We start from the raw sequence: 72,089 nt of genomic DNA on the forward strand, positions 1-72,089 counted from the left end.
ATTAATTAGTGCAGTGTGCTTAGATGGTGCAGCAGTAAAATGCACTAGTCCACTACCGCTAGGATCCAGGGTTCGAATTCCTAGCAGTTCTATCAGCCACTCAGGTGTCCATACAAACACGAATGGCTATGTCTGAGGGAAAGGATGGCCGACACCCTGTGATGGATTGCCATTAAGTCCAGGGTGTGTTACTGCATTGTGCCCAGTGATTCAGGGGAAACCAGACCCACCATGACCCTGACCAGGATAACGCAGTGATAAAACATGAAAATTTACTGGAAAAAAAAATGAAAAGAAATTAGTAGTTTTGAGCAGATTTTAACCTTGGCAGGTGTTGGTGTCAGTGAGTTCATATCCTGTTCCACAGTTGGCTTCTCTCAAACATCTGTATGAACCCTGTGTGTTAATGCACATTTCCCCAAGCCTACAGCTGTGATCACCTGTCACACACTCATTATAATCTAAGATCAAAAGAAAACAGAGAAGTGACAGTTTAAAAAGTGATTTTAAAGTGATAAATGAGAGATGTGTGTGTATAAAATAAAAAAGTGAACTTACCTTCACAGGTGTAGCCATCTGATTTAAGACGATAACCTCTCATACAGACACAGGTGCCGTTTCCCACACATAGCTGAGAGCACTTAGTTAACCCTACTGATAATACACACAAAATCATACATTTATTACATTAATTTTTTAATGAATATAAACCACATGACCAAAAGTATGTGGACACCTGACCATGAGGTTCACATCACATTCCAAACTATGAGCATGAATACATGCATTAAATTACTTTGTGATTAAAACAGCTTTCAGCTTGATGTGAAGGTTTGCCAACGAATTTTGGAGAGTGGCAGTGAGAATTTGTGCCCATTAAGTTAAAAGATTTTGTGAGGTCATCCACTAATGCTGAGAAAAAAGCTGGTTCGCAGGTAAAATTTCATTTTATTCCATATGTGTCCAACGGGGTTGAGCTTGAGGATCAAAAAACCAGACAACAGGTCATCCACACCAAACTTGTCAAACCAAGTCATTATGGGCCTCACTTTGTGCACAGGGGCAGACATACTGGAACAGGAAACGACCTTCCGCAGACGGTTGCAACAAATTTCAAAGCAAATATTATATTTATATCACTTGCAGCTATGGCCGTGGCTAAAACACCTAAAGTTATGATAAGAAGGGGTGTCCACATAGGTTTGGATATATAGTAAACATATAATTTGTTTATCTGAAATTCTATATGCATTTAAATGTATCTTTTTTTTTACCTCCTGGTTTTATTTACACTATTTTTACACCATTTATTACAGAATTACAGACCTACCTGCACATAAGTTGCGGCTGTGTTTATGTCCTTTATTGCTATTTCTGTTGTTATTCAGCAGAGGTGACCCTGCACAGGAACAATCAATGTAAGTGATTAGTTTTGTCACCATTTAAAGGTACTCTCAAATATACAGTACATCCACATTACATCCACAGCAACTGACAAAAAACTCTGTACTTTAGTAGAAAAGAACCAAACTTCTGGCTCAAAGGGTACACGGCACAGAACAGAGGTACAAATGTTTTAAGATAGTTCGTCACTGCTCTGTTTATGTTTTGAATGAAATAATTGCAAAGTTTTAAGCTTTTAGTTTTTGCCATTAATTGACAATGAAGGTATTACTACTTAAAATTACTATTCATTTAACTATTATTGATCATTGTAATTTATTTATTTTTTCTATTTTATTCATGCATTTTCTCCCATTTTTTTTAATTTAGCATAGTCAATTTGTCTTCCGCTGCTGGGGGATCCCTGATTGCAGTCGAGGTGGGTATATTGCTGCTCACGCCTCCTCCGACCCGCACGCAGCCCTTAGCGGAACCCTTTTTACACCTATGCATTCTGCACAGGCGCCTTTTCATCTGCCAATCAGGGTCCTTACACAGCGTTTGAAGACCCCACCCACATAGTCCGGTCATCCCGCCCTAGCAGAAACGTGTCTGCTGCAGGCACTGCCAATTATGCCCGCTAGATGGCACCCAGCCGACCGGAGGTGGCAACGGCAATTTTCGAACCTAGGAGTTCAGAATCTCAGTGCTGGTGTGCTAGCGGAATATCCCGCTGCGCCACCTGGACGCCGATCATTTTAATTTTTAACTAAAATGTGAATATTTTAAATGAGACTATTATATAACTACCACTTTTTCCACGCACTGTACGCTACAGTATAATATGGCAGGCATCCGAATGCAGAACTATTCATACTTAACCAAATGTGCTATTGTCCATTTCCAATTGCACAAGTGTTCTGGTGAAAGAAGGAGGAGCTAGCTATGGGTGTGGACATAACAGCATTCTCCACCAGACGCTGAAAGCAAATACGCCTTGGTAAAAGTAATCAACAGCAGAAGCAACAACTGGACCATTTTCAGTGTTTGCTGTGGTCTGGGAGAACATGACATGGAGAAAACCTGCAAACTTCTCACAGAAAGGACCCAGACTGCTCCACCTGGGAATCAAACCCAGGACCCTCTTGCTGTGAGGCGACAGGGCTACCCACCGAGCCACTCTGCCGCCCCTATGTATGTACAGTTGGGTTTGTCTCACTATAGTGCTGATTGTGTTTCTCGTTCCATCCATACAGCCCATTTTGGTTTGCTTTGTCACTTGTCAAGAAGGGTAATCAAATTTAGCTTAGTATTATGGCACAGTACATGTCACTTGACAATGGAAACAACCTCTCAACCGTAGCATAGGGTACCATGCAGTGGAAAGAGGCACTAGACTGATTGTTTCACCTGATAGTCCTACCTCACAGTATCCACATAGTTGGAATATAAGTAAGGATACAGTGTGTAAAAACTCAACAAATATCTTAAATAGTAGGGCTTAAAACAAATCCCCTACATAATCCTGGTTGATTTCTACCATGCATCCTGAGCCCATAGAGTAGGTCATTGTAAAAGTAGCGAGTAATGTGACTAGACTTAATTTGGAATTTTTGAAGTTGGTACAGTTGTTTTGTAAGTTTCTTTGCATATTTGTGTATGTAATAATTTTTTGTCTTAGCATCAGCAATTGGCAGGACATTTGTGATTTAAAAAAGCTGAGCATTTATAAATGTGTTGACTAACCTTGTGTGACTGAACCGTGCTGTTTGTCCTGACAGCAGGTCTGAGCCACGTCCCTGCAGTGAACAGTAACAGAGATGTTCAGCTCACAGCTCTGACTTTTAATCATCAACCCGAGCACACAGCACTCACAGCACATCTAAACAAACAAGCATGGCAAGACGGGAAGAAGGGTCAAAACAGCTTGTATAGTATACAGTGGTTTAATCCAATGTGTTAAAAAGTAATAACCCCCATTCTGATCCCCTGTACTTGTGACAGGAAATTATTTCAAATCAATGAACAGTATTAGCAGAAGGGATTTACAATAATAAATTCAAAATAAACAGACATCCCCCTAAAATACCCCCATTAGTAGTTGAACTACCATAATCAGTAACTACTGCATCTAAAGGTTTTCTATTATTTTATTATTATACATTATACGGACAAAAATATTGGGACACCCCTTCTAAAAATTGAAAATGAATTATGTAAGTATAAGGAAATTATATGCCTCCAACATTGCAGCAACAGTTTAGGTAAGACCCTTTTCTGTTCCATTATGAATGTGCCCCTGTTCACAAAGCAAGCCCTACAAAGACATGAAGAGAAGCTTGTTTTAAAGACACTCCAGTTATCTACACAGAGCCCTGACCTCAGCCCCACTAAACAGCTTTGGGATGAATTGAAACATCAAATGAGGATTTCTTGACAAACATCAGAGCCCAGCAATACAAATGCTCTTTTGACTGAATGGGCACAAATTCTCACAGACATACTGTATGTTAAAATCTTGTCTCAGAAGAGTGACTGTTGTTATACAACTGATCAAAAAAGGTCACATTTTTAATACAATTAATTTTTTTGAAATGGGATGTCCAACAAGCACAATGCCAGGTGTTCAAGTACTTTTGGCCATTTTGTGTATATTAATACTTTACATTGCTGTGGAGGAGTTTTAGCGCACTCTTTACAGAAGAACTTCTTTAAATCAGACATAATGCTCAACACTGTATCTTTTTTGGTTTCATGTAACTACGCCACTCCAAAACAATATTTTTGTATTCTTATTTTGTATTCTTATTGTTTCTTAACTAACTAAACATTTTGTTTAATGGACTAAAATCCTTCAGTTTTACAAATATGCAATAACAGGCAATTAAACGGGGGCAAGTATTATTGTTAAACCACTTTATGTGACGGGTGTTTGTTGTAAGCCTTAAAACAAAACCGTTTACACACCTTGGCAGTTTTTACCCCACACTGATCTCCTTGAAATGAAGCGAGCTCACACCCTTCACGTCTGAAGGCACTGGTCATGCCGATGGTGCAGTGAATCTCTTTTAGAGCAGCATCACAACACTGTTCCTGAGCCATTCTAACACAAAAGAGACCGGTACAAAACACACTGTTTATACTGTATATTATCAATCAGTCAAGACTTGTTTGGTGCCTGATGTTTGATTCTTTTTTTGCACTGGCAATGAAAATCGATTACCAAAATACCTTTCCGAAATACAACCCAAAATTAGAAAAACAGTCAAGTGTGCAGTCCTATAAAATAAAATGCAAAGCTGTCTCTTACACTAGCCCATCCCCACTGAGATCCAGCTTCGAATCCAGGGCACGGTGGCTAAGTGGATAGCACTTTCACCTCACAGCAAGAAGGTCCTGGGTTCGATCCCCAGGTGGGGCGGTCCGGGTCCTTTCTGTGTGGAGTTTGCATGTTCTCCCCGTGTCTGCGTGGGTTTCCTCCCACAGTCCAAAGACATGCAAGTGAGGTGAACTGGAGACACTAAATTGTCCACGACTGCATTCGATGTAACCTTGAGAAGTGGTGAACCTTGTGTAATGAGTAACTACCGTTCCTGTCATGAATGTAACCAAAAGTGTAAAACATGACGTTAAAATCCTAATAAAATGGGTGTGTGTGTTTGTGTCTGCCCTGCGAAGGACCCAGGTGTCCAAATACTTTTGGCCATATTGTGTACATTTACCTGCCATAGCCAAAAGCATTAATTCATCCTTTCAACTGTATGTACATGATGACAGAGCTACTTAGTTCCCAAAACCAGTCACATAATCACAGAACCACCAACAACAGTGTAGGCATTAAACGTCTGGTGAAAAACAAATCTGTGCTGTTACACCTTGAGGCAAATCAGCTGCTCTAAGCAACACATGTGTTTAGTTTGTGTGAACACCTTTAACACTTGGTTTGTGGTGTTCTGTAGTGTTAACAGTTGTAATAAAGGTTCAGACCAGGTGTTACCTACCTGCAGCTAGAGGAGGGGGAGATGCGAGGAAAGGAAGTGCAGTGATGATTGTTCAGACCATAGTTCCTTCCGTTCCTACAGCATTCGTCCACGGACATCTGCTCATTTACTCTTAAATCTGAAGAGATTCAGATGATTAGAATATTAAGTGATCAGTGATTTATATGCAGTTGAAGTCAAAAGTGTATATACACTTGTAATGAATATGCAATCATATCTACAACTGTTCTGTTATTTTTCTCTGAACATTCATTTTTGTCTAAAAACCTTAAGTGCTTAAGTGCTCAAGATCCAGGTTCAAATCTCAGTGGTGCTACCAGCTTGCCCATATCTGAGGATGGATGGGGAGATGGCCAAACTCCTAATATTGTCCAGGGTGTTCATGCCTTTAACCCAGTGTTTCCCGGGGGATGGAACCAAACGTGCCGTGACCCTGACTAGGATAAAGTGGTTGATTAAATGAAATAAAAAATTTAATACTGTACCTAAGAACTACAAATGTCAATTTTTATTGTCATCAATCACTGTTGAGATAATTTCAAATACATTAAGTAACTAATTTGCTTACCTATTTGCTAAATATTGAAAAAAAAATCTGTTCCAGTGTTAGGTTCAGCAGAAGCCAGAAATGGCATATTTGAATTTGTTTTACTGTAAATGATTGTACTGTATTATTATTATTATTATTATTATTATTATTATTATTATTATTATTAATTATTATTATTGCTGTTACTTTGTTATTATTATTATTATTATTATTATTATTATTATTATTATTATTATTGCTGTTATTATTATTATTGTTGTTGTTGCTATTATTATTGTTATTAATATTATTATTATTATTGTTATTAGTATTGTTATTATTATTATTGTTTTATTATTATTATTGTTATTATTATAATTATTATTATTATTGTTGTTGTTATTATTGTTATTATAATTATTATTGCTGTTATTATTATTGTTGTTGTTGTTGTTGTTGTTATTGTTATTATTATTATTGTTATTATTGTTATTATTATTATATTATTGTTATTATTATTGTTATTATTATTATTGTTATTATTATTATTATTATTGTTGTTGTTATTTTTATTATTATTATTGTTGTTGTTGTTGTTGTTGTTATTATTATATTATTATTATTGTTGTTGTTGTTGTTGTTGTTGTTGTTGTTGTTGTTGTTGTTGTTGTTATTATTATTATTATTATTATTATTATTAACTTAGAATTAAACAATCAAAAAACCTTTTTGGAATTTAATCAAGGATTTACTGAAACCAATATGCAGAAGCTAAGCAAACCCTTTTAATGCACAACATGGGTCAAAAATGACCCATATTCATCCATTCAAGAATATTTTCATATGCACATTTGTCAGTTATTCATGTATTTGCTGTCTTAGCTAATAAAAGCTATCTATACTAGAATATGTAAACAGCTAGCAAGCAAATAGTATTGGACATATTCAAGATTCAAGAGCCTAATCTTTGGTTGTCTTTCAAAAGATCAGTAAATATGTTTTTGACTACAAACACTTACAAATGTCAGTAGTTTCTGTCAAATGCCATAGTAAATACATAAGGGTCATTTTTGACCCATGTTGTGCGTTAGAAGGGTAGTGATACAAAAATTCTTTTTATTAAAAAAGCAAAAAATACAAAACTGAAATAAGGATTTGTGATGATCAAAAACAAGTTAATTGAAAAATTAATGGAAGCTTGAATGACGAAATTAATAGATTAAAAAGATATAGAAGATATAGAAAATAAAAACTCAGATGGGTCACTTTTGACTATCTTGACTATTTGAATATAATTTTAAAAAAGCTGAAAGGAAATTCAAATGAAAATGGCCACATGCATTACCTAGCAAAAAGTTGACAAAAATGTTAACCAAATTATGGGCTATATTACAAAAAGAAAGACAACCCAGTGTAATACAGAAGAAAAAAACAGCCAGGTAAAAACTAAGATCAGAAAAAGCTATACATTTAGTAATTATATGTTGGACCTTACCTTGTGCAGAAAGAATTCTATACAAAGTACAAAACATCACAGTCCACAACAGATCCATTGCATTAAACATCACTCAGACTCAGTACTGACTCTTTATATGTGGTGGAGTTTCTGGCTGCCTCACAATAGGCTGAGAAAAGATGGGCTGTGTTCCAATTACTCTTCTATGTACTTGTTCACTGGATGCTAGTAAGAACACTGTTTCTCAGTGGGAACCATCAGGTAGAGTAGAAGTCAAACGTTCACAGAGAGATTTTTTTATTTATTTCATTTTCATGCTTTATCCTGGTCAATGTTGTGGTGGGTCCGGCTTTCCCAGAATCAATGGACGCAATGCAGCAACACACCACAGACAGGACACCAATCATTCCAGCCAAGGGCCTCGACCATCCCTTCCTGACATAGCCAATCATGTTTGTAGGTAGACCAATTACCAGCCAATAGCACCACTGGGGATTTGAACCCTGCACCACACAAGCGCTACTACTTTTACTCCCAACCCCCAAACCCCCCAGAAATTAAACAGACAGCTAACCTGTAGGGTTTCTTTTAAAATATGAGAGAATCTGTTGCTATAAAATATTTTTACAAAATAATACACAGATTAGGTCAGTGGTGTAGCAAGTTCTAGAATGTAACTTAATCTTGTAGCATGGCCCCCTGATTTCATTGTTTGAGATTATATTTTGGACATGGGCCGATGACTTTGCTGTGCAAATATGCATTGATTACCAAAAAAAACTGCACTGGACTAAAAAATCTCCAGATGTTTCACACATAATTTAAGAACAACCATAAAACAATAAATCTGATCATAAATTAGAAGCTACTGTAAAATGGGTGACAATTTTTTTTGTCTATATGATCATTACAAACTTTTGGTTACACTTTTGGTTACACAAGTGCTGATGTTGGAGCAGGGCTGTAGTTCTTATTAAGCGCCCTACTTAGTGGTCAAGTACACATATTGTAACACAGCCAGTTCCTCAAAGGCACCTTTAGACCGGAGGTGCTTATCTTACTTTCCTCATTTACAAGGTCAGATCACAAGATCACGATTAACATCTAAAGTAACAAGATAGAATCCAGTGATTGCATTAACTCTTAAAAACATTTGATCATCATTTATACTCATCCTACACAACAGACTGAGGCTGGATCTTAAAGATGCAAATGATCCAAGTGCTAAAAGGGCAGAATGCATTCTGAAGACGACCAGTCCACAGAGTTGGGACACTTAAAAAAGTAAACATGGGCTGATGACTAAATAAACTAAATAAATATGATACACTATATGACCAAAGTATTTTGACTTGACCATGAGCTTGTTGGACATCCTGTCTAAAAAACAAATGGTATTAAAATACAGTGACCACCATGTGATCTTTCAGCTATAACAACAGTCACTCCACTTCAGTCAAAAGAGCATTTGTATGGCTGGGCACTGACGTTGTTAAGTACACGGATCAGCCATAACATTAAAACCACCTCCTTGTATCTACACTCACTGTCCATTTTATCAGCTCCACTCACCATATAGAAGCACTTTGTAGTTCTACAATTACTGACTGTAGTCCATCTGTTTCTCTACATACCTTTTTAACCTGGTTTCCCCCTGTTCTTCAATGGTCAGGACCCCCATAGGACCACCACAGAGCAGGTATTATTTAGGTGGTGGATGATTCTCAGCACTGCAGTGACACTGACATGGTGGTGGTGTGTTAGTGTGTGTTGTGCTGGTATGAGTGGATCAGACACAGCAGCGCTGCTGGAGTTTTTAAATACCGTGTCAACTCACTGTCCACACTATTAGACACTCCTACCTGGTTGGTCCACCTTGTAGATGTAAAGACAGAGCTGATCACTCATCTATTGCTGCCGTTTGAGTCGGTCATCTTCTAGACCTTCATCAGTGGTCACAGGACGCTGCCCACGGGGCGCTGTTGGCTAGACATTTTTGGTTGGTGGACTATTCTCAGTCCAGCAGTGACAGTGAGGTGTTTAAAAATTCCAGCAGCGCTGCTGTGTCTTATCCACTCATACCAGCACAACACAAACTAACACACCACCACCATGTCATTGTCACTGCAGTGCTGAGAATGATCCACCACCCAAATAATACCTGCTCTGTGGTGGTCCTGACCATTGAAGAACAGCATGAAAGGGGGCTAACAATGCATGCAGAGAAACAGATGGACTACAGTCAGTAATTGTAGAACTACCAAGTGCTCCTATATGGTAAGTGGAGCTGATAAAATGGACAGTGAGTGTAGAAACAAGGAGGTGGTTTTAATGTTATGGCTGATTGGTGTCTCACTTGATGTTTCAGTTAATTCCAAAGTTGTTCAGTGGAGCTGAGGTCAGGGCTCTGTGCAGGACACTGAGTTTCTTTACACAAAGCTTTTCTTCATGTCTTTATAGATCTTGCTTTGTGCACAGGGGCACAGTCATGCTGGAAAAGGAATCATATAATTTTCTTCATATAATTGACTTATTAAATCTGTTAGCAATTGTTGTGGTTGAAACATGAATTCAATTATTAGAAGGGGCGTCTCAATACTTTTGTCCATGCAGTATGTATGTACATAAAATGTAATGCTTTATAAGACATGAAAAAGGGCAACACATTCAGAATCAAATTCAATTTAAAAATGCTAATATGAAACACATGCTATTTATTAACATGAGCATCACATTATTCACTGCACCATTCTGTCCTCAGAAAATGTCCAATTTGGTAACAGACATAAGAATTTTGTGTTTATTTCATTTTACTTATTTGATAGACTTACCGAGCACTTTATTAGGCACACCCATCTGATACATACATGCATTGATAGTTTAATAAGCTCCACCTACTATACAGATGAACTTAGTGGGTATACAATGACTGACTGTAGTCCATCTGTGGCTCTGTACACTTTGTCACTCTTCTGTAACCCATTTATCAGTTGAAGGAGGCCCCCATGAGACCATAACCAACCAGATAGTGTTTGTGTGGTGGAGCATTCTCAGCACTGCAATGACACTAATATGATAATAACATGCTAGTGTGTGTGTGTGTGTGTTTGGGTCTGAGTGTAACAGGTGCAGCAGTGTTGTTGGGATTTTTAACACGGTTGAAACTTTATTAGGAACGCTCGTTGTGGGTGTACAGTTTACATGCAAACTCTTGCTTTAGTATTTAATCAGTGAACACTATCAAAATACTGTTGGTTTTGTATTTCTGGTTTTATCTCTGTTTATTTTCCCCCCAGTATTGACACTGAGGTGTTTAAAAACAGTTAATACACTCCTTCCTTTGTGCTTCGGTGGAACCAGTGCAGCGGGCTCGAATTCACAAGCTTGAATTTCAGCAGAGCCACCGAACTGGCTGGGTACACACACACACAAAGTCAAGCTTGAGAGATCAAAGGTCAAACAGAGTCCCCTTTCACTGATACTGTGATGCGATCTACAGAACTGATCCGGGTGCCTACACCAGAGACGTGTCAGAAGGGATGTGTGATCCAGCTCTCTGATCAAACTGGGGGTTGTGCAAGCAGCAGTGAATTAATAATTGAGAATTGGACATGACCAGATTGGTAAAAATAAATAAATAAAATAATAATGTTAAATGTCTTGAAAGAGTAAAATAATAATATTTAGGACCATGTAACTTAGGAATCAACAGAATTTAATAATTGATTTAAGGACCTGCAGACAGCCCATCAATTTTTTTCCTTAGAGGCTTTTTAAAAGATTTTCTTTTGGGGTTGTGCCTAAAGCCAACAGTTTTTTTAGTACTTCATTGTTTTCGCTACAGTTCTAATTTACAGTGGTGTTAAAAAAAATAGCAGTCCAACACCATTAACCTGATAAATCACTGTTTTTAGAAGAAAAGCTATTTCTACATAGCAAAAAAAATTTACTTGAAAGTGTAGTAGAGTATTGAAAACAAAACAAACCCAACAATTAGAACATGCATGCCGCTCATTCTGAGTAATCGAAGCATTGATTGAAAGGGGGTTGTTCAAAATAATAGCAGTGAGGATTTCAACTGGTGATAGCATTCATTCTGCAGAAAAACGGGTGTAAATTTTGGCCCTTATGTAATGTAGGAGGGGGGCAAATGTTGCACATGTTAGTCATAGCACATTTCCTTCTGAAATACTGGGTAAAATGGGTTGTTCCAGACATTGTTCTGATGAACAGCATACTTTGATTAAAAAGTTGATTGTAGAGGGAAAAACATACAGAGAAGTGCAGCAAATTATCGCCTGCTCAGCTAAAATGATCTCAAATGCCTTGAAGTGACAACCAAACCTGAAAGACGCAGAAGGAAGCGTGGAACTACTGTTCGAATAGATAAAAAATAGCCAAAATGGCAAAGGTTCAGCCAGTGATCACCTCCAGAAAGATCAAGGAACATCTGGAGTTCCCAGTGAGTACAGAAGATGATTAAGTGAAGCCAATTTACCAGCAAGAACTCCTTACAAAGTCCCGTTGTTAAGAAGAAGACGCGTCCTGAATGGGGTAAAATTTCCCAAAGAACACATTGACTGGTCCAAAGAGAAATGGCTCAACATTTTGTGGACTGATGAAAGCAAAATTTTTCTTTTTGGGTCTACCTCAATCCCATAGAGAACTGGTGGGCTGAAATCTGAAACACGTTCTTTTGAGACAAAACCTAAAATTGCAGAAGAACTGTGGAATGTAGTTTAATCATCCTGGACTGGAATACCTGTTCAGAGGTGCCATAAGTTGGTCGACTCCATGCAACACAGATCTCAGAAACAATTATTATGCCACTAAATATTAGTTCAGTAATTTAAAGTAAAGTTTATACATTTTTTGAGTTTTTAAAGAAAAATGCTGCACTGCTATTTTTTTGAACAGCCTAATATTAATTTTTTTAACTTTATGTTAAGGATTAACACAAACTGGCTAAATGTTGTTAATGTTTTGATTTAGAATTGAATGTGTAGTATTTTCAGTGCATTTGCATTTATGGAAATAAAACTTATTATAATGATTTTGTGCTTTATTCACTTTTTTAAAATCACTGCTATTTTTTTGAACACTACTGTACATGCATTGACCCAATCTATACCTTCTCCAAGCTTATTGACTATTTTCTTATAGACCTAAAGGTTTAGCTCTAGATCACAGGTCTGCATGTACATCAGAAACAACTAATCAGGACGCACATCAGATGGACTGGTTTTTATCATCATCATTCTTACGGTAAGGACGGGACTAGAACAGATTTATCCCAGAGTTTGTTTAGATGTTTATTAGGATTTTAACGTGATTTTTTTACACTTTTGGTTACATTCATGACAGGAACGGTAGTTACTCATTACACAAGATTCATCAGTTCACAAGGTTATATCGAACACAGTCATGGACAATTTAGTGTTTTCAATTCACCTCACTTGCACGTCTTTGGGAGGAAACTGGAGCACCCGGAGGAAACCCACGCAGACACAGGGAGAACATGCAAATTCCACACAGAAAGGGCCCAGACCGCCCCACCTGCTGTGAGGCGACAGTGCTACCCACTTAGCCACCGTGCCACCCTTGTTTAGATGTGAATTATACATATAAGAATTCACTTCATTGTTTATTAAAACGAAATAAAAAAAGATCAACTACTTAATGATTATTTATAAGTTGTGTTTATGGCACACTAGGTTAGAGGGCAGGTACCACCTCTTGTAGTTTTGGTAGTTTAGCCTAGGGTAGCAATTAGCTTTTGTTTTTAGGTAGGTTAGAGCCTAAACATACAGCCTAGTGTAGTTTGTTTAATTATTTACTTTTCTTTGGTACTGTCCATGTTCTTTCTCCCAGGTTTGTCCACCAACATTATCACTTGCTTGTGTTTTGTATATGCATTTGTGGTGTTATCTGGTGTTGTAGATGACTTGTTATTTCATTAAAACCTTCATCATCATTCGTGCTGGTCTTGTTACTGGTTGTTTAACACCTTTATCTACACAACCCACCTTTGTGGACGTATCAACATCATTATACTTTGTTTATGATGTCATACCCATTGAAGTATGCACAGGATCAAGGATAAAGGCAAAACTGCATCCAAAGTGTTCAAACTTTCCTGACTGAAAAATGACTGGCTGGACCAGTAAGCGCATTCACTACAATGTAAAGGAATAAGAATGTAAAATAATTCTGCTGTTGCAAAATGTACACTGGACTAAATACGAGCATTTTGATTTACTGAGCACTTTATTAGGCACACCCATCTGGAATATACATGCATTGATAGTTTACTAAGCTCCACCTACTATACAGATGAACTTAGTGGGTATACAATGACTGACTGTAGTCCATCTGTGGCTCTGTACACTTTGTCACTCCTCTGTTGCCTATTTATCAGTAGAAAGAGGCCCCCATGAGACCATAACCACATGGTGTTTGTGTGGTGGAGCACACAATCAAGAATTAAGGCAAATCTGCATCCAAGAGTGCAAACTTTCCTGACTGAAAAATGACTTGCTCGTCCGGTAAGCACATTCATTACAATCTCAAGGAATAAGATTGTAAATTAACTAGCTCAATGCTCAAAATTCACACTTTTTAAAACACCACATTATACCAAAATCAACTGTTTTTCATTTTATATTTCATTTATTTTGTGTGCCTGTTTCCAGAGTACCTGATCAAATTAAACTCAGAAACAACACAAATAAATATACATAAAGCAAATCAAAATGTTGATACTTTGGAGATGTCATATTCAACACTGATACAGTATTCAAGATTGCAAGAATTCAAAAACAATAATTACTACTTTTTACACCTGCTTAAATTGTGCCTATTTTACATACCCTAATGAGCAATACTGCTCTTTTTTGTCATGATTATTTATCCATTATTATTATTATTATTGCAAATCTAACCCACTGTCTGTAGAGTGGAGTGGGAGAAGGACAGCAACGTAAAAATCGAACAAGACGGTTTGGCAAAACTATTTCGGTAGTCCAATCAACCTTCCTGATCCTTTCCATCACTCTGCTCCTGGGCTGTATTTTTAGGGCTGCAGCTTTCTGGTGGTTTCTCTGAGCTCACTGTATTCTCTACAGGTTCCTCTGACTGAGGTTCTTCCTTTGGAGGACTATCATCGTTGCCTTCCACAGTCTCCTCCACCGCAGGGACTTCTGGAGAGGTCGTTTTTGGTGAAGGAGCTACCGGTTCTTCTGGATCTTTTGGGGATGAGACTGCCTGTGCAGGTTCGGGTGCAGGTTCGGGTTCCGGTTCTGAAGCAGCTTGTTCAGACTTAACATCGGCGAAGGTCTGGTCTGGATACAGGACCTTGAGTTGTTCTTCAAAAAAACTCTCCAGATTCGCTCCAACGCTGGACATCTCCACGTCCTCCTGAAACAGCAAACAAGAGTGAGTTACAATTCACTCTCACACTGAGCTGCTTGTGTGTGTAAGTAATCTGGAGCTCAGCTGTCAATTTAAATCAAGTGCCAACTCTTAAAATGTATTTAAATAAATATTTTAATTAGACTGCATCCATCAATTGATGACTGATTTGTTTGTCAATTGGTTAATAATTACCATTCCCACTACTATTATTAAATAAATTTCTTGTTGAAAAGAAATGCCCAGCAGTATGAACACATATTGTTACTTATAATGTATTAAATTTAGTTTTATGCCTATAATTAGAGATAGAATAAATGGAAGCTACAATACACAGCACAGCCTCCCTTAACAATTGAATGTAAACCTAGAACAACCAGCAACAGTGCAAGCCTTCATGCTCCACCTCAAATACGAAAATGCTTGTTTGTGTTTTGACGATGCTCAAATTCATCCATGTTTGTTTTCATGGCATGCCTCTTTTTTTAACCAACCAATCACAGGCGTTGTCGCGTAAAAGAGGTTCTTGTTCCACAGAGGGGGGAAGTGGGGGTCTGGTCTCCCTTTAGCAGGTAGTTATAAGTAAGTTTGGTGTGTCCTATATGGCATCTTGTGTGATTTGTACCTATCACTTTGGGGTACTAAATTCTGTCTTTTATAGTAGGATGGATCTCTTAAGAGTTTATTGGTGATAAACATTTCCCATACTTTTATCATTTCTACCTATAATTTAGTTCCTACCTAGTAAAAGTCTTTTTAGGTACTGATGTAAATAATATTTCATAAAAGGCACATCATTCCTGTTACTTATTATACAGTCACTGCTTATGCAGCACTTTCACTGACAAAAAAATACTGTTCACCCAGATCTTCAACACATTTATAAATACACATCTTTGTAAAAATATACAAGAAAAATTACACAAAAACCTCGTAAAGCCTCATTCGCTCTCAAACCGTGCAGAAGTCGTCCCGGTTAGGGTAGTGCAGATTAGAAAGTTCTGTACAGACGTCGTTAAAAAAAGGAAGTCGGCTTTTTCACTTCACGCTTCGTTTACAGACGCAGAGTAAGCCCAGATTCTAGATTATCTACATCTACTCTGGCAGCTAGAGAATCAGAAGAATATCAATCTGCCTGTCATGCTTTTCTCCACCAACCGCCAACCGCATACACTGCTGTGGTGTATGCTTTTATGGCTGGTCTGAGATCAGATGGTAGGTAAGGACACTGTTGGAGCGGGGACATTAAGTGTTGAGACGTGTCAAGTCTGTTTTTCTGCAAGTTGTTTCCTTTAAGTGACCTGGAATCCAGCAGAACTTTATGTCATGACCTTGGCTTTTTAGCTGCTTCAGTTATTGGGTGATGATAGCTATTATTAGGTGTGTGGAATATGAGATGCTAAATACAGAAGGCAATGCCTATAAGGTATCACCTTAAGAGAAAAGATTTCTTACCTTGTGAAAAGTGGCACAGTTTTTAAAAATAAGCCTGATGTCTACCACAAAGTCCTTGGTGCTCCTGTAACTGGCGCTCCCCCTGCCTTCTAGTTTGCTTTTCACAATAGACAAGTCCATCGGTGTTTTAATGATCTCGCTGTATTCTGGCATAGTCTGCAAATTACAAAAACAAAACAAAGTGTTGTATAAGTATAAAATATACAAAAATGGTCATAAAAGTTAATGCAATATAGGCAAATTTACCAATGGTGTAATAGGCTCCTGGAAATCAGTGCTGAGTTCATTGCAGTAAATGCGAAGCAACATTCTCTCACATTTCTGTTTGAAGAATAAACATGAACAAACTGTTGTGAGAAATTTAGCTCTTCATGTAACCAAGCATAAGTATTTTATTTACTGTAAAGTAGCACAAAAGAAAGTGAAATACAGAACCATACCCGTCTGTCCACAGCTGTAAATGTTTCTGAATCAGGATCTGGTTTCATGTTACTGGAACCCCCTCCGCTATCAGTGTCGTACTCCATTTCAGGTGAATTCAGGTCCCGACAGAACGAGCAGTACCATTCACCACTGCAAACAGGAAAGAGGCAGGGAGAGGTTGGCATAAGAAAAATGTGTCATTGGACTGAGCAAAAGTCTAAAATATCTGACAGATGTGTATGAGCACCCTGAAAGCTGTAGCTTTGACCCATGTTATTTCAATACATACTTTAGCTACTGTTATTTTACTATCCAGAGTTATTCAAATGGTTCCCTTGGTTCATCTAACTGCTGGTGTTACCTTGCCTGACATACACTGATCAGCCATAACATTAAAACCACCTCCATGTTTCTACACTCACTGTCCATTTTATCAGCTCCACTTACAATATAGAAGCAATTTGTAGTTCTACAATTACTGACTGTAGTCCATCTGTTTCTCTGCATGCTTTGTTAGCCCCCTTTCATGCTGTTCTTCAATGGTCAGGACTCTCCCAGGACCACTACAGAGTAGGTATTATTTGGGTGGTGGATGCATCTCAGCACTGCAGTGACACTGACATGGTGGTGGTGTGTTAGTGTGTGTTGTGCTGGTATGAGTGGATCAGACACAGCAGCGCTGCTGGAGTTTTTAAACACCTCACTGTCACTGCTGGACTGAGAATAGTCCACCAACCAAAAATATCCAGCTAACAGCGCCCCGTGGGCAGCGCCCTGTGACCACTGATGAAGGTTTAGAAGATGACCAACTCAAACGGCAGCAATAGATGAGCGATCGTCTCTGACTTTACATCAACAAGGTGGACCAAGTAGGTAGGAGTGTCTAATAGAGTGGACAGTGAGTGGACACGGTATTTAAAAACTCCAGCAGCAGCTGCTGTGTCTAACTAACACACCACCACCATGTCACCACCATGTCACCACCATGTCACCACCATGAGAATCATCCACCACCTAAATAATGCCTGCTCTCTGGTGGTCCTGGGAGAGTCCTGACCATTGAAGAACAGGGTGAAAGCAGGCTAAAAAAGCATGCAAAGAAACAGATGGACTACAGTCAGTAATTGTAGAACTACAAAGAGCTTCTATATGGTAAGTAGAGCTGATAAAATGGACAGTGAGTGTAGAAACAAGGAGGTGGTTTTAAACAGTGCAGCACTGGGTTGTAATGTGTAACACATTAAACTTGTGAGTATTGCGCAATGGAAAAGGCAAAAATGTTAAAACATTAAGGGATCTGAATACTTTTGAATCCCCTGTATGTTTTAGAGCCACATGTTTCTGTCTTGACAACGCACTTTTCTAGGAAGTCCCTGCTTGTTTCAGTGACTTTGTAGCTTTCTTTGGGTCGATTATGAACTTTTGGAACCTTTCATGCTTGAATGAATGAGGCATGCTTATGCAAGCTAGCAAAAGATGTGAGTTACACAGTAAAAAATGAATATACATAATCTATGCCATTTGTAATACGTAATAAGAAGTTGTAGTTTTGTATAAATTACAATGTTTAAAATAAATTCTAGTGTGTCGGAGTGGGGGGAAAACTGCATTGCATTCAACTTCATTGTCATTGAGAAAGTACAAGTACAAGCCTACGAAATGCAATTAGCAGCCGAAACAGTGAGAATATGAGAATATGAATAAATGCAAGTGATGATAAGGCATATGTATAATGCGCAAATATAGATAAAATAAGGTGAATTAATGAAATGAAAGTGCAAAAGGCAGAATTGAAGTGAATATTATGAAACTGTAGATACCACGAAAACCAGACAAATAATGAAGTATAACTTGCTGATGGCTGATGCATTTTAAAAGAGCTGGATCAGTTCTGGTTACCTTGGGGAGGCGGTAAGAGTGGGGATATGACAGCTGAGATGGAAGACTTTAGGACATTTATCACAGCAGAGCAGCTCGCCTCCGTTCTGACAGACTGCACACCAGTCCTCATTAGGGTCCTCCTCACCGCCAGGGTTCCTCTGCTGTCCTCCTGTAGGAGTTGAACCCTGCTGCGGCGTCTGAGACTGAACCCCAGTGCTGTCTGGAAGACTGGCTTTGGAAGTGGTCTTAACCTGTCATGAGAAAACAAATGCACACAAGATTATTAAAACATCAAAATACAGATCTGTTGGAATGCAATCAGAAAAAACAGCAATTTCAATGTTTTAACATCTGTAATCTGCTGCAAGGATTGATGGTGACCTTGGTTACATAATCATGTACACTATGTGGTCAAAAAAACATAGACATCCCTCCTAATCATAGAGTTTTAGTCACACCCACTGCTATACAAACACATGATATAGTTCTAACTTTGTGGCAACATTAGAGTAATGCCAAGTTCACACTACACAACTTTTAAGTTGTTCAGGTCGCCGTACAGTTCACACTACACGACTGGCTCTCTCGGGCGTCTTCCCAGTCCATGTGCTTTTCACACTACATGACTGATCGGCGATAGGGGGTTTCACACTGCATGATCTACCATCAGGAGGAATCACAGATGAGACTGTCTGGTCTCCCAAACTACGTTTTGTCACCAAAACAAACGCGAGAAGTGATGAGGATGTGCAGCATAAAAGCAAAGAGGAAAAATAAATTAATCTGAGTTGATTTGGCTATGCAACCAGCAGGGATTGTCAGTTCTGTAGTAAGTTGGAGGTTAATAAATATTTTTTTTTTGCAATGCAACGTTGGTGTTATGTTTTGTCAAGAACGATAAGGTCAGAAATACTGTAAAACTTGTGTGTGCCGATACATTCTGATATAAATTATATTATGCCCCTGTCCCACGTTTTACAACTCTTACCCTGCCAGTCACCTGACTGAGATCCAGATATTTAGCATGCTAGATAACGCTCTTCAGTAGCCGAGCGCTCAGCGAGCCGCTTGGATCAAGTCGTTGAGCAGGTCACATAGCGATCAAAAGTCGAGTTGCCTCCGAGCCGGCAAATCTAGGGGCGACCAGTCGGCAAGCGAAAATCAGGGCAAAAATCGTGTAGTGTGAACTAGGCATGAGTACGTTTTTTTTTATTACAGCATGACGTGGCCGTTGTGCACAAGGCGAGGTCAATGAGGACACAGTTTGACAAGTTTAGTCAGTCAGAGGGAACAGAATGTCTCTAGAGCCTTGACCTCAACCCAACCTTAACTAAACACCTGTGGGATGAACTGGAACTTTGAATGTAAGCCAAGATTTTTTGCTATAGGCACAATTTCCCAGACACACTTTACAGTGTGGAAAGTAGTTCCAGGAGAGTCAGTGATATTGTTATTTATTACACATGAGCTCACTCACTGTCCATTTTATCAACTCCACTTACCATATAAAAGCACTCTGTAGTTCTACAATTACTGACTGTAGTCCATCTGTTTCTCCAACTGTAACTGACTACGAATAAATGGACACTGGTGGACTCTCTTAGTTTAAAACTAAATAAGCTAAAATCTGCATCCCTATTAAATATAAAAATCACTAGATTCCAACAAAACACAAGCCTATTAAATATGCCCAAAATTACAACCCCATTAAATATGCCTAAATTTGCATACATACAGTGTATCACAAAAGTGAGTACACCCCTCACATTTCTGCAAATATTTCATTATATCTTTTCATGGGACAACACTATAGACATGAAACTTGGATATAACTTAGAGTAGTCAGTGTACAACTTGTATAGCAGTGTAGATTTACTGTCTTCTGAAAATAACTCAACACACAGCCATTAATGTCTAAATAGCTGGCAACATAAGTGAGTACACCCCACAGTGAACATGTCCAAATTGTGCCCAAATGTGTCGTTGTCCCTCCCTGGTGTCATGTGTCAAGGTCCCAGGTGTAAATGGGGAGCAGGGCTGTTAAATTTGGTGTTTTGGGTACAATTCTCTCATACTGGCCACTGGATATTCAACATGGCACCTCATGGCAAAGAACTCTCTGAGGATGTGAGAAATAGAATTGTTGCTCTCCACAAAGATGGCCTGGGCTATAAGAAGATTGCTAACACCCTGAAACTGAGCTACAGCATGGTGGCCAAGGTCATACAGCGGTTTTCCAGGACAGGTTCCACTCGGAACAGGCTTCGCCAGGGTCGACCAAAGAAGTTGAGTCCACGTGTTCGGCGTCATATCCAGAGGTTGGCTTTAAAAAATAGACACATGAGTGCTGCCAGCATTGCTGCAGAGGTTGAAGACGTGGGAGGTCAGCCTGTCAGTGCTCAGACCATACGCCGCACACTGCATCAACTCGGTCTGCATGGTCGTCATCCCAGAAGGAAGCTGACGCACAAGAAAGCCCGCAAACAGTTTGCTGAAGACAAGCAGTCCAAGAACATGGATTACTGGAATGCCCTGTGGTCTGACGAGACCAAGATAAACTTGTTTGGCTCAGATGGTGTCCAGCATGTGTGGCGGCGTCCTGGTGAGAAGTACCAAGACAACTGTATCTTGCCTACAGTCAAGCATGGTGGTGGTAGCATCATGGTCTTGGGCTGCATGAGTGTTGCTGGCACTGGGGAGCTGCGGTTCATTCAGGGAAACATGAATTCCAACATGTACTGTGACATTCTGAAACAGAGCATGATCCCCTCCCTTCGAAAACTGGGCCTCATGGCAGTTTTCCAACAGGATAACGACCCCAAACACAACCTCCAAGATGACAACTGCCTTGCTGAGGAAGCTGAAGGTAAAGGTGATGGACTAAACCCAATTGAGCACCTGTGGCGCATCCTCAAGTGGAAGGTGGAGGAGTTCAAGGTGTCTAACATCCACCATCTCCGTGATGTCATCATGGAGGAGTGGAAGAGGATTCCAGTAGCAACCTGTGCAGCTCTGGTGAATTCCATGCCCAGGAGGGTTAAGGCAGTGCTGGATAATAATGGTGGTCACACAAAATATTGACACTTTGGGCACAATTTGGAAATGTTCACTGTGGGGTGTACTCACTTATGTTGCCAGCTATTTAGACATTAATGGCTGTGTGTTGAGTTATTTTCAGAAGACAGTAAATCTACACTGCTATACAAGCTGTACACTGACTACTCTAAGTTATATCCAAGTTTTAGTTCTATAGTGTTGTCCCATGAAAAGATATAATAAAATATTTGCAGAAATGTGAGGGGTATCACTTTTGTGATACACTGTATATGTAAAAAAAACACATTCGAATTGAATATACCCAAAACGACAAACCTATTAAATATGCATAAAAACGCAACCCTATTACATATGCCCAAAAAAAGAATCGCATCACTATTAAATGATCAAAACAGCAACACTATTACATACACCAATTAGGCATAACATTAAAACCACCTCCTTGTTTCTGCACTCACTGTCCATTTTATCAGCTCCACTTTGTAGTTCTACAATTACTGACTGTTGTCCATCTGTTTCTCTACATACTTTCATGCTGTTCTTCAATGGTCAGGACTCTCCCAGGACCACTACAGAGCAGGTATTATTTGGGTGGTGGATCATTCTCAGCACTGCAGTGACACTGACATGGTGGTGGTGTGTTAGTGTGTGTTGTGCTGGTATGAGTGGATCAGACACAGCAATGCTGCTGGAGTTTTTAAACACCTCACTGTCCCTGCTGGACTGATAATAGTCCACCAACCAAAAATATCCAGCCAAAAGCACCCTGTGGGCAGCGACCTGTGACCACTGATGAAGGTCTAGAACAGGGGTATTCAACTAAAATTTAAAGGGGTCCAGTTAGAGAAAATTTCTTGAAGCAAAGGTCCGGAATGTTTTATATATATATACAGTGTATCACAAAAGTGAGTACACCCCTCACATTTCTGCAAATATTTCATTATATCTTTTCATGGGACAACACTATAGAAATAAAACTTGGATATAACTTAGAGTAGTCAGTGTACAACTTGTATAGCAGTGTAGATTTACTGTCTTCTGAAAATAACTCAACACACAGCCATTAATGTCTAAATAGCTGGCAACATAAGTGAGTACACCCCACAGTGAACATGTCCAAATTGTGCCCAAAGTGTCAATATTTTGTGTGACCACCATTATTATCCAGCACTGCCTTAACCCTCCTGGGCATGGAATTCACCAGAGCTGCACAGGTTGCTACTGGAATCCTCTTCCACTCCTCCATGATGACATCACGGAGCTGGTGGATGTTAGACACCTTGAACTCCTCCACCTTCCACTTGAGGATGCGCCACAGGTGCTCAATTGGGTTTAGTCCATCACCTTTACCTTCAGCTTCCTCAGCAAGGCAGTTGTCATCTTGGAGGTTGTGTTTGGGGTCGTTATCCTGTTGGAAAACTGCCATGAGGCCCAGTTTTTGAAGGGAGGGGATCATGCTCTGTTTCAGAATGTCACAGTACATGTTGGAAGTCATGTTTCCCTCAATGAACTGCAGCTCCCCAGTGCCAGCAACACTCATGCAGCCCAAGACCATGATGCTACCACCACCATGCTTGACTGTAGGCAAGATACAGTTGTCTTGGTACTTCTCACCAGGGCGCCGCCACACATGCTGGACACCATCTGAGCCAAACAAGTTTATCTTGGTCTCGTCAGACCACAGGGCATTCCAGTAATCCATGTTCTTGGACTGCTTGTCTTCAGCAAACTGTTTGCGGGCTTTCTTGTGCATCAGCTTCCTTCTGGGATGACGACCATGCAGACCGAGTTGATGCAGTGTGCGGCGTATGGTCTGAGCACTGACAGGCTGACCTCCCACGTCTTCAACCTCTGCAGCAATGCTGGCAGCACTCATGTGTCTATTTTTTAAAGCCAACCTCTGGATATGACGCCGAACACGTGGACTCAACTTCTTTGGTCGACCCTGGCGAAGCCTGTTCCGAGTGAAACCTGTCCTGGAAAACCGCTGTATGACCTTGGCCACCATGCTGTAGCTCAGTTTCAGGGTGTTAGCAATCTTCTTATAGCCCAGGCCATCTTTGTGGAGAGCAACAATTCTATTTCTCACATCCTCAGAGAGTTCTTTGCCATGAGGTGCCATGTTGAATATCCAGTGGCCAGTATGAGAGAATTGTACCCAAAACACCAAATTTAACAGCCCTGCTCCCCATTTACACCTGGGACCTTGACACATGACACCAGGGAGGGACAACGACACATTTGGGCACAATTTGGACATGTTCACTGTGGGGTGTACTCACTTATGTTGCCAGCTATTTAGACATTAATGGCTGTGTGTTGAGTTATTTTCAGAAGACAGTAAATCTACACTGCTATACAAGCTGTACACTGACTACTCTAAGTTATATCCAAGTTTCATGTCTATAGTGTTGTCCCATGAAAAGATATAATAAAATATTTGCAGAAATGTGAGGGGTGTACTCACTTTTGTGATACACTGTATATATATATATATATACAACCCCTGGCAAAAATTATGGAATCACCACTCTTGGAAGATGTTCTTTCAATTGTTTAATTTTGTAGAAAAAAAAAGAAATCACAGACATGCCACAAAACTATCATTTCTCAAACTGTCAACCCTCTGGCATTAAGAAACAATAAAAAAAGAAACAAATATAATAGTTGTGGTCAGTCACAATTGCTTTTTTTTTTAGATCAAGTAGAGGGAAAAAATATGGAATCACTCAAATCTGAGGAAAAAATTATGGAATCATTAGAAAACACTGCACCATTATTACTTTGTTGCACCACCTCTGGCTTTTATAATGGTTTAAACTCTATGAGGCATGGAGTTAACTAATGACAAACAGTATTCTTCATCAATCTGCCTTCAACTGTCTCTTGCTGTTGCCAGATCAGCTTTGCAGGTTGGAACCTTGTCATTGACCATTTTCTTCAATTTCCACCAGAGATTTTCAAATGGATTGAGATCCGGACTATTTGCAGGCCATGCCATTGACATTATATGTTTTCTTGAAGGAAAGTTTTCACGTCCTTTGCCCTATGGCAAGATGCATTATCATCTTGAAAAATGAAGTCATCATCACCAAACATCCTTTCAACTGATGGAATAAGAAAAGCGTCCAAAATTTCAATGTGGACTTTGGCATTTATTAAAGACCATCTCCCCTGTGCCTTTACCCGACATGCAGGCCCATATCATCAACAACTGTGGAAATTAACATGTTTTCTTTAGGCAGTTATCTTCATAAATTTCATTGGACAGACACCAAACAAAAGTTCCAGCATCATCACCTTGCCCAATGCAGATTCGCGATTCATCACTGAAGATCACTTTTATCCAGTCACCCACAGTCCACGATTGCTTTTCTTTAGCCTACTTTAACCTTGTTCTTTTCTTTTTAGGTGTTAATGGTGGCTTTTGTTTGGCTTTTCTGTATGTAAATACCATTTCTTTTAGGTGATTTCTTACAGTTCAGTCACAGACATTGACTCCACTTTCCGGCCACTTGTTTCTCATTTGTTTTGTTGTGCATTTTCTGTTTTCAAGACATATTGCTTTGTTTTCTATCTTGATGCTTTGATGTCTTACTTGGTCTACCAGTATGCTTCCCTTTTACAACCTTCCCATTTTGTTTGTACTTGGTCCAGATTTTAAACACAGCTTACTGGGAACAACCAACATCTTTTGCGACATTCCACAATGATTTATCTTCTTGAAGGAGTTTTATAATCCTCTCATTTGTTTCAACTGACATATCTTGTGTTGGAACCATGATTCATGACAATCTGCTTTGTGCAACAGCTCTCCGAGGTGTAAGCACTCTTTTTAAACTGAAGAATAATTAGCAAATCTAATCTGCTGCAGATGTTTTGTTTTTGAACTGCAAATTACAGAGTGATTCCATAATTTTTTCCTCAGATTTGAGTGATTCCATATTTTTTTCCTCTACTTGATCTAAAAAAAGCAATTGTGACTGACCACAACTATTATATTTGTTTCTTTTTTTTATTGTTTCTTAATGCCAGAAGGTTGACATTTTGAAAAATGATAGTTTTGTGGCATGTCTGTGATTTCTTTTTTTTCTACAAAATTAAACAATTGAAAGAACATCTTCCAAGAGTGGTGATTCCATAATTTTTGCCAGGGGTTGTATATACAGTATATATATATATATATATATACAGTGTATCACAAAAGTGAGTACACCCCTCACATTTCTGCAAATATTTCATTATATCTTTTCATGGGACAACACTATAGACATGAAACTTGGATATAACTTAGAGTAGTCAGTGTACAGCTTGTATAGCAGTGTAGATTTACTGTCTTCTGAAAATAACTCAACACACAGCCATTAATGTCTAAATGGCTGGCAACATAAGTGAGTACACCCCACAGTGAACATGTCCAAATTGTGCCCAAAGTGTCAATATTTTGTGTGACCACCATTATTATCCAGCACTGCCTTAACCCTCCTGGGCATGGAATTCACCAGAGCTGCACAGGTTGCTACTGGAATCCTCTTCCACTCCTCCATGATGACATCACGGAGCTGGTGGATGTTAGACACCTTGAACTCCTCCACCTTCCACTTGAGGATGCGCCACAGGTGCTCAATTGGGTTTAGTCCATCACCTTTACCTTCAGCTTCCTCAGCAAGGCAGTTGTCATCTTGGAGGTTGTGTTTGGGGTCGTTATCCTGTTGGAAAACTGCCATGAGGCCCAGTTTTCGAAGGGAGGGGATCATGCTCTGTTTCAGAATGTCACAGTACATGTTGGAATTCATGTTTCCCTCAATGAACTGCAGCTCCCCAGTGCCAGCAACACTCATGCAGCCCAAGACCATGATGCTACCACCACCATGCTTGACTGTAGACAAGATACAGTTGTCTTGGTACTTCTCACATGGGCGCCGCCACACATGCTGGACACCATCTGAGCCAAACAAGTTTATCTTGGTCTCGTCAGACCACAGGGCATTCCAGTAATCCATGTTCTTGGACTGCTTGTCTTCAGCAAACTGTTTGCGGGCTTTCTTGTGCGTCAGCTTCCTTCTGGGATGACGACCATGCAGACCGAGTTGATGCAGTGTGCGGCGTATGGTCTGAGCACTGACAGGCTGACCTCCCACGTCTTCAACCTCTGCAGCAATGCTGGCAGCACTCATGTGTCTATTTTTTAAAGCCAACCTCTGGATATGACGCCGAACACGTGGACTCAACTTCTTTGGTCGACCCTGGCGAAGCCTGTTCCGAGTGGAACCTGTCCTGGAAAACCGCTGTATGACCTTGGCCACCATGCTGTAGCTCAGTTTCAGGGTGTTAGCAATCTTCTTATAGCCCAGGCCATCTTTGTGGAGAGCAACAATTCTATTTCTCACATCCTCAGAGAGTTCTTTGCCATGAGGTGCCATGTTGAATATCCAGTGGCCAGTATGAGAGAATTGTACCCAAAACACCAAATTTAACAGCCCTGCTCCCCATTTACACCTGGGACCTTGACACATGGCACCAGGGAAGGACAACGACACATTTGGGCACAATTTGGACATGTTCACTGTGGGGTGTACTCACTTATGTTGCCAGCTATTTAGACATTAATGGCCGTGTGTTGAGTTATTTTCAGAAGACAGTAAATCTACACTGCTATACAAGCTGTACACTGACTACTCTAAGTTATATCCAAGTTTCATGTCTATAGTGTTGTCCCATGAAAAGATATAATGAAATATTTGCAGAAATGTGAGGGGTGTACTCACTTTTGTGATACACTGTATATAATGTAAATATATTGATATTTACCTTTACATTTTCAGCATTTAGCAGACGCTTTTATCCAAAGCGACTTACACAATGAGCAATTGAGTGTCAAGGGCCTTGCTCAGGGACCCAACAGTGGCAACTTGGTGGTGGCGGGGCTTGAACCGGCAACCTTCTGTTTATTAGTCCAGTACCTTAACCACTATGACATATATACAATATAGTATAATGTAGCCTAGTAGTTGTATCAACATCTGCATGTTATCAATAACTGTCAAATCAAATGTCTGTTTATTTATTAGGATTTTAACGTCATGTTTTACACTTTGGTTACATTCATGACAGAAACGGTAGTTACTCATTACACAAGATTCATCAGGTCACAAGGTTATATCGAACACAGTCATGGACAATTTAGTATCTCCAATACACCTCACTTGCATGTTTTTGGACTGTGGGAGGAAACCGGAGCACCGAAGGAAACCCACGCGAACACGGGGAGAACATGCACACACAGAGAGGACCCGGGCCGCCCCACCTTATAAAACCTTTCTCTTATCAAATTAAGAGAAAATAAAAATAAATTGTGCTCCAGTGGGAAGTAAGAACAGAAATTAGTCTCTCATCACGGATTAAATGCTGTATTTTCGCTGTACACGTTTCTTTTTTGGAGAGCGCCATTTGTCTCCTGTCTCACTCGTCTTTTTCTCAACTTTCTCCTGCACGGTCGTCTGTATCTCTCCCTTCGTTTTTTCTACGTTTGCTATCTTTCTTTTTCTTTCCACCGTCTTTCCACATGTAACTCGCCTCTAACTCTCTCAACTGTCTGCACTGCAGTCGCAGTGTTTACCGGCTGGAATGCACAGACTTGATTGGCTGAGTGGTGTCACGTGTTTGGTTCTCATCCGCTAAACCGCTACCGTAAAGACTACAAAAGCTGCGCCGGTTAAAATAGAAGCGCTCCGTCAGGTTTCAAATCCTAACTTTCTGTTTTGGCTGTAGGTCCGGGTCCGTATGGGACAGCTTCTGGGTCCGGACCCGGACCGCGGTCCGCCTGTTAGTGACCTCTGGTCTAGAAGATGACCAACTCAATCAGCAGCAACAGATGAGCGATCGTCTCTGACTTTACATCCACAAGGTGGACCAACTCGGTAAGAGTGGACAGTGGGTGGATACAGTATATAACAACTCCAGCAGCGTTGCTGTGTCTGATCCACTCATACCAGCACAACACACACTAACACACCACCACCATGTCACTGCAGTGCTGAGAATGATCCACCACCTAAATAATACCTGCTCTGTGGTGGTCCTGACCATTGAAGAACAGCATGAATGGGGGTTAACAAAGCATGCAGAGAAACAGATGGACTACAGTCAGTAATTGTAGAACTTCAAAGTGCTTCTATATGGTAAGTGGAGCTGATAACATGGACAGTGAGTGTAGAAACCAGAAGGTGGTTTTAATGTTATGGCTGATCGGTGTATGCCCAAAATAGCAAGCCTATTAAAAACAGCAAGCCTATTAAATACACCCAAAAAAGAACCATATCCATATTAAATATGCTCCCCCAAAAACACAAACCTAACAAATGTGCCTTAAACCTCGCCTATAGCATTAATCTTCTTTCTGTCCTGATTTTTTGCTGTCTAGCTTTCACACCTATAAAGAACCACAGAGAAGACCATAGTCTGAACAATACTGATCTTTGTTTGTAGAGACAAATCATTACATTTGAAGATCTTTTCCTGTTCTTATTTTATGAAAAAATATCCTGCTGTTTGTTGTTCTGCATCTATAAATAGTGGCTACACCTAAATATATTAATCAAGCTTGCGTGTTGTGTTAACTAATAGTATATCAACCAATACTTCATCATGTTAATTACTTAATTCAATCATACCCTAATGTGGCTATCATCTGAGTAATCATCATCATTAATAATGAATCTGTACTGAGATCTTTCATTACAAACACAAGCTACAAATATTCAAACTGATCCGTTTCTCTGTTTAAAGAAGTGTGCTCCTGTTTACAGACAGGAGCCTGTTTGTATGTGTGTGATTGTGAAAAAAAAATGTCCACTGATGAGAATTTTAGCTACAAGGTGAACTACAACAAATCATCCTCACCCCCCTCCCCAGCAACACTGGTATCATGAGATGCTAGACAGCTAGCAAGGGAGTCTTGCCTGCTATCATTATTGAGGAATAAGAGTAAAGGCCTAGTAAAAAGCTATTAAATGTATTTAATGTTAATGTCTGGAGAAATGTAGACAAACCAGCTTGGCTCTTATTGATCACTTAACAATTTCACATTTTAACTACATTTTCTGTTGTTTTACCCAAAGGTAGTTCTGGAGGAAACCTGTTTACACACCCAAGGTTGAAGACCGCAAGTCAAGACTGCTGTGCCAACCATGCAGCTCCTGCTAGATATGACGGGAACCTGGCGTGTTTGCACCAAAAATGTCCAGAACTCACTACGAACTTTATTACAGACTGGACTGAATAATGCAGAACTCCAATTGTTTACATTATTATTTTTATATTTATTATTGTATATATTTTTATATTCTTTGGCTAGTTATAACTTTTAGTTCAATTTAATTTTGTGTATGTATGATTGGTGTAAATCCTATTTATTCAAATTATTCTCCAGGCTACCCAAGGAATATGGGTTCCTGCTGAGTCTGTTCCCCTCAAGGTTTCTTCCTGTAATTTTAAGGGAGTTTTTCCTTGCCACTGTCGCCCTCGGCTGCTCAACGGGGGTTATTGGTCTGTCGGTCCTGGATTCTGTAAAGTTGCTTTGAGAAATTGTCTACTTTAAAAAGCACTATACAAATAAATTTGACTTGACATGGCTGGTTCTGTGTTTTGCATTTCTAATCCTTAAAGTGAATTATTTTGCATCTGACAAGCTAATTCAAAGTTCCTAAATTACAAATAAACAAAGAACACAAAGTGCTCTGCTTCTATTAATGGAAAACTGCTAAAACTACATTTAAATGCTTACAAAGTGAACATCGTCATCGTCTTCTGGCTCATCCTTGATGACGATGACAGGTCCTGGAGATACTCGTCTCCTTCTCTTGGTTGTAACCGTTGGTGGTCCGCTGGATGGAGGCTCTGAACGTTTCCATGTAGCGACTCTGAAAATGAGAACGAGGAAAACTAATGAACAGACACAGTGAGTAGATGAGCACAGAGTACAATTAAAAAGCAGTGTGTATGGACGCTGGGGTGGTGCAGCAGTAAAACACGCTGGCACGCAGAACCTCAAAGGGGTTCTTCATAACTGAGATCTGGTAATTGAATATGACTAGTTTGGGAGGAAAAAAGCAGTGTGTATAATACAACAGCATAGGGCATATTTACCTTGTCCTTGCTTCTGATGATGTAGGAGCAGACATTGGAGAAACCTGTCTTAATTGAGCTGAAAACAAAAAAAGACACCCATGTTAAACTCTGATAGGAGAATCTTCCTCATTTTACTTCAATAGTTTCTTGGATTTGTGATAACAGGATTTGTGATAATACTTACTATTTCTGTCAGCCACAGTGGGAGGAGGGTTATGAGAATAACTGGGTCTGGGTCCTGATACAGACAGGGAGCCAGTGGGTTCACTTCTCCTGCTGAGATATGAAGCTTCCATCATGTTTCTCTACAAACACATATCATCATCTGTAGTTAGAGAAGTTTAGTTATATCAATATTATTAGCAAATCAATTTGCACTTAAATAGATTGGGTGGGTGAGGGCAGTATGACCAATTCGGCACCTGGTTATAATTGTCGGATCTTGCTTTTTTTAAAAGTCTTGGTTGTGTTTAACAAAGATGTGGGAAGTCATTTTATGCAGTTTGTTTTGGGAATTGCTGGACCAATCTTCTCGCCATTTTATTCTGCAGTAATCTTTGATGTCTGGGTAGGCATCAGTTATTGGGATGCATCTCCAAGCAATCTCTTTGTCTCTCAAAGTCAATGTCAAAGTTGCTTTATTGTCAAAAACTGCAATATGTACAGGACATACAGAGGATTGAAGTTGCGTTACTCTCTGACCCATGGTGCAACATTAAACATTAATTAAACAATAAAACTAGAATAAAAGAAGAATATAAAAATAGAATAAGAATAAACACACTAAAGCGCAAATATATATATACACTGACACAAATATGAAGATATAGAGGTAAAAAGACCATTTGAAAAATTCTAAAAATAGAAGTCCCAATATTAAAACTTAGGCATTTAAAGTGGCAATGCAGATTATGAAGTCTTTGTTAAAACCAGTGTAATTCCAACAGCAGAGTAATTCTCGCTTCCTTCACCAAGCTATCTGCTTTTTTGTTACCTTCTATGCCACTATGACTGGGAATCCAGCAGTAGACAATGGAAACTCCTCTGGTGTAAAGTTCTTTGTCCAATTTAAGCAGTTCTTGGCTGATTGGATGATCTGTTCTCATGGACTCAAGAGCTTGCATGCAGGATTTAAAATAATCAGAGCAAATCACACAGTGTTTATCAGGACTAATAATTATGTGTCTGATGGCCAAGAGGAGCGCATGAGCCTCTGCCGTGAATATTGAGGCATGATGAGGGAGACGGATACTGTTACAGTGGCCGTTGGTAAAAAAAACACTGCACCCACATGGGTCTCTGTTTTCGATCCGTCAGTAAAAATAAAGCTGTGTTTTGGAAATCTAAATCTGATTGAGTTGTATAAGGATAGGTAGTCAAGTGGTGACATAGTCTGTTTTGAGGACTTTGTTAAATTAAGTATTACATTCGGTTTCCGGAGTCCAGAGAGCAGGCAGAGGAAGCTTAGTGGGGCCTCATAAGCAATGTAAATAACGAGAATATTAATGAGTATTTAATTAACCAACATTGTTTGATTAATGCTGTCAGTTAAAAAGGTTGCTTGGATTGATTTACAACAGCTGATTTGAACTGAGAGTGAAGCTGAAGAGTTGCTCTAGAAAGGGTGTGTTATAATTGTGACTTATCAGAAAAACCTTTAAACCACTTGAATTCTAATAGACAAAACAACTCTATAAAATTATACTCAGTGAAACTTTTCATTCCCAGAATAAATCAAACAGGGAAGCTGTTTCGCATCAGTATGAAGTCTGCCTGATGTCACATTCTGCACATGTGAATTTGTGTGCAATCTTTCACATCACATGACAATATATGGGGAGAAGGTTGAGGTGCTGTTGGACATCAGAGCAGGCTGATGGCCGAAGCCCAGCAATGGACTGACGCCCTGTCCAGGGTATTTTTTCCTTGCGTCAAGTTTCCCAGTGTTATCGGCCCTCAAAGCTAACCTGACCAGTATAAAGTGGTTGATGGAAATTAAACTAATATTGTCAAATGCTTTCAATTATCCAATGCATTTCTATTTTTAGATGTACATTTACATTTTCTGCATTTAGCAGACGGTCTTATCCAGAGCAACTTACAGAAGTGCTTCCATAGTAAACATTACCTTACTCGAGTTTAAATAGACAACAGTTCAAGAACACAAATCTGCTGAGACCCTGATAGAACCAACAGGTTTTTTTTCTTTTTGCAGGAAATGAGTAAGAGTTAGTAAGTAAGTACATGTCAGCTTAAGTGCTTAGTAAAAAGAGGTGATGAAGGTTTTTAATCGTCTTTTGAAGACAGCAAGAGACTCAGATGTTCAGACAGACAGAGAAAGTTTGTTCCACCACTTGGGTGCAAGTACAGAGAAGAGCCTTGATGCTTTTCTTACTCGAGTACAGGGTGGAGAATCAAGTCGAGCGAGACTAGTCACTCGGAGGTTGCGCGGTACAGAGCGGGGTTTGATTAGACCACAAAGGTAGCTTGGGGCTGGTCCATTTTTGGCTTTGTAGGCGAGCATCAGTGTTTTAAACTGAATTTGTGCAGCTACAGGAAGCCAGTGAAGAGAACGCAGCAGTGGGGAGGATGTGGCAGTGTTTAGGTTGGTTAAAAACCAGACAAGCAGCTGCATTTTGAGTTGCAAGGGTTTAATAGTGGACATGGGAGCACCTGCCAGGAGGGAGCTGCAGTAGTCCAGCCATGAGATTACAAGATGTATACTTAGTTACTATCAGTCCGTTATGAGATTAGACTGAGTTTCTTTGTTTAAAATCTAAAGTGGAAACTAGCCTTGGTCATTGTGTTTATGATTTTGCTATTAATCTACTTTCATGCAATGAAGAAAGCCATTTAGGCATGAAACTCAGTGATGTGCATCATATTTAAAATATATCGGAATGAGAATTTGCATCACTAGTATATACTGGGTCAGTGGAAGGCTAGTGGACAGAGCTTTGGGTGGTCAGTTGGACGACTATGAGTTCTGGCTCTGACATGCAGCCACTCTTGGGTCCTTGATCAAGAATCCTAGCTCTCTTAGTGCACCTCCCAATAGCTAAGCAGTTCGACCTTTCCCCCCTCGAACATAACCAATCATGATTGACCGGCTGATAGCACAACTGAGGTTAAAACCCCAGATCTCAGTGAGGGTGGGCTAGCATATTTGACTGCTGTGTCACCAAAGTGCCCCCAGTAATTTTGCTGTACAGATACATGTTAAAAAAAAAAAAAAAAAACACCAAAAAATTTATTTAAATGCTTTTCCTGGTGTTTAATCACTGTTTTCATGTCAAAATGACCAGCTTTGGTATTTCTCTTCCAAGTAACGTATCTGCTTTTGTACACAGATAAACCGACACAATATTTACTATTTACTAGGATTTGATCTGGTAAAAAGGTGCATAAATTTAGACTGAATCTCAGCTCTGAAAATGCTTGTAAACAACACTAATGCAATAAAAGGTCAGTTCATACTCAGATAAATGGACCTGTGAACGAAGGGCTTTATACAAGTTCTACAGTACTATCAACTACTCCTAAATTATTCCACTTACCTGAATGAGAGAGGCTTGAGACGTAAGAAGACCAGCATTCTGAAGAGGTGCGTTCTGGGGATAGCGAGAGAGTCCCTGCATTACTTCCATGGGTTTAGGCGGGAAGTTAGTGTTGTTGATTAGCCCTCGTAACGTCTGGAACAAAAATAAAGATGCAGAATTTAAATGTGTGATTACTCTTCCACATATAAAACCTGCACTGCAGACTAGCACAGCCTGTTCTAGTACTTTTTAGCCATGTGAAGCAATCAGTCTTGATTTCCACCACGGTGTGGAAATGGGAGGGTCATAATTCTTCATTAATAGAATGAATCCATTGTTCCAACATGCCTCATAGCAACAACTCGGGCTGAAGATGTAAGAAATGGTTTCTTGGCCCACACTGGGACTCCTAATACCAAACAAGCATGGTTACAATGCCACAGCCTAAGTAAATGTCACTAGTGTGCTATCTGTTATGGGCACCATATACTCATTTTATAATGGATAATGCCAGAATGATGTGCCATATCACAAAGTCTTTAAACATTTTAATTCAGCCAGTTCTCACTGAAAAGGCAAGCTTGGGTATTCAATTCATATAGACACCACAATACTAAAAAATATTTGAGGAATCTTCCAAAAGTTTCCGCACTTTTATCTTTTGGTTGGAAACGGTGAGGGTGGAAGGAGTCTCGATCGCATTGGTCGTGTCCGAGAGACACAGAGAGCTTATAGTCCAGATTTAGCACCATCTGATTTCAACCTTTTTGGACGCTCAAAGAAGCTTTAAGAGGAAGAAGATTTTCATGTGGTGATGATGTGAAAGCAGCAGAGCATCAGTGGCTACACGCTCAACCAAAACCATGTTTTGCTGATGGCATTAAAAAGTTGGTACGATGCTGGGAGAAATGCATCGGAAGGTGACCATGTAGAAAAGTGATGTTATTTGTTTTTAAAATTCTTAATAAAGAAAGTTTTAGAAAGTGCGGAAACTAAAAAATAAATAAATGTGTATATGTACACCGATCAGGCATAATATTATGACTACCTTCCTAATATTGTGTTGGTCCCCTTTTTGCTGCCAAAACAGCCCTGACCCATCGAGTCTGTTGGGCGAGCCAGCCAGTCTGTTGGGCGGGCCAGCCTTCACTCCCCATGTGCATCAATGAGCCTTGGCCGCCCATGACCCTGTCGCCGGTTTACCACGGTTCCTTCCTTGGACCACTTTTGAAGATACTGACCACTGCAGACCGGGAACACCCCACAAGAGCTGCAGATTTGGAGATGCTCTGACCCAGTCGTCTAGCCATCACAATTCAGCCCTTGTCAAACTCGCTCAAATCCTTACGCTTACCCATTTTTCCTGCTTCTAACATCAACTTTGAGGATAAAATGTTCACTTGCCACCTAATATATCACACCCACTAATGCCTACGATTTTTGCCCTGATTTTCGCTCGGCGACTGGTCGGCGCTAGATTTGCCGGCTATTTTGAACGTGGTATCATTAAACCCCTTGTCACTTCTTGCGTGTGTTTTCGTGACAAAACGTAGTTCGGGAGACCAGAGAAGCTTGCCTGTGATTCCAGTTGGTGATAGATGGTGTAGTGTGAAACCCCCTATCGCCGATTAGTCGTGAAAACCACACCAACTTGAAAGATTCCCGATTACAAGAGATCCAGTTGTGTAATGTGAACTGAACAGCGACCTGACGACTTGGAAAGTCGTGTAGTGTGAACTTGGAATAACAGGTGATGTGATGAAGAGATAATCAGTGTTATTCACTTTACCTGTCAGTGGTCATAATGTTATGCCTGGTCGGTGCATGTTTGTGTAATAGCACTAACATTTACAATACATTGGCCAGACGCTGTTGTTATTTTCTGCATATAACATAAACAAGCTACCACAGTAGGCAAGTACATATACAGATGAAAAATTTCTTAGACCCTAATCAATAAAAAGTATCGAGCAGTAGCCAACTAAAACATTACCAAAACAAGAAGCCAAAACAAAGGGCAACACCAAAACATTTAGGTGAAGTCTGTCTGAGCATCACATCATCTCACCTGTTGGGGAATGTTGGAGTTCTGGATAAGTGTTGGTTGACTTCTCGCATCCATGTGCGGGCTCCCGTACCTCCAGTTTTGCTGAGGCATGTTGAGCATATTCTGTGAAGGCGAGCCTCCCTGCAGTGGTCTGGTGGGTGGTGGCTGCCCGGGAGGCCGCATTCCCCACGACCAGTGGTTCGGCGATACGTGCCGATTCGGGTGCTGGGCGAGTTTTTCCACCTGCATCTGCAGCTGGGCCAGCGTGCTCTGTCTTTGCTGCTGAACCTGTGGCCCTGGGAGGCCACCTGGGGGCCCTTCAGGTCTAGGGCCAGGGTTCATCTGCTGGTAAGGGAAGGGCTGAGGTCCACTCGGTTGACGTGCTGAGCTTTTCTCTACCACCAGAGAGCCTGAGGGATAGAATGCAGACGGAGTTACTTAATCGCACTAAATATTCTATTGTGCCCAGCAATTTCTGACCCATCATGCAACTTGATTTGTTTTGTAGGATATTTCTATATTTATTATATATTAGGATTTTAACGTCATGTTTTACACACTTTGGTTACATTCATGACAGAGCAGGTAATTACTTGTTACACAAGATTCATCAGTTCAAGTCTTTAATATCAAACACAGTCATGGACAATTTTGTAACTCCAATTCACCTCACTTGCATGTTTTTGGGCTGTGGGAGGAAACCGGAGCTCCCGGAGGAAACCCACACAGACACGGGGAGAACATGCAAACTCCACAAAGAAAGGACCCGGACCGCTCCACCTGGGAATTGAACTCAGGACCTTCTTGGCTACCCACTGACCCACGAAAATAAGGTCACGAATGGCAATGGGTATAGCAGTGATGGTCAAATTAACAGGTCAGTTAGCACCATCACCAAGCTTCCATTGATAAAAGCCTTGGTCTGGCCAGAAGCCACATATGGATGAGAAGCCTGGACACTGAAGAAAACTGAGGAAAGACGCATTCAGGCTTTTGAAAGCAAGTGCATCAAAAAACTGTGGAAAACCTCATAAAGGAAGATGATGACCACTGAGTAAGTTTACAAGATGACCAGAACAGAAAAAGAGCTACTGCAAGGTACATTACTATGTGATGAAGCACTCACATGACAACATTGAAGGCAAGGAGAACCAAGAATTATGTGGATTACCAACATCATGACATGGATTGCATTATCAGGGGCTAGTCTGATCAAACCAACATGACACAGAGGGCACTGGAGAAAGCTGACCCATCTGTGCAACCAACCATCACAAAGCAATGACTGCATAGTCACATGTACAATGTTTTACGTTAGATGTGTACCACACTGATTCTGCTCTCTTACCCAAGTCGACGTTGGAGGCCCAGAATGCAGCGCGGCACTGAAATCGGACGGAACTCTGAGGAACGAAGAAGGTGTTGCACTTCGCTCTCAGCAGGTACTGGATTTGATGCAAGATCTAACAAGACAGAACATTTGGTTAATTTTTAAGAAAAATCTAAGAGAATGAATAACAGAGGGAATGCGTGAAGACTCATACCAGCCGTTTACAGTAGAGCAGTGCTGTACCACTGTTACTGCCTGTTGCCAACTTTGTGAAGTTGATAACATGATCAAGATGCTTGGTAAGGGAGGAGATGTCCTCTTGCTGCTTCTTCAGGACGGTTTCATGGTCTTTTGTCAGTGCCTGAAGAGACAGTTTTCACAAATATTGCATTTGCTGTGCTAAAAGTCACCAGAAATGACATGTTTAGTCAAGACATGTTAAGTGTGTAATGTTTCCAGATCAGATGGTAAGTAAGTTAGTAAGTTTTAGAGATCAGTTAGTAAGTTTAGTAGAGTTTTGGTTATTAATGTATCATGCATGATTGTGTTTTAAAAAGTGTGTGATTGAGCAGGCATGAGGCTAATGTTTGTTCGTTTGTTTTTTTGGATTTAATGTCATGTTTCACACCCTTGGTTACATTCATGACAGGAACGGTAGTTACTCATTACACAAGGTTCATCAGTTCACAAGGTTATACCGAACACAGTCATGGACAATTTAGTGTCTCCGATTCACCTCACTTGCATGTCTTTGGACTGTGGGAGGAAACCTGAGCACAGTCCGCAGACACGAGGAAAACTCCACACAGAAAGGACCCAGACCGCCCCACCTGGGGATCGAACCCAGGACCTTCTTGCTGTGAGGCGACAGTGCTACCCACTTAGCCACCATGCCGCCGCATGAGGCTAATGTAGAGCCAGAAGAGTGTATGGCTGTGCAGTGATGTGTGTGCTGAGTGTATAAGCAGTGGGTTTGTTTGCTGTCTGTGTCTACACACAAGCATTTTGGACAACAATGCTATTGGCCAGTCAGGCATCTACACAGTCATGGTTGGCTATGTCTAGCGAGAATGGGGGCGAGGCTTGTCAGTGCGCTCTCAGTGTTAGGTTTAGTTCCACCAGGAAGCACAGAGCTCAAGGCAGATACACCAATTCATCGCAGGTCTGCAGCCTCACAAGCCCAGACATAGCCAATCATGTCTGTGTAGACACCCGGCCTGCTGAAAGCACCGCTCAGATCAAGCGCCAATTTAGCATCTACAAAATCAACTGTGCCTCATTAGGATGAGATAAAATAGTGCAAACACCAAAGAAATCATGAAAATCTAAATATGAGAGGGGCTTGGAGAACCAGCTGTTGAACATGCTGCATAATCGGTATCGCACTATGTAGACACAAGCAATCAAGCATTGTTTAAGTGCTACATGCTATAATTTAGCATAAGATATTTGGGTATAATATTCAAAACTTTCTGTAGCAGGCTGCACTTTTACAAGTGGAAAGCTGGGGGGCTGTGTCTCAAAACGAGCGATTAAGCATTGTTTTAAGTGCTACATGCTTTATTTTAACATTAAATATTTAGGTATTCAAGGCATCCTGTAACCCAGACGGGATGGGCTAACATTATGAACCACTGCATCACCTGAGCATTCAACAAACACAAATGAATATAAATAAATAATTCATTAAAGCATACCTCAAGCTGGTTGATTAAAATCTTTCCTTTTCTGTTAATTTCCATGATCAGATTGCAAATGGCCTTTTTTATTTCATTGGTGACAGTCTTGCGGTTTTCATCGACTTGCTGAAGACTGTTGAAAGAAGAAGAGAATCATTCAAGTGTGCTGTTTAATGTTCTAAAACCTGAAAATCTAGAAATGCCAAGCGAATAAAGTCTGAGCACTTTACAACAGGAAGGTCCAATCTCATCCACAAGAGCGTCCATGTGTCGACACATTTTTACTTCAAACATTAATCACCTACTTCACCAGGAAATGCAATTACAGTGGTACCTTGTAACTCAACATCCCCTAAACTCTCTGAAACTCAACACCCTTCATCAGGAAATGTGTACCTTTAAACTCAACGTTTCTCTTAAACTCGACGTGTGTGCGACTGCTGCTTTGTTCAGCGCTCAGCTTGAGCGGTGCAGTAAAACGTCATTAAAGTGCGACTATGAGACGAATCTGCATTTGTGTGTAATAACCGTCAAATCCACTCTGAAAGCTCCACATGTATCTGTGTTTATCTGAATTTTCCTCACTGTTTCACATTTAAACTTGTGTTATAGCTCAAGTTCTGAGAAATGGTGAGAATCAACTTTTCCGAGAGTCTAAAATGCTTATTGTTAAAAAATGTATTAAAAGAATGACATAGAAACACTAAAACGCTCTTAATTATTACTGCTCATAAGTACTCTTCACTAATTAAGAAGCATAAGGAAACAATAAAGAAGTTAAGGTAAAGAGCAGATTTTATAATATTTTTTAGTGATTTTTAACTGTTTTTTAATTGTATTTCAGTGTGCTTTATATTATACTTGTGTTATTTTCAGTGTATAAGTGTCAAAAACAACCCCATTATTTTACATTAGTCTAAAGTATATGCAGTTCCACGGGACCATGGAACACATTAACAGGTTTTCCATACATCCTTATGTGGAAAAAAAACCTTAAAACTCAATGCCACTCCCAGAACCAACTGACCTTGAGTTTCAAGGTACCACTGTAAACCAAGTCTTCAAAATACTCTTTGATCGAATCACGTGTAGCTCATGCTTAGCTAAAACAGAAACCTGTCACTACACTGTTCCCATGTGAATAAGATATACAACCAAGGAATGCACTTAACCCATTGTTTATGGTGTCGGACACTTCCCCGATGGCCTTTCTTTTTTCCTGAAGCTGGCCTGTCATCTTCTCCAGGTGTTCTCTGTGGTTCCTATATGCGTCATCCAGAAACTGGTAGCTGCAGGTAAATCAAACAATGTTAGAACACCAATATTTAGATTTAATTAGTTGTTTATGCTGTGCTTACACCATGGTTATATTCATTATATTCACAGCAGGATGGGTACATAATTCTCATGTCAGTCTATCATCCTTGCCTGTTCTGTTCTTATGTTGTTCTTTAAATACACTCCTTTATACCAATTCTTTCAAAAACTAAAGGATTGTTTTCATTTTAGCTTGGTTAAAGATTTTTGTCATAGTCTTTGGTATTGCTAGAGATTGTTATTCTTGTGAGCACTGAGTACATTTAGTCTGTGTGTGTGTGTAATAGAAAGAGGTTCGGCAGGTATCAGAGTACCTTACAACATATCAATGCTTTAGAAACACAAATATTCTGGATTCAGACACAATCTCAGTGTTCAAGTCTAAATTGAAAACATACTTATTTGCTTAGGCTTTGATTAGTCTTTCCAAACTAGGGGTGTGGCTCCGGTCCTGGAGGTCTGGGTACTCTGGTGCTCTCAGGTTTGTCAGATTTGCTGGCGCTGCGTGTTGGCTTCTGGCTGCGCCTGATTTCTGACCCCTAGGACCAGAGCTGTCCACCCCGATTACAAAGACACAGAGCCTGGGGGTTCTAGGTCATAGAAACTTGTGGTGATCAGGGATGTTGGGTTGCTGTCGTTCTGCCTCTCTTGTCCGATCACTCAGGTTTGATGACGGTTAACGATTTCACATTTTAATAACACTTTCTGTTGTTTTACCCAGAGGTGGTTCTGATGGGAACCTGTTTACCCACCCGAGGTCAAAGACTGCACGTCGAGACTGCTGTGCCAACAATGCTGCTCCTGCTAGATATGACAGAACCCTGGGTGTTTGGACCAAAAATGTCCAGAACTCACTACGGACGGTGTTACAGACTGGACTGAATAATGAATACAACATTTAGTTCAATTTAATTTTGTGTTTGTAGGATTTGTGTAAATCCTACTTATTTAAAGTATCCTCCAGGCCACCCAAGGAGGATGGGGGTCCCTGCTGACTCTGGTTCCACTCAAGGTTTCTTCCTGTAATTTTAAGTGAGTTTTTGCTTGCCACTGTCGGCCTCAGCTTGCTCAACAGGGGTTTTTGGTCTGTTGGTCCTGGACTTGTATGTGTAAAAGTGTACATTTGACGACTTATAATAACACAGATGTAAATACAGTTGTAGGAACTACAGTCATATGTACTTATGGTCCTTGTGTTTGAGAAGCTGGCAGTCCCTGCATGTCAGCCGGTCACAGGTTTCACAAAACAGCTTTAAAGGCTCTTGCTTGTGGATTTCACAGAACACAGGTTTCTGTGTGGAAGCACCCATTCCTTCTGTAACAAACAAATGTTAAATGCTTTATGTTTTAAATGAACTGCAGAGCAAGAGAAAAATGAGAACTCTAATGCATGTGTTTTATTCTGTACTTTCACACAATATACACTATGAGGACACAAGTATTGGGGCACCCCTTATAATTTTTGAATTCATGTGTTTTAGGAAAAACATTTACTATCAGGTGTAATAAATAAGGTCCTGTTCCAGCATGACTGTGCTCATGTGCACTAAGCAAGGTCTATAAAGACATGAAGAAAAGCTTGGTATAAACTCTAGAGCCTTGACCTCAGCCCCACCAAACAGCTTTGAAACAAACTGAAAACTTTCTTGACATCAGTGCCCAACCATACAAATGCTCACAAATGCTCTTTTGAAAAAATTCCCAAAGACATATTTTAAAGTCTTATAAGACATCTTCTTAGAAAAGTGGCTGCTGTTATAGCTGAAAAGATCACACAGATGCCACTCTATTTTAATACCAATTGGTTCCGACATACTTTTGGTATTATATAACATTAAATCCACCTCCTTGTTTCTACACTCACTGTCCATCTTATCAGCTCCACTTACCATTTGGAAGCACTTTGTAGTTCTACAATTACTGACTGTATTCCATCTGTTTCTCTGCATGCTTTGTTAGCCCCCTTTCATGTTCTTCTTCAAAGGTCTAAAAGTTGCCCAACTCAAACAGCAGCAATAGATGAGCGATTATCTCTGACTTTACATCTACAAGGTGGACCAACTAGGTAGGAGTGTCTAACAGAGTGGACAGTGAGTGGACACAGTATTTAAAAACTCCAGCAGCGCTGCTGTGTCTGATCCACTCATACCAGCACAACACACACTAACACACTGCAGTGCTGAGAATGATCCACCACCTAAATAATACCTGCTCTGTAGTGGTCCCGTGGGGGTCCTGACCATTGAAGAAGAGCATGAAAGGGGGCTAACAAAGCATGCAGAGAAACAGATGGACTACAGTCAGTAATTGTAGAACTACAAAGTGCTTCTATATGGTAAGTGGAGCTGATAAAACGGACAGTGAGTGTAGAAACAAGGAGGTGGTTTGGCTAATCGGTGTATGTAATGCCTTTTCAACTATATAGGTACAAATTCCTACATAGACATGTCAAAATCTTTTGGACAGCATTCACAGAGAAATGGAGGCTGAAAAAATTAAATCTGCAAGGTGTCCACATACTTTCGTTAGTGTATATGATAGCAGTGTGTGTTATGGCAGACCTGATGACATCTCCTCCATTTGTCTGATGGTATGATCCCGGGTGAACTTTACACGCTGATGCGCCTCGATACAGGTGACACACAGGAACTCGACACACTCCACACAATAACCTGTCGCCTCAGTGTTGTCATCACAGCTCATGCACAGCTGAAAGCAAAAGAAGGTCAAACAGCATGAAACAAGTGAGGGGACAGCATGTGTAAAAAGCTACTGAGATTTACCAGTAGTACATTTTAGGTTGTTCAGTTTCTAAAGTAAGGTTTCCATGGCATGTTCTTGTACATTTATTTGGGCTGCTCTTGTATATAGGGGTCAACTCGGTGGATCTGGTCCGTATACGAAACATGGCACAGTTTTTATGCCAGGTGCCATTCCTGATGCAACCCTCCTGTTTTTTTTATTCAGGCTTAAAACCGGCACTGAGAGTGTACTGACAAGCTCACCTTTCAATGACCCTCGATCCCCAGCAGTAATGGGCAAGTGTACTTTACTGCTGCATGCCCTGACATGTTAATTTACAACCCAAAATTAGAAAAAAATTGGGACACTATGGAAAATGCAAAAAAACAATGTTTCCTACATTATCTTTGACTTTTATGTCACTGCAGACTGTATGAACCCAAGATATTTCATATTATGTCTGGTCAACTTCATTTGTTAATATATATCCACTCCTGCGTTTCAAAAAAGGTGGGACAGGGCAGTTTAAAGGCAGTAATGAAGTGATAACATATTGTCCCAAATTCTTCTGATTTTGGGTTATATAAATTATTTATTTATTAGAATTTTGAGGTCATGTTTTACACCAGTTCACCTCAGTTGCATGTCTTTGGACTGTGGGAGGACACCAGAGCTTCCTGAGGAAACCCACACAGACAGGGGGAGAACATGCAAACTTCACACAGACAGGACCAGGACTGCTCCACCTGGGAATCGAACTTAGGACCGTTTTTCTATGAGGAGACAGTCACCATGCCGTCCAGGTTCTATAAATTACCAGCCTGAAGTTAAACATTATCCTTATTAATATTTGTTTGTTTTGGGCTCTGTTCATGCATCACTTCGGTATTTTGAAGAATTCTGCTATTTAGAGTGTGCTTGTGTTGGCCAATAAAAGCAAGTATATAGCATCTCAAACCCATGATCAGCAGATTTTTGGAAGGGTATGACAGTGGCGAGAAAAGTCAGAAGAGCCATTATGAAGTCTAAAAGGATGACCAGTGCTTAGGCTGAGAGCATGACCGTGTGATAGCAGTGTTTTGTGTTTTTAGTTTTTGGCGAAGGTTGAGTAGATGCAGACCTTGAACAGAAACTGGAAAGAGCCGTAACGGTGCCATTAACACTTTAATGGGTCATTGTGTCCCTGTAGAGGGTTAATGAGCTAGATTATCATTAACCATTGCCAGAAACCACTTGAAATAGTTCCAATCAACAGATACCTGCTCAGTATTTAAAATAATTTGAGGTTATTAACTTATTCAATTTAGATAAAATATAAAAGCTTTTTAATCCTTTTTAATCATCAACCACTTTATCCTGATCAGTGCTGCAGGGCGTCCGGTTCCACTTGGAAACAAGGCACAAGGCGCAAAGCAAAGCTTCAACCCTCCCTAACCCCAACCTGACACGGCTGGGCGTCCCCGTTTAAGAGAGGGGAGGTCAGACAGGGTCTCTACCCAAAGATGCAGCAATATAAAAACATGAGGGAATAAATATGCCATCCATACAGGGGTTTCAATACTGGGTTGGGCTCACAAATACAGACGAGGCATGGATTTATGCAAACCTAGCCACTGCAAGGACACATACAGGGGTTGGACAAAATAACTGAAACACCTGGTTTTAGACCACAATAATTTATTAGTATGGTGTAGGGCCTCCTTTTGCGGCCAATACAGCGTCAATTCGTCTTGGAAATGACATATACAAGTCCTGCACAGTGGTCAGAGGGATTTTAAGCCATTCTTCTTGCAGGATAGTGGCTAGGTCACTACGTGATGCTGGTGGAGGAAAACGTTTCCTGACTCGCTTCTCCAAAACACCCCAAAGTGGCTCAATAATATTTAGATCTGGTGACTGTGCAGGCCATGGGAGATGTTCAACTTCACTTTCATGTTCATCAAACCAATCTTTCACCAGTCTTGCTGTGTGTATTGGTGCATTGTCATCCTGATACACGGCACCGCCATTGGATGCACATGGTCCTCCAGAATGGTTCGGTAGTCCTTGGCAGTGACGCGCCCATCTAGCACAAGTATTGGGCCAAGGGAATGCCATGATATGGCAGCCCAAACCATCACTGATCCACCCCCATGCTTCACTCTGGGCATGCAACAGTCTGGGTGGTACGCTTCTTTGGGGCTTTTCCACACCGTAACTCTCCCGGATGTGGGGAAAACAGTAAAGGTGGACTCATCAGAGAACAATACATGTTTCACATTGTCCACAGCCCAAGATTTGCGCTCCTTGCACCATTGAAACCGACGTTTGGCATTGGCACGAGTGACCAAAGGTTTGGCTATAGCAGCCCGGCCGTGTATATCGACCCTGTGGAGCTCCCGACGGACAGTTCTGGTGGAAACAGGAGAGTTGAGGTGCACATTTAATTCTGCCGTGATTTGGGCAGCCGTGGTTTTATGTTTTTTGGATACAATCCGGGTTAGCACCCGAACATCCCTTTCAGACAGCTTCCTCTTGCGTCCACAGTTAATCCTGTTGGATGTGGTTTGTCCTTCTTGGTGGTATGCTGACATTACCCTGGATACCGTGGCTCTCGATACATCACAAAGACTTGCTGTCTTGGTCACAGATGCGCCAGCAAGACGTGCACCAACAATTTGTCCTCTTTTGAACTCTGGTATGTCACCCATAATGTTGTGTGCATTGCAATATTTTGAGCAAAACTGTGCTCTTACCCTGCTAATTGAACCTTCACACTCTGCTCTTACTGGTGCAATGTGCAATTAATGAAGATTGGCCACCAGACTGGTCCAATTTAGCCATGAAACCTCCCACACTAAAATGACAGGTGTTTCAGTTATTTTGTCCAACCCCTGTAGGTAGGTCCTAAGCCCGGATAAATAAGAAGGTTGTGTCAGGAAGGGCATCCAACATAAAAACTCAAAAAACAAATAAAATATGCAGGCGAATGATCGGTTGTGGTGACCCCTAACAGCCAAAAGTAATCATTTATATAACATAATGGGTTTAAACGCATACAGTGTGATTTATCACTAAATGTCCACACAACAAAGTAATCTAGCTTCTAATGTGAGGTATTATTGAGTAAACTTCTGCACCTGACTGGTCTTCTCCACAGTGCTGCTCGGCACCTCCATGGTGTCCTTGGCAAAGAAGTTGTCCAAGACTTCGATTTCCATGCACTCTTGATTACAAACCGGGCATCGGATTACATTCACTGTTAAAGAGAAGAAAACAAAGACACAATTACTCATGATGTGATTTCAGTAAATAAATACTTACAGGTCTCTGTTTGTCAACACATTACGGTGAAGCTGGATATACTCACACGCACGAAAGTAAATTGAAAAGTAGTAGTCTGTTCAAAATAAAAAACAATGTCATTGTATTGCATGTATGATGTGATTTATTTATTTATTAGGATTTTAATGTCATGTTTTACACACTTTGATAGTAACTCGTTACTCAAGAGTTAAGTCTTTAATTTTTGCATCTCCAGTTCACCCCACTTAAACGTCTTTGGACTGTGGGAGGAAACCAGAGCTCCTGGAGGAAACCCACCCAGACACGGGGAGAACATGCAAGCTCCACACAGAAAGGACCTGGACCTCTCCATCTGGGAATTGGACCCAAGACTCTTGCTGTGAGGCTGATTAATTACCACTGACCTCATGCGGGCCAGTCAAGGACAGTCAAAAGGCCGGATGTGGCCCGAAGGCCGTACAATGCCCAGCTGTCATATGTTTGCAAATACTGGTCAATAAAAAATAGAGCTTGAGGGCCGGGTTTGTTTTGCCGGGTTTCTGTAAACGCTTGAGGCAAAAACAGATCACCTGCTCATGTCTTTGCGTCAAGTCACAGCGTTAAACTCTCCACTGTTTGAGAACTTGACAAATCTAGTTAGTGGGTGTCTGTCATGCCATGTCAATACGCCCTCATCACTTTGAATGGTTGGCTGCACAGATGGGTCAGCTTTATCCGATGCCCTATGTCTCATGTCGCTTGTAGCAGTTCTGTCCTAACACTGCATTTAATGGTGTCATACGTACACCTCATTACAAGCCAATCTTATTTATCCCAAATGTGTTCAGTGGGGTTTAATTTGTTGTGAATGACTGATTTTATACACATGGGTGTAACTAAAGCATCTGAACCTAACAATTAGAAGGGGCATTCACATACTTCTGACCTTTGATGTTGTCATTCCCAAAGTAATGTAACCTGCGGGATTTAAGTGGTGGTTCAGTAGTTCCTTTTCTGACATGGCCAACTTGTAAACTTGCTCATCTTCCTCCATGAGATTTTGAGTAGTTTAATGATGCACTTGTTTACAAAAGCCTGAATGTGTGTCTCTCTTGTTCTTTCTTCAGTGTCCAGGCTTACCCTAGACCACTTGTTTCTTCAAGTCTCTTCTTTATAAGGCAGGGCAGATCTACAACCCACACTTTAAACTGCATCTCATTAGTATGAACGGCTGATGTCAAATTTGGGACACAGGTAGAGATGATGGCAGGCAGAGCTGAGATTCGATACGATGTAGAGATCCCAGCTCTGGTTCCAGTGTGTGTTTTTCCCACTGCGCCACCTTAGCGGCCAGGTCATTACACACCTAATGGCAATTTAGAGTAGCATGCATATTCCCTCAAAAGGGGTCACAAACTTTTTGTAGCATATGTAAATAGCATCACTGACAAACCCTTCACTGCAGTCACCGTTATCCCTGTCAGTTCTGCCCCGGCCACTGTTCCATTACGTGTGGTGGGAAAACTTAGTCCAAAATTTCACAGTTTATTTGTTTAGCAAGTACAAGTCCTTGTTAGTAATTTTCCTATGATTTGTTCCCTATGCTATACTACATTTATTCAAAGCAAAGTGTTATGTACAGTATATGGCCAAACATATGTGGACACCTTTGCTCAGTGTATAGAATCTACAACAGTCTTGTTTGCAACAGGTTAGGAAAGGCCCTTCCTACGGTGGCCGAGAAGTGCAAAACAAATTAACATTTTAGAAAACAAAATTACCAAAAAAAATATATATATAACGGGTCTAACACCGTCATGAGAACATTATCAAAATGTTTTATTTAGGTTGTGTAACATTTATTATTTTCATTCTTTATAATAATAAGTCAGAACCATATTTTAGGCAAAACAACGCACACTGCCCACTGCGCTACTCATACAGCGGTGTATTAAACAGGTTATCACGCTGATAAACCTGACAAACACCGCGTTACTAAGAATAAAAGCGAATACTACTTAATATAATAACCTCACGCTTTCTAATTCCCACGGTAGCAGCAGTTTCCTTCTGTTTCATACATATCGCCCTATCTCCCATTGATAAAAATACGGAACAAAGCGCGTCCTGTATCAGTTCAATACAGAACGCGGCGTTTAGTCTCCAAATAAAGAACAATTCTGTATTTTACGGGACGGTTGGTAACCCTGGTTTGACTGTCTCTTATATAGTCAGTGAGATAAAAGCACCAAAGCTTTAAATCAGTCCCGCACATTCCTGCTGGTTTAATACAAGCTCCAAAACAGAGTCCAGTGTTACAAAAGTAAAACAAGCTTCAAAGCATCGGTATCAAATGTTCCATCCCTAATAAACAATGTTTTGTCCATTTTGTGTTAATTATTTCAGCCAGTTGGCCGCTTTTGTTCTTCTTGTGGGAATACTTTAGATGTTTAGAAGAGCGGACGGTAGATAGAGATGCACAGGCCACGTCTAAACATCTGCACAAACTAAGAACTTCCCACAAGAAAAACAAAAGCGGATCAACTGGATAAAATGATTTCCACAAAGTAGACAAAACATTGTTTAGCTTTACCATCACAAACTCTGTTCACTTCACCCCCGAGAAACAGTTTGATTGACAGCATGTAAGCAACAAGCACTTCCTGTAAATAGTGCCTACCTTTTCCGTCAGATCTGCCGTTTGTAAATTTGTTTCGGCATTGGTAAAAGTGTTTCAGCTCTTGTAAATTTGTTTTTTTGTAATTTTGTTTTCTAAAATGTTAATTTGTTTTGCACTTCTCGGCCACCGTACCTTCCAGTGTACTAAGAGAGGTTCATAAAGAAGACATGGTTTGATGAGGAGTGGACAAACTGCAGTGGCCTGCAAAGAACACTGACCTTAACCCCACTAAACACATTAAGGAAGAATTTGAACATCAAACAAGTGTCAGACCGTCTGGACCAACATCCGTGTCTGTCCTCACAAAGGCTTTCTGACTAAATGTGCACAAATTTCCAACCCACAATCCTGTGAAAGGCTTTTATAGCTGCAAAAAAAAGGGGGAGATAACACTCATGGCTTTAGAATGGGATGTCCAACAAGCTCATAATCAGATGTCCACATATCAGAACAGTAAAAAAGCTTATTGAGACACAGGGCCGCTTTGTGCTTTCTTTAAAAGACCTAATAACCAATCAACAACTACTTTAATAACTATTAAGTCGAATTAGTTCAATAACTAATACACCATATTACTATACAGTTGCAACATAAGGACCACCTGCTAATATGCTCATTATATGACATTACAGACAGGTTCTTCAATGCCTTTATGTTGTGAGGTGGATCATCCTATTGATCAGTGCATCCTGGTGCAATCACTTCTGCAAGTAAACAATGCACACATGCCTGGCTACCTCCGATGTCCAGTTCTGATGCCTGTGTGCCCATTTTAGGTGCTTTCAACAATGGACAAGAGTAAGCATGGGGACTTAAACTGTTATGCAATCAAGCAGCCTCATACACAAAAGTAAGATAAGATACCTTTACTGATCCCCATGGGGGAAATTTGAGTGTTGCAGCAGCTCCAGTACAGTGTAAGTACAATAAATAGAGTAAATAAAAAAAGGTAGAATAAAAATAAAAGATCTTGGGGATCTTGAGTGGCTTGTCAGTGTGAGGACAGCCTGTGTATTCTGCTGTTGTTATGCAGTCTGATGGCAGTTGGCACAAAAGAACGTCTGAAGCGCTCCGTCTTGCTCTTTGGTGGAATTAGTCTATGACTGAAAGAACTGCCCAGCCTCCATAGTTCCTCATTGAGAGGGTGAGAAGGACTATCCAGGATGGCCCTGATTTTGTCCTTTGTTCTCCTCTCACATACCTCCAGACTGTCCAGCTGCAAACCCACAACAGAACTGGCTTTCCTCACCAGTTTTTTTAGTTTATTGGCATCTCCAGCCTTGATGCCACCACCCCAGCACACCACAGCAAAAAAGAGGGCGCTGGCCACCACAGACTGATAAAAGGCTTTCAGCAGTCTGTTACACACATTAAAAGACCCCAGCCTCCTCAGAAAAAACAGTCTACTCTGTCCTTTTTTATAGATGGCATCAGTGTTACGTGAACTTGTTGTTTATATGTACCCCAAGGTACTTGTAGGAGTCCACCCTCTCCACCTCCTTTCTTCTGTTCCTCTGGTAATCTACCACAATCTCTTTAGTCTTGCTAATATTGAGCTTCAGGTGATTATCACTGCACCATGTAGTGAAGTGTTTGATGCAATTTGAAGTGACACATCTACCTCATCACCAGCATTAAAAGTCACAGTAATCTGAGTCACAGTAACTTTCTGTTGGTCTGTACCAGATCACATAGCCCTCATGTCCTCCTGCATAAGTGAGTCTTGGCCAATAACAACCCGTCTGCAAATTGAGGCTTGCCCGTCCTCGTACCACTGTCAGTAGATACTCAGCACAGCCTGTGAGCACTCTTAGCAGTTTTAGGAAATACTTCAACCCCGTAGTCTGGCCCTAACTGTTTGACCTTATTAAAGCCACTCAGGTTTTTATGCTGATCATGTCTGCTGCACTCAACATGTGAACTACGAGTACCTAGCATGAGCCAAACATTTAATATATTCTTAAATGTGACATGCACAGTTGTTAGAAAATAGTCAGATAGTTTTGACACTACATGAGAATTAATCTTATGTCAACATGTGTTAAATCTGACATGTTAAATAATCAGACAAACCAGGTCATGCAGTTGAGCTTAGACATTAACATACACTGGCAGTTTGGATATTTTAATACTGTGATTTCTTTGGTAAAATTCTTTTTAGTACTAAGCTAAGAAGCGCATTTGTCCCCCATACCTAAGCTACTATAGACATGACTAATTTGGAAGACATCTCTACTAACCTTATATAATGTAGTAAGACAATAATGCTAATAAACACAAACCATAACACACAAAATCCAGCGTATAGGTACAGTAAGTGACACAAATACACATCAGATGCACTTGGTAGATAGTCAGTTACTTAGTCTAAACCCTCTGTGGCATGCTTAAATTGGAAAAGGTAACACCATAATGACAAGATATTATTTTGGGTGTGCACCTTCATTCTCGCATATGGACGTTGGGGTGTCTCGGGAATGCTGTTGGACCCGATACACCTGAACCAGCTCCACACACTCAGTTATATCGCCACTACTCTCATACTGAAAATAACATTTTATCAATAGTGGTCCCGTTGGATTAACAGACTAGACAAGGCGACTGCTAAACTGTGTAAAAATAACAAAGCATATTTATAGTTACATAAGAAAAACCTAGTTTCACGATCAAAGCTTTTAGAATCAGTCAATACTGTTAAGTCACATTAATTTATACAGCGCTTTTTACAACAGACACTGTCTCAAAGCAAGTTTACAGCATCCAGGACATGGCAAACCCAATGACAGTGGCAAGGAAAGCTCCCTTAAAATTACAGGGAAAAAACCTTAAGAGGAACCAAACTCAAAAGGGACCCATCCTTCTTGGGTGAGTTCAAATTCATGAACGGCATCCAAGCTAGGCAATACTCAGAATGGAACACATAATAGAATGCCTTTATTTGTCATTTATACTTACACCAATCAGCCATGACATTAAAACCACCTACTTGTTTAAACACTCACTGTCCATTTTATCAGCTCCACTTACCATACAGAAGCACTTTGTAGTTCTACAATTCCATCTGTTTCTCTGCATATCTTTTTACCCTGTTCTTCAATGGTCAGGACCCCCACAGGACCACCACAGAGCAGGTATTATTTGGGTGGTGAATCATTCTCAGCACTGCAGTGACAATGACATGGTGGTGGTGTGTTAGTGTGTGTTGTGCTGGTATGAGTGGATCAGACACAGCAGCGCTGCTGGAGTTTTTTTTTTAATATCGTGTCCACTCACTGTCCACTCTATTAGACACTCCTACCTAGTTGGTCCACCTTGTAGATGTAAAGTCAGAGATTATCACTCATCTATTGCTGCCGTTTGAGTTGGTCATCTGCTAGACCTTCATCAGTGGTCACAGGACGCTGCCCACAGGGCGCTGTTGGCTGGATATTTTTGGTTGGTGGACTATTCTCAGTCCAGCAGTGACAGTGAGGTGTTTAAAAACTCCAGCAGTGCTGCTGTGTCTGATCCACTCATACCAGCACAACACACACTAACACACCACCACCATGTCAATGTCACTGCAGTGCTGAGAATGATCCACCACCTAAATAATACCTGCTCTCTAGTGGTCCTGGGAGAGTCCTGACCATTGAAGAACAGCATGAAAGGGGGCTAACAAAGCATGCAGAGAAACAGATGGACTACAGTCAGTAATTGTAGAACTACAAAGTGCTTCTATATGGTAAGTGGAGCTGATAAAATGGACAGTGAGTGTAGAAACAAGGAGGTGGTTTTAATGTTATGGCTGATCGGTGTATACAGGTGTACAGTACAATGAAAGTCTTTCCTCGCATATCGCAGCTTGTTTGGAAGATGGGGTCAGAGCGCAGGGTCAGACATTGTTCGGCACCCCTGGAGCAGAGAGGGTTAAGGGCCTTGCTCAAGGGCCCAACAGTGGCTGCATGGCAGAGCAGATATTCGAACTCTTAACCTTTTAGTTGATAGCCCAAAGCCCTACTCACTAGGCTACCACTGTCACAATAAGGTCATGATGGTGATGTGGATAATCAGTTGTTAATTACAATTCTACTTATTTATTGCACAACTACGGAGCCCCTAAGGTAACATCCCCTAAAAAAAAATTATGCGTGGCCATGCCTTATTAACTCGTAGGAACAAGATAATTAAGTCGTGGCCACCACTTAGTAAGGAGTGGGAATGAGATCGTGGCCACGACTTAAAAAGGTTGAAACAGTTGAATATGGTGTGATCATCTATGGCCATGTATATGAATTCCCCCTACAGCATATATCCGATTCTGTATGATTTGTGTAAGCTGTGAAAATAAAAGGATCTTGTTACCACACCTTACTAAGTGGTGGCCACGACTTAATTATCTCGTTCCCAGGACTTACTTATCTCGTTCCCACGACTTAATTATCTCGTTCCCACAACTTAATAAGGCGTGGCCACACATTTTTTTTTTTTGGGGGGGGTGTCACCTTAGGGGCTCCATACACAACATCTGATCTGAGACCAATTCAGAATTCTGGGTCAGTATCAACCCAGATACCCCTAGCACCTTAATAAGCATGCACAGAAAGTAGCTACTACCTAATAAACTACCAGTTGAGTGTAATATGAGCATGAAGTGGTAAAATAAAATGAAGAATTAAAAGGATATGTAAGCATACTTGGCATTGGATGACCATCAGCTGTCATCTGGTGGTTGGTGGCCTGCTCGTTGTATGCCAGACTCCTGGACGGTGAAGGTAGGCATCTTTTACAGAAGGAGTGCAGGCAGGGCATCAGTTTGGGCTCTCTACTGTGGAAGCTGAGCTTACACATGGGGCAGATGTCCAGCAGGCCCAAGCTGCCCTCTTCTTTCTGTTTAGGCTCCTGGATCGGTTTGCTTTCAGCTTCATTCTCCACAATGATCACGATATCGTCCGAATCAACCTTCCCTCCGCTGTCCTCCATGGTTTTAAAATGTTAACTGTTACTGTATCTTACAATTCACTTATACCAGTCATGCACATAAATGTTAAAATCCTAACGTGGTTCGCCCTGGGCAGTAACATAGTGCTGGCTTCATGAAATATCCATTTGCTATGAGAAAAATATACTTATAAAGACGCGTATATTCTTACTGCTTTACAAAAGAGATGCTCGTGTTAGCCTGTAGCATAGCTAGCTAATACTGATGTTAATTAGCTGTATTCTGGGGGTAACGATAGCTAGCTAAACATTGACGCTATTTAGTTACATTTAAAGAAGTTAAAACAACATAAGGTTCGAAAACAAAATACAGTCATTATTTAAGTTCATATTCTAAATACTGTGAATTACAAAGAACTACAGTAACATAACGAGACAGTGTTTACCGTGCCTCGCTAGCTAACCAGACAAGCTGGGTACAAAATTACACTCTGCTCCCTACCTCTACCGCTAAGTAAGAGTACCACAGAATAAGAGCTAGGCTCCCTACGTAGTAACCTTCATATACAACGGACACTTGTAATCTGTCCTGACCGAATTGCTAAGGCGTGATTACGACACTACGTAAATATACATATTAAAATCCAGAAGAAAAGTGTAACTACAAAATACACTTCACATAATAAAAAACATTGTCGCATAGGTTTATATCTAATATGTTATAAAAATACTCTAGACGTTATTAGCTAGTTGCAGGTTAACCGAGGCTTGCTGCGTACCAAATCGCACCACGCTTCCTTATTTTGACTCTACGTAAGTGGACTACGTCATGTGGTTTATGCACCCTACGTAGTGGACTATGTGGCATTTGGGAATCAACATATTTCGATCAACATTGCAATGCTATCGTAGGAATATATGTTAGTTATGGTGATCATATGTCTTTTTCCTGGACATGAAAGCCTATATTATTTATAAACCGATGTTAGATTAAGCTCTTATAACCTGCTGTCACATTGTGAGTATTTTGAAAAGAAATCTGCATAGATTAGATTAAATATCTTTTCAAATGATATTCAAACAATCATGATCCAAGCTCTGTGACAGGGTTAAACTGTTAAACTCAAAATGACTTTTAATAAGAAATAAATGGTTAGAATTTCATGCCTGAGATTTTTTACTAATCCACTAACCAATGTAAATAAGTGAATGATAAGTTTGAGGTTTTATTTTTTATTATTTTATATTCTAAAAGGCACCCATCTCAAAGAATCACCCTCATATTATTGTAAAGCAAAGTGTTATGAACAGAAAAATGCAGAGACTTATGTGTTGTTTATTTATTAGGTCATGTTTTAACACACTTTGGTTACATTCATGACAGAAATGGTAGGTACTCATTACACGAGATTCATCAGTTCACAAGTTTGGACTGTGGGAGGAAACCGGAGCTCCTGGAGGAAACCCTCGCAGACACGGGGAGAACATGCAAACTCCACACAGCAAGGACCCGGACCTTCTTGCTGTGAGGCGACAGTGCTACCCACTGAGCCACCGTGCCACCAGTTGCGGAGGCTATGTTAAAGAGGCCAATTACTTTCTGGCATTAAGAGGAAACAGTCGATATTCAATAGAATACAACATTAAATTTATGCAGTTTTCAGTCTACATTTTCTTGAGTTTGATGTAAACAGATCAACAAAGAATCACCATTTAAGGCATTTGCTTTGCTTAAATGTCATTTATTCAGTCCTTTTCTTTTTCATATTCAATTTGAGTTACATATACTGTATTCCTAGGGGCGTGGGCGTGGGGCAAGCTGGTTGTCACAGGGGCACTGGCCCCCACTACCCCCCACCCCCCCAGAACCGCCACTGCGTGACACCTGGCTTATCTGTTGTCTTAGAAATGGAACTAATGTTGTATGCCAAAAGTTTATCAATACAAAACTTTTATGATTCTTACTCAGCAGTGTGAAAAAATCTAACGTTTTAACTCAAAAGTTTCCACCCACCTGTAAGGAGATGATGGTGGCCCTGGCATTTAGTCTTTTTTCTATGACTAAATGATTGGAACACATTCTGCAGTCCAGATACTACAGTCCACAGACTGTAAAGCAGCTAAAGTCTCGAATCAAGCAAAAATGAACACAAAGTCTCACCTTTTTCTGAGTATGTTGCAGACATCAAATTCTAAATTAATTTATATTTACTAAATAAAATTAAGCTGTTCGGTGGCACAGCGGTAAAAACACACGCTGGAACCAGAGCTGGGATCTCGAATACATCGTATCGAATCTCAGCTCTGCCTTGCCGGCTGAGGCTGAGCGGCCACATGTTGTTCATATGGACGGGACTAAGCCGGATGGGGTCTCTCTCTCTCATGACTGGTGCAATTATGATGATTGATGGCGCCTGCACAGAGATGAGAAAAGAGTGCGCTGCGCTGCACTCGTCAAAGTGTAAGTGATCAGATGCATACGGCATGCTGCCCACGTGTTGGAGGGGGCATGGGTTAGCTTCGTTCTCCCCAATCAGAGCAGAGATCGGCATTGGTGGAGAGGAAGCATGATGCAATGGGGCAATTGGATGAGCTAAAAAGGGGGAGAAAATGCATAAATAATATGTATAAACAAAAAAATTATAATCACAGATTCTTGTTTTTAATTTTTATAAAAATGCCCAAAGTGGGTAGCACTGTTGCCTCACAGCAAGAAGGTCCTGGGTTCGATCCCCAGGTGGGGCGGTCCGGGTCCTTTCTGTGTGGAGTTTGCATGTTCTCCCCGTGTCTGCGTGGGTTTACTCCAGGTGCTCCGGTTTCCTCTCACAGTCCAAAGACATGCAAGTGAGGTAAATTGGAGATACTAAATTGTCCATGACTGTGTTCAATATAACTTTGAGAACTGATGAATCTTGTGTAATGAGTAACTACCGTTCCTGTCATGAATGTAACCAAAGTGTAAAACATGACGTTAAAATTCTAATAAACAAACAAACAAACAAAATTCCCTAACTTTTTGGAAATGGGGTTTGTAATATTTAACCTTTTTTGTTGTAGGCTACATACATTTACATAGGTGTTCTCCAGAAAATACAGTTTCTATATTACATTTACGAAGTTTATTAGCTGGTATTGCTCAAAATCTGCAACAACATTAATATTCCAAACTGCATGGTTTTCCATCTTTGTGTTTTCCACCGGGCGGCACAGTGGCTCGGTGGGTAGCACTGTCGCGTCACAGCAAGAAGGTCCTGGGTTTGATTCCCAGGCGGGGCGGTCTGGGTCCTTTCTGTGTGGAGTTTGCATGTTCTCCCTGTGTCTGCGTGGGTTTCCGTTTCCGCTTCAGTTTCCTCCCACGGTCCAAAAACAAAAATGTCCCTATAGGTGTGTGTTTGTGTGTGTGTGTGTGTGTGTGTTTGTGTGTGTGTGTGTGTGTTTGTGTGTCTGCCCTGCAATGGACTGGCAATGCTGGGGTGTTACTGTGTGCCTTGCGCCCATTGAAAAGCTGTGATAGGCTCCAGCACCCCCACCCCCTAATTGGATAAGCAGTTAAGAAAGTTAATGAGTGTTTTCCACCAGTTTTGTGTTTCCCTATTTTCACCTTTTCCACCTCTTTTGTGATTCAGTTAGATGCCAAGTATTAGAGAGTCACATGATCCTGCTACCAAGCGTTTCGTAATTCCACAGCCTAGCGTTTTTACTACAGCCTGCTTTATCTGTTGATTTTGCTTTGCCTTAGTAAACCTGTTTGTAGATAGCTTTGACCTTGACCATGATTATAAATATCTTTGGATTTGTTTGATTTAAACTTAGATTACTTAAATTAAACCTGCATTTGCATTCTAAACCTGTCTCCGCAAGGCAGGTTTATTTTGTAGTAATAATAATAACAATGCAACCACAGTGTGGTTTTAAATGGGATTTGTGCATGTAACTCTGTATTGTAGTGCTTGACAAAGGTTTGCCAAATTAATCCCTCACCCATGTGGTTATATCAGCTATTCATGAATGACAGTTCTTGATGCAGTGTATCTGAGGGATTGAAGAGTATTTAGACCAACTGACTTTTTGTACATTTTAATTGATATAATCACTTATTTTACCTATGAATCTAAACTTAACCAGTCATAATGACAAACATACATATTGTATTTTACAAAATGTTCCAAATTTTCTAATAATAGGATAATATACACTGATCAGCCATAACATTAAAACCACCTCCTTGTTTCTAAACACACATTGTCCATGTTATCAGCTCCACTTACCATATAGAAGTAGTTTTACAATTACTGACTGTAATCCATCTGTTTCTCTGCCTGCTTTGTTAGCCCCCTTTCATGCTGTTCTTCAATGGTCAGGACCACTACAGAGTAGGTATTATGGTGGATCATTCTCAGAACTGCAGTGACACTGACATGGTGGTGGTGTGCTAGTGTGTGTTGTGCCTGTATGAGTGGATCAGACACAGCAGTGCTGATGGAGTTTTTAAACACCTCACTGTCACTGCTGGACTGAGAATAGTCCACCAGCCAACAGCACCCTGTGGGCAGTGTTCTGTGACCACTGATGAAGGTCTAGAAGATGACCAACTCAAACAGCAGCAATAGATGAGCGATCGTCTCTGACTTTACATCTACAAGGTGGACCAACTAGGTAGGAGTGTCTAATAGAGTGGACAGTGAGTGGACACGGTATTTAAAAACTCCAGCAGAGCTGCTGTGTCTGATCCACTCATACCAGCACAACACACACTAACACACCACCACCATGTCAGTGTCACTGCAGTGCTGAGAATGATCCACCACCCAAATAATACCTGCTCTGTGGGGGTCCTGACTATTGAAAAACAGGGTGAAAGCAGGCTAAAAAAGTATGTAGAGAAACAGATGGACTACAGTCAGTAATTGTAGAACTACAAAGTGCTTCTATATGGTAAGTGGAGCTGATAAAATGGACAGTGAGTAGAAACAAGTAGGCGGTTTTAATGTTATGGCTGATCAGTGTATAGTATAATAGATTTCATTATCCGCAAAAGGAGAGGATATTTGGAACCTTTAAAAACAACTGTATTTTGTTTACTCAGATTGTATCTGCCTGAAATAAAAAAAAGGTTTAAAAAATTTTTAACAATAAGTGTAACATGTAAAAGAAGACAGAAGAGAAACAGTAATGTGGGGAAAACTTTTTAAGACACCGTAAACTCATTAATCTATGGTTTACTGTATTTGTTCATATATTGCACCTCCTCTGAACAGCCAGAGCTGGGGTTAATGGCCATGGGCAAAAGTTAAAAACACAATTACTGATTAACCTGGGTAGATAGATTCTGCCTATTGGTTTCCTTGCAGAGCGGAATGGTGTACCCTTAAAGAAGCTTTTTCTCTGTTGTTCGCCTAGCAAATCAGAGTGACGGTTTAAACTATGGAGCTGACAGCTGAAAATCAATCTGTCACCATGAGTAATGGTTTCAAAATGCCTCTCATGGGTATAGGAACCTATGGAGATCCTCGGACGGTAAGGAGCAATGATATTCTTTTAATAGGCATTTGATCTTTTTAATTAAAACAATTTTGACCTTAAGCTGTTCGCTTGCTTATGATAGACTCCTAAAGGAACCACATATGAAGCAGTCAAGCTGGCTATTGAGACTGGATACCGACACATTGATGGAGCTTTGGTCTATTTTAATGAGCATGAAGTGGGCCAAGCTATTCGGGATAAAATAGCCGACGGAACGGTTAAAAGAGAAGAAATTTTCTACTGTGGGAAGGTAAAGGGCAGGTTTATTTTGTTGACTTGCTATGACATACGTTTTCATTTTTTCCAGAAATCTGTCTAATTTAATTAGATTTAATCAGGCCTATGTGTGTATAATTTGTTTTCTGTGCCAGTTATGGAATACATTTCACCCACCAGAGCTGGTACGACCTGCACTGGAGCGAACACTTCAAGCCCTGCAGCTGGACTACGTGGATCTCTATATCATTGAACTCCCCATTGCTTTTAAGGTCATACATCATCCACACATTGTTAGAATGCAAAGAATATTCACTAATTATTAATCATTCATTTAGACAGGTCATCAGTCCTTCACAGGTCAGACAGACACACACACTTTGGGCAATTTTAGTAGCTCCTGTTGTCCTGACCACGTGTCTTTGGACTGTGGGAGAAAACCTGATCACCCAGAGGAAAAACAAGCAAAGTACACACAGAAAAGACCCTGGGGAATTGCGAGCAATAGCACTACCTACTTTACCACCATGCCACCCTTTAATGATCATAAAAAGGGGGAGGATGCCCCACAATGTGAATCCTGCCAATTACACATCACAATTAAACACATACTAACATACTAACTGAGTGCCCTAAATACCAAAGGGAAAGACAAAAATTATCCATAATCGGAACAATGAAAGACATTTTTAACCTTGGAAAAACAGAAAAACTTTTGAACTTCATTACAAGTACTAAATTAGGAATACACATATAATATCAGAGACTACGTAACAGATACAAAGCACCCACATAAACCTTTCCTGCCATGAATATAACTCACAAGAATAAACACAGTGTTAAAAGATAGATAGATAGATAGATAGATAGATAGATAGATAGATAGATAGATAGATAGATAGATAGATAGATAGATAGATAGATAGATAGATAGATAGATAGATAGATAGATAGATAGATAGATAGATAGATAGATAATTATCATAATATACTGTATAAAATGTTGCAAAAGTTATTCATGATTTTGTCTTTAATCCCCCAGCCTGGAGATACCTTCTATCCAAAGGACGAGAATGGAAAGCATATCTACCACAAGACAGACCTTTGTGCCACATGGGAGGTATGAAAAAGATAAGATCTTGACCCTTGTATTCTGTCCTTGACTCTTAATATCACGTCCTGCCTATTCCCAGTGTAAGTGTATTGCACAGTACAATGCTTTACTTAATCCTGATCATAGTTATGAGGGGCTTAAACTTAACCCTGACAAACTGGACAGGGGCAAATCTATCGAAGGGAATCACACACCTACTGTACCACTTATTCACTTAAACCAGCATGAAGCTGGTTTTATTGGGCTATAATCACACAGTTTTGCTGTCACAGCCGAAACTGCTCACTGTAAAAGATTTTCTCTGGTTGTGATTAATAATTGCTGATTTTGGAACATACAATCTGACATGCTCACAGGAGCAGCTAATTTAGTGTAGCTCCGACCAAAGACAACAGACAAAGAACTGGCAGTGTGAGAAATATTGAACCAAAATCTTAGGGTCCGATTGATGCTATGAGGCTTGTCTAAAATCCATCAACAGCAAGAGGACACAAAGCTCATATATGAAACATGATACCTGGCAAGGGAGATACCATGATCTAAAAGGTGGTTCACCCAGGGTGAGGCTCAGCCATTGCACTCTGGCTGTGCTGACCCCTGCGAATACCCTAAATACCCTATAATTTCTAGTAGTGGGGTATTGCGTTTTTTTGGGGACAGTGGTAGCCTAGCCGATAGGGCTTTGGGCTATCAACTGAAAGGTTGAGAGTTTGAACCCAGCTCTGCCATGCAGCCACTATTGGGCCCTTGAGCAAGGCCATGTGCTCTGATCACTATTCTATAGATATATGTTGCTACTCTATACATTTGAATCCTATTTATAATGTATTGTGATATCTACAATATTTTCATTAATTTAGAGTAGCCAGTTTACCTTCTGATACGGGCAAGCCGTAGCCTAGTGGTTAAGGTACCTGACTAGTAATCAGAAGGTCACTGGTTCAAGCCCCACCACTGCCAGGTTGCTGCTGTGGGGTCCTTGAGCAAGGCGCTTAATCCTCAACTGCACAGACTGTATACTGTAACTGTAATGTAAGTCACTTTGGATAAAGGTTTTTTAGCATTTTATTTAGTGATAGTGATTTTATCCCAGTTACTTTAAATCTAGGAGGGTCTGCTTGGTATTTGTGAGCTCCTGTATGTTAAAGGTGGCAGTTTGCAGTTTCTTTCAATAATGCTGTTCCGTGATGTTAATGCATGATCTGCACGACTGAAAAATGTCTTTCTAATAATGATTGTACTTATTTTCTGTTTATATTTATCATCATTCTTTTTCTTCCTTAGGCATTAGAAGCCTGTAAAGATGCAGGGCTGGTAAAGTCTCTCGGTGTGTCAAACTTCAATAAGAGGCAGCTGGAACTAATCCTCAATAAACCAGGTCTAAAGTACAAACCAGTTTCAAACCAGGTAATCATTTTAACAGTGCAGCACTTAATTAAATCACAAATGTGTCGGGAAATTTGTTGCAAATGTACTTTAATTAATCAAAACTGTTGTTAGATTTGTTTTATTGTTAGAATTAACAGTCTGTGTGAGATTTTTTATTGTTACTTTACACAAACACTTTATAGGAACCCCCTCCTAATAATTCAATTTGATTTTAAATAAGCCAATTTGACTATGTTCCTGTATACAGTTCCCAAATGGCTAGTCTGACACCAATAAACTTGCCAAAATCAACCTCAGGTGACATGTTTCAGGCAAACCCAATACCATGTCTATATAATAGTCATATAGAATAAATGTTTTTAACTTTATGACAAATGAAAGGACAACAAGGTTCTTTCCTGTTCTTTCTCTTTCTTGAGAGTCAGGTATGAAGAAACATCAGTGGACTGCACAGATCCTTGCCCCCTGACCCCACTAAACACCATTAAGATGAACTGGAATGTCAATTTCAAGTCAGGTCTTTTCATGAAAATCCTGTTAAACAGAACGGACACAATATCCCACAATCAAACTGCAAAGCTTTGATAAAGCATAAATGCTGTTATAGTCAAGGTGGACAGGTGATGACTTCAGATTGATGCCCATGGTTTTCTATGTGATGTCCAAGAAGTTACATTGGCCATCATGTGTGCAGTAACAACACACACACACACACATACACACCACATCACAAAACCGAATTACACATAACAGTGATCAGTGATACAATGATCTAAATGATTGAAACTAAATGTATGAACCTAAACATATATAAACAATGGGGCATCATAGAATAGAATGGGGGGCACGGTGGCTCAGTGGGTAGCACTGTTGCCTCCCAGCAAGAAGGTCTTGGGTTTAGTTCCCAGATGGGGCAGTCCAGGTCCTTTCTGTGTGGAGTTTGCATGTTCTCCCCATGTCTGTGTGGGTTTCTTCCAGGAGCTCCGGTTTCCTCCCACAGTCCAAAGACATACAAGTGATGTGAATTGAAGATACTAAATTGTCCATGACCGTGTCTGACATTTAACTTGTGAACTGATGAATCTTGTGTAATTAGTGGCTATTGTTTTTGTCGTGAATGTAACCAAAGTGTGTAATACATGATGTTAAATAAATAGAATAGAATTTCTATTGTCACTATACACAGGTACAATGAAATTTTGTATGGCGGAATGGTTAACAGTTGCACCGTTTGTAATAAACAGTGTAAAATCACATGTGATTGTCAGTATGTGTATAATCACTATGTGTGCAAGTTCAAACTATTTATTGCTTTTATGTTTGTTTCATGCTTTTGAACAACAGATTGAATGCCACCCCTACTTCACTCAGCCCAAAATGATGGAATACTGTAAGCAGAAGGACATTGTCATTGTTGGATACAGTCCCATAGGAACCTCCAGAGACCCATCCTGGTAGAGCATCCTTTTACTTTTAACTTCTACATTTACACATTGTAATCAATATCATTTTTCAAAGAAATAAACTTAAATGGAATCCATCAAGGGCAGCACGGTGGCTCGGTGGGTAGAACTGTCGCCTCACAGCAAGAAGGTCCTGGGTTTGATCCCTGGGCGGGGCGGTCTGGGTTCTTTTCTGTGTGGAGTTTGTTCTCCCCGTGTCTGCGTGGGTTTCCTCTGGGAGCTGTGGTTTCCTCCCACAGTCCAAAAACTTGCAGTCAGGTTAACTGGAGACACTCCAGGGTGTTAGTGTTACTGTGTGCCTTGCACCCATTGAAAAGCTGGGATAGGCTCCATTGAGCTTTAGAATGAAATGGAACATTGATTGCGGCTTTCTTGACCAACATGCATGCTCTTTTAACTGAATGGGCACAGATTCTCACACACATACTTTAAAGTTTTGTTAGAAACCTTCTTAGAAGAGTGGCTGTTATAGCTCACTTAGAGGTCACTCTATTTTAATATCATTTGTATTTTAAATGAGATTTCCAATAAACTCAAAATCAGGTGTCCAAATACTTTTGGCAATATTGTGTATTTCCTCTTTAATTTGTTCTAAACAGGGCATGGTTCACATGGACAGATTTTTCTTTCTAAGGGTAGTGGTGGCACAGTAGTTAAGAGACTGGACTAGTGTGTAGAAGGTTGCTGGTTTAAGCCCCGCCACTGCCAAGTTGCCATTGTTGGGCCCCTAAGCAAGAATCTTAACCCCTAATCACTTGCAGTTGGTATTCACAATTGTAAATTGCTTTGGATAGAATACATCAGTAATCCAGGTCCATTCCAAAGGTTTACAAGTTTATACTATTATTTTTAATAAATACACTGATCAGTCATAACATTAAAACCACCTCCTTGTTTCTACTCGCACTGTCCATTTTATCAGCTCCACTTACCATATAGGAGCACTTTGTAGTTCTACAATTACTGACTGTAGTCCATCTATTTCCATACATACCTTTTTTACCTGCTTTTACCCTGTTCTTCAATGGTCAGGACTCTCCCAGGACCACCACAGAGCAGGTATTATTTAGGTGGTGGATCATTCTCAGCACTGCAGTGACACTGACATGGTGGTGGTGTGTTAGTGTGTGTTGTGCTGGTATGAGTGGATCAGACACAGCAGCTCTGCTGGAGTTTTTAAATACCGTGTCCACTCACTGTCCACTCTATTAGACGCTCCTACCTAGTTGGTTCACCTTGTAGATGTAAAGTCAGAGACGATCGCTCATCTATTGCTGCCGTTTGAGTTGGTCATCTTCTAGACCTTCATCAGTGGTCACAGGACGCTGCCCATGGGGCGCTGTTGGCTGGATGTTTTTGGTTGGTGGACTGTTCTCAGTCCAGCAGTGACAGTGAGGTGTTTAAAAACTCCATCAGCGCTGCTGTGTCTGATCCACTCATACCAGCACAACACACACTAACACACCACCACCATGTCAGTGTCACTGCAGTGCTGAGAATGATCCACCACCCAAATAATACCTGCTCTGTGGTGGTCCTGGGAGAGTCCTGACCATTGAAGAACAGCATGAAAGGGGGCTAACAAACATGCTCTATATCAGAGGTCACTAACAGGCGGACCGCGGTCCGGATCCGGACCCAGAAGCTGTCCCATACGGACCCGGACCTACAGCCAAAACAGAAAGTTATTATTTGAAACCTGACGGAGCGCTTCTATTTTAACCGGCGCAGCTTTTGTAGTCTTTACGGTAGCGGTTTAGCGGATGAGAAAACGCACAGACCTATCACGTGACACCACTCAGCCAATCAAGTCTGTGCATTCCAGCCGGTAAACACTGCGACTCTACAGTGCAGACAGATGAGAGAGTTAGAGGCGAGTTACATGTGGAAAGACGGTGGAAAGAAAAAGAAAGATAGCGAACGTAGAAAAAACGAAGGCAGAGATACAGACGATTGTGCCGGAGAAAGTTGAGAAAAAGACGAGTGAGACAGGAGACAAATGGCGCTCTCCAAAAAAGAAACGTGTACAGCGAAATTACAGCATTTAATCCGTGATGAGAGACTAATTTCTGTTCTTACTTCCCACTGGAGCACAATTTATTTTTATTTTCTCTTAATTTGATAAGAGAAAGGTTTGATAAGGTGGGGCGGTCCGGGTCCTCTCTGTGTGGAGTTTGCATGTTCTCCCCGTGTCCGCGTGGGTTTCCTTCGGTGCTCCGGTTTCCTCCCACAGTACAAAGACGTGCAAGTGAGGTGAATTGGAGACACTGAATTGTCCATGACTGTGTTCAATATAAACTTGTGACCTGATGAGTCTTGTGTAATGAGTAACTACCGTTTCTGTCATGAATGTAACCAAAGTGTAAAACATGATGTTAAAATCCTAATAAATAAACAAACATCTGATTTGACAGTCAGTTATTGATTACATGCAGATGTTGATACAACTACTAGGCTACTTATATATAATATATATCAATATATATGTTATATATATATATGTTATATTTATGTTATAATATATACTGTATATATATATATATATATACTGTATATAGCAGTGATAGCTCAGTGGTTAATGTACTGGACTATTAAACAGAATAGTTCAAGCCCCGCCACCACCAAGTTGCCACTGTTGGGTCCCTGAGCAAGGTCCTTAACCCTCAGTTGCTCATCGTGTTCAGCTCATTGTGTAAGTCGCTTTGGATAAAAGCGTCTGCTGAAAATGTAAATATATATATACATTCCGGACCTTTGCTTCAAGAAATTTTCTCTAACTGGACCTCTTTAAATTTTAGTTGAATACCCCTGCTCTATATGGTAAGTAGAGCTGATAAAATGGACAGTGACTGTAGAAACAAGGAGGTGGTTTTAATGTTATGGTGTATATTTTAAGTAATTATAGTATCATTGTTTCACATTATCTTTGTTTCTTTTGGACAGGGTGAATTTAAAGTGTCCTCCTCTGCTGGAAGATAAGGTTCTGGTATCCATTGCCAACAAGTATAAGAAATCCACAGCTCAGGTCGCACTAAGGTTCAATGTACAGCGAGGTGTGGCGGTCATTCCTAAAAGCTTTAGCTCAACCCGCATCAAGGAGAACTTTCAGGTTTGTTTAATGTTGGAGATCATAAACTTATGTTGTAAAGTTAGGGGTGTAAGTAATCACTTACTACATTAAGAAACGCATTCACATTATATGGCCAAAAATATCTTGCCAGGCCTTCTAATTACAACCCCTGGCAAAAATTATGGAATCACCACTCTTGGAAGATGTTCTGTCAATTGTTTAATTTTGTAGAAAAAAAATAAATCACAGACATGCCACAAAACTATCATTTCTCAAAATGTCAACCTTCTGGCATTAAGAAACAATAAAAAAAAGAAACAAATATAATAGTTGTGGTCAGTCACAATTGCTTTTTTTAGATCAAGTAGAGGAAAAAAATATGGAATCACTCAAATCTGAGGAAAAAATTATGGAATCACTCTGTAATTTGCAGTTTAAAAACAAAACATCTGCAGCAGATTAGATTTGCTAATTATTCTTCAGTTTAAAAAGAGTGCTTACACCTCGGAGAGCTGTTGCACAAAGCAGATTGTCATGAATCATGGTTCCAACACAAGATATGTCAGTTGAAACAAATGAGAGGATTATAAAACTCCTTCAAGAAGATAAATCATTGTGGAATGTCGCAAAAGATGTTGGTTGTTCCCAGTAAGCTGTGTTTAAAATCTGGACCAAGAACAAACAAAATGGGAAGGTTGTAAAAGGGAAGCATACTGGTAGACCAAGTAAGACATCAAAGCATCAAGATAGAAAACTTAAAGCAATATGTCTTGAAAACAGAAAATGCACAACAAAACAAATGAGAAACAAGTGGCCGGAAAGTGGAGTCAATGTTTGTGACTGAACTGTAAGAAATCACCTAAAAGAAATGGTATTTACATACAGAAAAGCCAAACAAAAGCCACCATTAACACCTAAAAAGAAAAGAACAAGGTTAAAGTAGGCTAAAGAAAAGCAATCGTGGACTGTGGGTGACTGGATAAAAGTGATCTTCAGTGATGAATCGCGAATCTGCATTGGGCAAGGTGATGATGCTGGAACTTTTGTTTGGTGTCTGTCCAATGAAATTTATGAAGATAACTGCCTAAAGAAAACATGTTAATTTCCACAGTTGTTGATGATATGGGCCTGCATGTCGGGTAAAGGCACAGGGGAGATGGTCTTCAATAAATGCCAAAGTCCACATTGAAATTTTGGACGCTTTTCTTATTCCATCAGTTGAAAGGATGTTTGGTGATGATGACTTCATTTTTCAAGATGATAATGCATCTTGCCATAGGGCAAAGGACGTGAAAACTTTCCTTCAAGAAAACATATAATGTCAATGGCATGGCCTGCAAATAGTCCGGATCTCAATCCATTTGAAAATCTCTGGTGGAAATTGAAGAAAATGGTCAATGACAAGGTTCCAACCTGCAAAGCTGATCTGGCAACAGCAAGAGACAGTTGAAGGCAGATTGATGAAGAATACTGTTTGTCATTAGTTAACTCCATGCCTCAGAGAGTTTAAACCATTATAAAAGCCAGAGGTGGTGCAACAAAGTAATAATGGTGCAGTGTTTTCTAATGATTCCATAATTTTTTCCTCAGATTTGAGTGATTCCATATTTTTTTCCTCTACTTGATCTAAAAAAAAGCAATTGTGACTGACCACAACTATTATATTTGTTTCTTTTTTTATTGTTTCTTAATGCCAGAGGGTTGACAGTTTGAGAAATGATAGTTTTGTGGCATGTCTGTGATTTCTTTTTTTTCTACAAAATTAAACAATTGAAAGAACATCTTCCAAGAGTGGTGATTCCATAATTTTTGCCAGGGGTTGTAATAACTTTATGTGTTATAGCCATACCCATTGCTAACAGGTGTAAAAATTAATTAGTCTCTACCTTCGGTAAAGATGAGTATAAAAGTTAAAAATTCACCTTACTCTTTCATCCAAAAATGATTATTATTATTATTTTGCAATTCTTCCCCCAATTTTTCTCCCTAATCTAGTCATATCCAATCACCCTGATTGCATTACACTTTCCCTCTACCGATACTACCCTTCACTGCTGACTGAGGAGCGCCCAACTGAAACACGGGTCCTCCGACTGCATGAAGCGAGTTAATATGCGGATCAGCTTTGCGTACGGAGAGACACACCCTGATCAACGCATTATTCCTCGACTCTGTTCAGGCGGCATCAGTCAGCCAGTAGAGGCCAAAATTCTATAATGAGGAGTCCCTGGTCCAGCTTCCCACCCTGTATGAACAACAGCCAATCATTGTTCATGTAGGTGCCCAGCCCACCCGAGCACACAAAAATTATAATTTTTAACTAAACTGCATTAGGCTAAATTATTGGCACCCTTGCATTTAATACTTTGTACAACCTAATCTTGCAAATACAGCAACTTAGCACTTACTCCTCTCATTAGGATATTTGAGGTTGGAGAATAAAAAGCAGGGAATTAAGACCGATCCTATTTACAGAATCTCTCTATATCATCCAAGGTTATGTGTCCTCTTTAACTCACCCCTCAGGTTTTCTATGGGATTTAGATCAGGAGGTTAAAATGGCTATGGCAGAACCTTGATTTTGTGTTTAGTAATGACGTTCCCAGGGCCTTTGGAGGAAGAACTGCCCTACAGCATCAAAGACTCTCCATTTTACACTGAAAAGAACTAGATGCCCACTGTTGTCATCCTTCTTTTTATACCATCTTTGTAACTCATCTTGAGTGTTTGTTGCAAAATAGCACAATTTTAATTCATCTGACTGTAGAATCTGGTTCCAGTTAAAGTCCCAGTAGCGTTTAACAAACTCCAGGTGCATACCTTTGTGCTCAGATAATAATAAGCTTTTTCCTTGCAGGCTTTTCAAATCAGTTGGCATACACTGGCATCTGATGGTAGTTTCACAGTGCATGGTGACCCCAAATGCTTTTTTTAAACTTCCCAACAATGATCCTTTGGAATTGTTTTGCCTCTATTACCCTCCCCACACTGTGCGTAGGTGCATTTTAAACTTGGGTCCTTGTTTAGATAAGTTTGTCACAGTTCCAGTTGACTGGAAGTCTTTAACTAGTGTACTAACTGTCCATATTTAAATAGCCTTTCCCTGACTTCAACCTACTTAACACACATTTTCCTTATTTATACTGTGTGTTGAAGAATTTGACTTCATCTATACACCGATCTGGCATAACATTATGACCACCTTCCTAATATTGTGTTGGTCCCCCTTTTGCTGCCAAAACAGCCCTGACCCGTCAAGGCATGGACTCCACTAGACCCCTAAAGGTATGCTGTGGTATCTTCTTCAGCAATTTGAGCTACAGTAGCTCGTCTGTTGGATCGGACCACACGGGCCAGCCTTCTCACCCCACGTGCATCAGTGAGCCTTGGCCACCCAACGGTTTACCACTGTTCCTTCCTTGGACCACTTTGATAGATACTGACCACTGCAGACCGGGAACACCCCACAAGAGCTGCAGTTTTGGAGACGCTCTGACCCAGTCGTCTAGCCATCACAATTTGGCCCTTGTCAAACTCGCTCAAATCCTTACGCTTACTATTTTTCCTGCTTCTAACATCAACTTTGAGGATAAAATGTATATTTGCTGCCTAATATATCCCACCCACTAACAGGTGCTGTGATGAAGAGATAATCAGTGTTATTCACTTCACTTGTCAGTGGTCATAATGTTATGCCTGGTCGATGCAGAAAGTCGTGGATGACTGCTTGCAAGTTCATAGCTATAAAATAGCGACCTCTGCTGTCTGGTCGAGGCGCCTGAACTACTGGTGGGGTTTTTGTGCAGTTGTATGGTTGAGAAAATTTGCCTCTCTAGCATTCAACCACCAACCACCCTGGTTTCATGTTACATTGCTTTATGGCACACATTGCCACCTGAGCACCCCAAAGGATAGCTCTATAAAGACATGAAGAAAAGCTTGGTTTAAAGAAACTCCAGTGTCCTGCACAGAGCCCTGACCTCCGCCACACCGAAGAGCTTTAGAATGATCTGGAATATCAATTGAGACTTTCTTGACCAACATGCATGCTCAGTCATACAGTGCTCTTTTTACTGAATGGGCACAAATTCACACACAAATGCTTTAAAGTTTTGTGAGAAACCTTCTCAGAAGAGTGGCTGTTATAGCTGAAAAGATCACTTAGAGGCCATTCTATTTTAATATCATTTGTTTTTTAAATGTGATGTCCAACATGCTCACGGTCAGGTGTCCTAATACTTTTGGCAATATAGTGTATTTCTGCTATTGCTTTATGGCACACGTTGCCACTTGAGCAACCCAGAGGGTACATTTCTGTCAGCAAGGGGATGTAGCCTCCCACCCTTTTAATTTTACACCCTTGTATTCTGTTTAATTCTTCTGAATCTTGTTGCATAACTTTGTGCTGAACTACATCATTTAAAATCAAAACAGATTTGAATGCATGTTTCAACAGATCGTTGGTCTCTGTAAATAGCTCCTGTTTAAGATTACAAAATATTTTTGTTTGTAGATTTTCGACTTCACTTTGACTGATGATGAAATTAAAGCGATTGAAGGGCTTAATAAGAACATCAGATTTGTGGAGCTGCTCATGTAAGTAACATATAAACAGCTGTTCATTTGACTATATTTTTTTATTTCAAGTGACTTACAGGTGAGGCAAAATTTTATCTACACATACAGCTAAACAACAGAGGGTTAACCGTCTAACCTGAGAGCCATTTCATTTAAAATACTAATGATTTTCTACTAGGGATGTAACGATGCGCCACAAGACAGTTAAAAATCGGTGCACATGTGCCACGATTCGAATCAGTTATTCATTTAAGATGAATTGATATTCACTTTAAACAGCAGAGGGCACTGGCGTTATTCACCTCGCCTGGTTGACGGCACTTCATAAAGTTGCCCGGATCTGAATTTTCCAGCTAGATTTATTTATGTGAGGATACTTTCTTTATTTGTGTTATTCATTTATTTATATAATGTTTCATTTCAGTTTTTTTTACACAATAAGCATTATTTTGCATAGTTTGTACCTACCCCAGAAATAAAAGGGCATTCATTTA

The 72,089-nt window shown here is 40.3% G+C and overlaps 3 protein-coding genes across 4 annotated transcripts in view; 1 reads left to right on the forward strand and 2 right to left on the reverse strand.

Moving 5' to 3' along the window:
• LOC134328446 (fibulin-1-like) overlaps positions 1–5,713 on the reverse strand; it is a 16,959-nt gene extending 11,246 nt beyond the window's left edge. The window contains exons 1-7 of the mRNA XM_063009570.1: positions 5,710–5,713; positions 5,385–5,502; positions 4,351–4,486; positions 3,130–3,265; positions 1,331–1,399; positions 559–654; positions 324–461 (exon numbers count right to left, since the gene is read on the reverse strand). Of these exons, the coding sequence (XP_062865640.1) occupies positions 324–461; positions 559–654; positions 1,331–1,399; positions 3,130–3,265; positions 4,351–4,486; positions 5,385–5,502; positions 5,710–5,713 (697 nt within the window). The remainder of the gene's footprint in view (positions 1–323; positions 462–558; positions 655–1,330; positions 1,400–3,129; positions 3,266–4,350; positions 4,487–5,384; positions 5,503–5,709) is intronic.
• Positions 5,714–12,668: 6,955 nt separating this feature from the next.
• On the reverse strand, positions 12,669–54,681 carry trim24 (tripartite motif containing 24). 2 transcript variants are annotated; one of them, XM_062996448.1, is made up of 18 exons: positions 53,999–54,681; positions 46,498–46,616; positions 43,198–43,345; positions 41,819–41,948; positions 40,492–40,608; positions 39,338–39,452; positions 37,855–38,001; positions 37,659–37,773; positions 36,332–36,720; positions 34,282–34,416; positions 30,909–31,029; positions 30,743–30,800; positions 30,381–30,516; positions 18,557–18,789; positions 16,675–16,807; positions 16,481–16,555; positions 16,235–16,390; positions 12,669–14,785 (listed from the first exon to the last, which is right to left on the reverse strand). In XM_062996448.1, exons 1-18 carry the CDS (start codon positions 54,282–54,284, stop codon positions 14,396–14,398), a joined length of 3,003 nt encoding a protein of 1,000 aa, XP_062852518.1. In that variant the 5' UTR covers positions 54,285–54,681; the 3' UTR covers positions 12,669–14,395. The 2 variants fall into 2 exon arrangements, with proteins under 2 accessions (XP_062852518.1, XP_062852517.1); XM_062996447.1 differs by having other exon boundaries at positions 41,819–41,951.
• Positions 54,682–59,593: 4,912 nt separating this feature from the next.
• LOC134324855 (aldo-keto reductase family 1 member D1-like) overlaps positions 59,594–72,089 on the forward strand; it is a 14,937-nt gene continuing 2,441 nt past the window's right edge. The window contains exons 1-8 of the mRNA XM_063006739.1: positions 59,594–59,759; positions 59,848–60,015; positions 60,137–60,253; positions 61,024–61,101; positions 62,380–62,502; positions 63,829–63,938; positions 66,891–67,056; positions 71,531–71,613. Of these exons, the coding sequence (XP_062862809.1) occupies positions 59,667–59,759; positions 59,848–60,015; positions 60,137–60,253; positions 61,024–61,101; positions 62,380–62,502; positions 63,829–63,938; positions 66,891–67,056; positions 71,531–71,613 (938 nt within the window). The 5' untranslated portion in view covers positions 59,594–59,666. The remainder of the gene's footprint in view (positions 59,760–59,847; positions 60,016–60,136; positions 60,254–61,023; positions 61,102–62,379; positions 62,503–63,828; positions 63,939–66,890; positions 67,057–71,530; positions 71,614–72,089) is intronic.

The sequence above is a fragment of the Trichomycterus rosablanca genome, chromosome 1 (assembly GCF_030014385.1).
Source record: "Trichomycterus rosablanca isolate fTriRos1 chromosome 1, fTriRos1.hap1, whole genome shotgun sequence".
NCBI classification, from domain to species: Eukaryota; Metazoa; Chordata; class Actinopteri; order Siluriformes; family Trichomycteridae; genus Trichomycterus; species Trichomycterus rosablanca.

Coding starts and splice junctions, on each gene's coding strand:
- trim24 (XM_062996447.1), bottom strand. CDS start 54,284: ATGGAGGACAGCGGAGGGAAGGTTGATTCGGACGATATCGTGATCATT. Junction 39,453..40,491: donor TCCGACACCATAAACAATGG/GTTAAGTGCATT, acceptor TTCTTTCAACAG/TCTTCAGCAAGTCGATGAAA. Junction 31,030..34,281: donor CTCAAGCCTCTCTCATTCAG/GTAAGTGGAATA, acceptor ATGTGTTTGTAG/AGAAACATGATGGAAGCTTC.